The sequence below is a fragment of the Xenopus laevis genome, chromosome 9_10L, assembly GCF_017654675.1.
Source record: "Xenopus laevis strain J_2021 chromosome 9_10L, Xenopus_laevis_v10.1, whole genome shotgun sequence".
Lineage (NCBI taxonomy): Eukaryota > Metazoa > Chordata > Amphibia > Anura > Pipidae > Xenopus > Xenopus laevis.
Window position 1 is genome coordinate 84,500,336 of NC_054387.1, and position 72,089 is coordinate 84,572,424.

Here is a 72,089-nt window from a genome sequence, read left to right on the forward strand (position 1 = left end):
AGAGAGAAATAAGAGTGCACAGCACACTGAGCAATTACAACTCCTCAAATGGCCCCAGAATTGAAACTTTGATACAAAAAGGGGTGAAGAGGAAGGCAGTAAGATGGAAGTATGACAGAGAAAGGGTAGTATACATAAAAGTAAAGGGGGCAGCTAAAGTAAAGAGTAAAGTAAAGACGGCATGATTGTAGGGTTAGAAGACATAACAAAGCCATTTCCTTGGAATTTCCATGGAATTCTTCATTTTTTATGAATTTACTTGTTATCTGTTATAAGGAGATAAGGAAATATAAGGCTAATTTCTGACTACAAATGCAACTGTTCATAATGCCATTCATAACATGTACTTGTACCCCGAACATGCTCCTAGCATTTCGATGTATTTGTGGGGGTGCCAATATGCCGGCACAGCTTGCTCAAATTGTCCAGAATTTCCTGTACTGTACTGTAATTGCCTGTACTGTACTTTTCTTGGGTAGGTTGTAGGAAACTGCTTGCTAATGCTCTAATCTGTTCCCTCCCTACTTGCTCCCTAGTAGTGACATGCAGGTTGCCCTGAGACACGTGGGTCAGGTGGGTTTGGGCTGAAATTTGGGTGGCCACTGTGGGTCTGGATTGGGGGCTGGTTAAGGTTTTGCAGGTAACGTGCAAAAATTAGGGAGGAATGCACATGGATCCCATCCTGTACTTTACTGTACTATATTTCAGCAACAAAGTCTTTGACATTTTTACGGATAGTCGGGCTACAGACTAGGCTTCGTAACAGCTCAAGAGTCTTTTCAGGACCAGGATGTCCAGCTTGCTTGGAACAATGAGTCTGCTGTAGGATGGGCAGGCAAAGCTCAGAGGGTATAAACACTATTCCAATAGGGGTATCGGTAGGAGCGGATGACTGGCCAGCCAAGATTTGTTCAGCAAATTGAGGGAACAGAGATGCAATAATTTTGGCAGGAGGAATAATTGGTTCTTGCCTTTCAGGAAGACAATCCACCGGAGTGAAACTTGAGGATCCTGCATCAGCTTTCTGATTCTGGGAGCGAGGACGATAGATCAAGACGAAGTTAAAGCTGGAAAAGAAGAGAGCCCACCTTGCCTGTAGGGGATTCAGCCTCTTGAGAGATTGTATAAGTTTTTATGGTCAGTATAGATAGTGCCTGGGTTATGTAGGCGAAGCCAGGGAAGACCCAAGACGACAGGAACGGAAGGGCAGGAAATAATCAGGAACGATAACTTTTCTTTATGTAAAGTCCCAACCTGCACAGGCAATTCCCCTGTCGTCATGGAAATTATCTCGGACGTTAGTGGCCTGTCATCAATAGCTGTAACCCATAGGGGAGTAGACAATGGATACAGGGGAACCTCCATATATTTGGCAAAGAGAGCGTCCATGAAATTCCCGGCAGCCCCAGAATCGATGAAGGCAGAGCCGACAATAGTCTTAGTGGCAAGACGAATTTGTAAGGGCAGAAGAAACCTGTGAGAGTTGTCTTGATATTTAGGAGTAACGGCCCCTACATGCAGGGCCGGAACTAGGGGTAGGCAGAGTAGGCGGCTGCCTAGGGCGCCATTACTGAGGGGCGCACTTTTAAGGGGAATTTTTTTGTTTTGTTTTTTCCTGTCTTTTTTTTTTCGTTATGCGTATTTGATCATTTATTTATGGCCGGGCACCAGGCGGAAATCATCTCCTCCCCCACCCTCTTGCCGGCAAGTAATGGCTCCTAGTCCTGCCTGAAACCATAGGCGGGGTGGCTTATACATGGAGGGGGAAGCGGTGTCATTTTTATCTGGCCCATACTTCCATAAATAAAGGCAAAGTGAGGCAGGCAGGGAGGCACGCACGTTACGTTCAGAAGCTGGGTCAGGAGGTGACGTCATGCTTGAGTCTTTGAATCCGGAAACATTCCTAAGCGCGTTAAGTATCCTCTGCAGACTGCAGTTCAAAAGAAGGACTCGCTGTGGTGAAGAAGCCAGTGTACTACCAGCCACCTTAATTTAAAACCAAACCTTGCCCCTCTCTTTGCTGCAAAATGGTATGTCTGGAATGTGTCTATTTTTCAGCTCTTTATTTTTAGGTGCACTGGGCAAGATGGGCTGCAGAAAGGTGGCAGCAACACAGTAGGGGCAGGTGGCATGGGTTCACACTTGTTTTTTAGGCTTAAAACTTAATTTAGACTTAAAACTTGCAGAGAGATTTTTTACTTGCAGGCTAGAAAAAGGCACCATATGAGGGGCAATAATTAAAAAAATAAAGATTAAATTAATTAATGCTTATAATAAGCTTTCTGCAATTTAAAATTGAACCTAAAAGTAAACTTCCCCTTTATCATCCACATCATTCATGTGATGTAAGTGGCCAAATTGTCACAGCAATTAACCATTAATTTGGCATTTGTAAAGGTTGACCTTTCAGTTAACTTTTAGTATGTTATCGAATGGGTGATTTTAAGCAACTTTTAAATTGGTCTTCATTATTTTTTAAAGTTTTTTAGTTGTTTGCCTGTTTCTTCTGACTTTCAAATGGGGGTCACTGACCCCATCTAAAAAAAAACAAACAAATGCTCTATAAGGCTACAAATGTATTGTTATTACTACTTCTTATTACTTATCTTTCTATTCATGTTCCAGCCTTTTATTCAAATCAGTGCATGGTTTCTAGGGTAATTTGGACCCTAGCAACCAGATGGCTGAAATTGCAAACTGGAGAGCTGCTGAATAAAAAGCTAAATAACTCAAAAACCACAAATAATAAAAAATGAAAAACAATTGCAAATTGTCTGAGAATATCACTCTCTACATCATACTGAAAGGTGAACCCCTTTAAAGGGGATCTAAACCCCCCCCAAAAAAATGGCACTTCTCTAAGCATTTTTTACTTTTACATTATTTTTCTATTTCTAGTGGCTTCTGAGTCATTTGTATTTTTAAGACCAATACCAGTGAGTTTAACACATTGTCAGCAACCCTAGGGTTAATGAATAAAGAAAGTGCATAGACAGTTAGGGTCCCTGACACTCAAAGAAACCTTTACAGAGAGCTGCTGAGCTGAAGTCTGTTATTAGCAGTTAAACTGTATAAACTGCTAAAATCCGTAAAAAAATACTTGACCAGTACTTTTTTGGAGTTTTAAGTCAGCCCAAGTATAGCCACATTTAGCCTCTCCAGACAAAAAAATCACCCTCCGCCTATGCCTGCCTCCTTCTGTGCGGTGCGTTGGCACATCGGTGCGACATGCATCAATGACGTCGCTGGTAGATGGAGAGAGGGAGGCAGAGAACTGGCGGCCTAGGTAGGTGCGTTGGTATGGTCACGCTCTGTCTCATCCACCTGAGCCTTGCATGCGCCGTTCAGCTGAGCCTGCCCTGAACTGAAAGAAGATTTTTTTCTAGTAGTCTGTGACTGTGACGCTTCCAGATTTGCAGCTGGCACAGGTACATAAATTGGGGGCAATATGCCTGTGCCTGCTGGCACAGGTAACGTTTGGGGGCAATATGTTGGCTGCTGGGCCTGGGCTTGTGTGGCAGGTACAGGGGGCAGTATGATGGTTGGCTGTTGGCACAGGTTTGGGGGGCAGGCGGAGGGGGGGGGGCGCTAATTGAAGCTCTTGCCTAGGGTGCCAAACTACCTTGGCCCGGCCCTGTCTACATGTGTCACCCCAGATTTACCTTAGGGGATAGAACCCTTAGGCTTCACAGGACAGGAATTGGCAAAGTGAGATTGACCACCACAGTACAGACATAGGCCAGCCATACGTCTTCGAAGTTTCTCTAGCTCAGAGATGGGCCCTTCCAACTTGCATAGGCTCCTCCAGAGGAGTAATGGAAGGCTGCTGGGAAGGTGCAGGCAACAGGGGTCTTTGGAAACAGGGAGCCAACATAGTTTGGAATCTCTTTATACGGTCATTATCTGCCTGATGCTCTCTTTGCCAAGTGTCCACCTTGACAGCCAAAGCAATGAGGTCTTCCAGCAGTATACGCAATTCACGGGAGACCAGATAGTCTTTAAGGTGGATAGAGAGCCCATTGTAGAAGGCAGCATGGTAGGCTTTGCTGTTCCAACCAGTCTCTGCAGCAAGCATACGGAATTCAATACCATATTCAGCAACTCCCCTGAAACAGCCGAGATGAAGCAGTCCTCACCCGACCAGGACATCAAACACAGTCCAGAACTCCTGGAGGAAAGCCTTAGCATCATCAATTAGAGGAGACTCCTTCTCCCAGTGCGGAGATGCCCATTCGAGCGCTTTCCCAGCCAGACAAGTAATTACAAATCCCACCTTGGCTCAATCGGACTCGAATTGTGTGGGTTGCAGAACAAACTGGATCTGGCACTGGTTCACAAAACCACAACATGCTTGGGGATCTCCACTGTAGAGAGAAGGTGCCGGAATACGTGGACCAGCAGTGGAATATTGTGGAGCAACGACTGCAGTGACTGGAACTGCCGTTGCTGTTGCTGGCGTAAGAATGGACAACTTCTCCAGGATCGCCTCCAACGCTTGTCCGAAATGGGATTGCCTCGTAAGCCTCCATACGAGAATGCAGACCACGAAAGACCCTGCCGAAATCAGGCTGTGCTTCCTCTGATGGGTCCATGGCCCAAGTATAATGTCAGGGGGCCTATCGGCTACCAGCTGGGAGTAGTCAGGACCAAAGAGGAAGCTCTAGGGTTAAAAGTACGAGATCGCAGCACAGAAGGGTTCAGGCAAAAACGTTATCCAAATCCAGGCAAGAGTTTAAAGGCAGGCAGAATAGGATCAGAATCAAAGTGAGGCAGGGGTCAAAATCCAGAAAACAGTCAAGCACCCAGGAATGATTAACAAACAAATCCTATACTTAGGCATTAAACCCATGACCCGGATGGGTTTTTAACTTTGAATTTTGCACCAAGCGCATGACGTCATTCCGCCGGCGTCGGTGTCCGAGCGCCGCAGCTATCCACATGTAATCCATGGGCGCCACTGTCTTGGATGTGGCGTCGGAGGGAGCGGACGATTTGCCTGCGGCTGTGGCTCCTGACAATTTCTGTAAAATAGCATCCCCTCAGATTCAATGCAAGAGTTTTCAATCTCACTGAGTGCAAATAAAATAGAGAGGTTAAAAAGAACAAGGAAAAAGAGCATGAAGAAGACAGAGAAGAGAGGTACAATTTAAGAAGTGTTATAAAGATGAAGTAGGTGGAGTCATCAGAGAGAGTTATAGAGAACAGGAGAGAAGAAAATAGGGGAAACAAAAATGGAAAATGAAGGTGGAGAACACTAGACGATTGAAGAATGGTATATATAAAATAATGTGGGGTAATATAGAATATGCTGGGGTTGTGCTGTGTTACAACAAACAATAAACAGGTAAGGTGATGTGTTTGCAGAAGTGGAATTGGCAACCAAGAAAAGTCATATGCACAATTTTCATTTTGAGCTCCCTACAGGCCACATACTTAGGTAAATCTCTGCATACTGGTCATCAAACTGTTGATTAGAAAGAAATACCAAAGTGAAAATAGCAAAATGGCTTTGTTTTAAAGGAGAACTAAACCCTAAAAATGAATATGGCTAAAAATGCCATATTCTATATGCTAAACGTATTACACCAGCCTAAAGTTTCAGCTTCTTAATAGCAGCAATGATCCAGGACTTCAAATTCGTCACAGGGGGTCACCATCTTGGAAACTGTGACACTGACATGCTCAGTGGGCTCTGAGCAGCTGTTGAGAAGCTAAGTTTAGGGGTTGTCGCAAATTATCAAGCAGAAAATGAGGTTTGTCTGTAATATAAGCTGTTGTTACAGGGCCGATTATTAAATTCTGATGCTAATTGCACTGGTTTCTGAGCTGCCATGTAGTAATTATCTGTATTAATTACTAATCAGCCTTATATTGTGACATTTATATTCCATGTGTACTGTATATTGTGAGTCAGCACAGCAGCACAGAGCATGTGCAGTGAATAAGCAGAAAAGAAGATGGGGAGCTACTGGTGACTGGAGAATCTGTCCCATTTTACTTCATGGAAAAATTTGTAAGAAAAGTGTATTTTCACATATATTCATTTTTATACACTTTTTCACTGCAGACATTGCGCTATTTTTGAAGTGCCTCTTGGCTTGTTTTGTAGCCGACTTTGGCTGGTTTTGAAAATTAGACCTGGCAACCCTGGTCCTGGCAGTCCTCACTAATATATTCTGCTGGTTTATTATAGTGACAGGCCCAGTTCCACTGAGGAAACAAACGGCTTTCCATCTACTATTACAACAAAGTCTCCAAAAGTCAGCAGCAGTGAGTCCTTGCGAGTTACAGATCGCTGGGAATATTACAAAGCAGCTGTTACATTAACCTTAAACCCGCTTTTCTCAGCATAACTATCTCTATCTCTTTCCTCACAGAACAACACAATGTATATACTAGCTCTCCGCCCGCCCCTGCACTTCCGTACAATCGCTACGCCCGCCCCTTTTGTTTTTGTCATAGCCACGTGTGTGTATTGGTTCCCTCGTTTTAGCGCTATTTTCAAGTTCCTTTCCCGCCCAGAATTCCGGAAAGATTCTCGCCTTAGCGGCGATCTGTTCGGAACGTCTAATCAACGGGAGTGGGCTCCCCTCATTATGCTGCTAAGGGTGCGCTCCGGGAACCGGCCTTCTGAAACGGCAGTTAGGGAAGAACTACCTATGATGGATGAGCCGGGCTGGGAGCGGACACGGGACGCGCTTCGGGAAATGGAGAGAAAGTTGTGCTGCTCCAAATGGTACTGCTGTTAGAAATAAAAGAGCTGCTGCTATAGGATACTGGCGCTGGGACACTGTCACGCCTTATATACAGTAATACTTAGTAACATATATACGAATAGGCTTTGTGGGATGGGGGGAGTTTGGCCCTGTTGTTTTGTGTTTATTTTCAGCTTCCTGGTTCTTCAAGGTGGAGGGCGGGACTTAGCAAATGAACTCTGCCCTTTATAGTAAAGTCATCCTTATCTGTAAACCAGAGATACAGAAGAGGGTTAGATATGGATTTGTGTGTGTGTGTGTATATATATATATATATATATATATATATATATATATATATATATATATATATATATATATATATACATTTGCTAACATTTAAGAGACAAATCATATGTTTCCCATAGCAATTAGATTTGTTGATATTTAAAAATGGGTTCCTATTTCTCTGTAATAATAAAACAGTAACTAGTACTTGATGGTAAATTAGCTGCATAAATCCGCATTGGTGTCAGAATAATCCTATTGGCTTATTTAATGTTTAAATGACTAAGGCTATGGGCAGACGGTGAGATTTAGTCACCTGACGACTAATCGCCTGTTCTACGGGGCGACAATCTCCCCGAACTGCTTTCCGCCTACTTGAATGAAAAAACGCCAGCGCAGTGCACTTGCGGCACTTCAACTTTGGGCGATTTCGGAAATCGAAGCGCCACGAGTGCATTGAGCTGGCGTTTTCTCATTCAAGCAGGTGGAAGGCAGTTCGGGAAGATTGGGGCGATTAATCTCCCCAAATCTGCCTGTCTGCCCTTAGCCTTAGTGGAAGTAAGGTAATGATCCAAATTACAGAAAGCTCCCTCATCAAGCTTAACCCCAGGTCCCCACTGTTCCATATAGTAGATCCTATACCTGTATAATTAAGATTTATTTATTTATTATTTTTTTTGCAAATAAATTAGGCAAATATATTTTTTATTTTTACCATGAGTTCTATTTTCTATACTGGTGGATAAAGGTATACAGAAACACAGAATCTCTTTACATTATTTGCAGTTGCCCCTTTTTAAAGTGCGCAGGTAAATTTTCCTAACTCAATCAAATAAATGTATTGAAAAAACAGGCGGGTTGCTTTGAACAGTAAATGACAGGAGTTTTGTGTAGAGCTCCACTCTTGACCCTTGTTACCTACTTCTACCTATTCATTTCACTCTGTTTAACTTTCAAACTAGACCTTGTTTCTCACTCCTGTTTTTCTTTTCCAGCATGTTTATACTGAAGGATCCTGTGTGTTTGGGTGGATGCGAACATGTATTTTGTTGGTAAGTACAGAACAATCTCAGTGTGTCCCTAAGGAATTGGTGATGCACATTTCAACAAAATGTTGATCTTCATTTGACCCTAGCATACCCTTATATCAAAGCAGACCAAACTGATCACAGTTATATAAATGAAAGATGGCAGGCCCACCACCCTCCTGTGACGTGCGGGAAAAGTGTGGCCCTGTGGGTAAACAGGTTTTTTTTGTGAGAGTCCATGCAACACTATAAATAATGTATAAACAAATGTCCTTTAGCTCTCCCCCCTGTGTTTGCAATAGTTAGAGGAAAATCAACTTATATAGTTGTTGCTTCACTTCATGTTATACTGTAAGTGGCTACAGGGGTGCGGGCATATGTTAGTTGTTGTCCCTGCATATAGAACTTCCCAGTGCAGGCCTCTGACATATGTGGGTTATCCTGCATCTTTTGCCTGCCTGTATGCACCTTTCCTTTAAGGGAAGTGGCTTTTGCACACATACACAACTCCAAAAATGACGTGTACATGCACCGTTTATAGGAAAGTTGGCGTAAAAAAAATTGTGTTTTAAAGTAATGAAAATATCCTGTACTGTCGCCCTGCACTGGTAAACGGATTGGTTTGCTTCAGAAACACTACGATAGTTCAATTGAAAAACGACTATATGGCATAGGTTAAATAGTGGATAACAGATAACACTTTTATGTTCTACTGAACTTATCTGCTATGTAACCTGAGCCTTTTCTTCTTTGAATGGCTGCCCCCATTGCTACACAACAGCTTATTTATATAAACAATAGTAATGTTTCTGAAGCAAACACACCAGTTTTACCAGTGTAGGGCAACACTGTATTATATTTTTATTACTTTAAAACAATTTCATTTTTTGATGTTACTGTTCCTTTAAGTCTCCTTGGTAATTAATATCTTGTACCTTACTGATGATAAATATGTATATTTTGTTTTCATTTTAGGACATGTGTTAATGAAAACCTTGGCAATGAATGCCCACTGTGTAACACACCTGCGTGGGTGCGTGATGTACAAGTAAACCGACAACTAGACAACATGATACAGCTGTGTGCTAAACTGCGAAACTTGTTGAGCATGGGAAAAACAGACGGTAAGCAGGAATGTATTATTTTACACATTATTGTCCAACTTCTCACCATATTTATATACATTTACATTTTACACTCAACCAAAAGTTCTACTAAAAGTTCCCTACAGCTAAAGAACACCTGATATAAACATTGAGGCATTCATTATTTTAGCATAGATTTGTATTCCCTGCTGTGAGTCTGTGATACTGAGGGAGTGCTATACATGTGAAAATATTTTCATTGAAATCTCAGTTCTGTGTTTTATTGTATTTTCTTTGCTGTCATACCTGAATTTTCATCTTCTGTCTAAAGAATACCCCACATGGTATATTCTGGAAACCAAGGTTTATGTAGCAGTTTCTCTGCCAGCTCAATTTAGCAAGTTATCCCCTTAGTTTCTTTCATTTGTGCATCGTGATCAGTGTGGCTGGATGCAGTGCTTAGTGATAGAGGCCTTGATTCACATGTACAATATCAGTATTGGTATATACTTTATGCGTCTGTTAAAATGTACACACCCTTATGAATTTGTCCTTATGAAATCCATGTATTGGGGCATGTAGAAGCTTTGGTGTGATTTGATAAATGATTACTAGTCTAGAGTGGGTTGTAATGTTTGCAAGAATTTTTTTTTCTCAATCCATCAAAATTGGCTTGTACTGTTTTCTCTAATTATAGTGGTAGTATCTTTGAAATGCAGTAACTTTTTAATTATCTAATTTTAAAGAAAATACACTGCAACATACATATGCTGTGAGGGTGATTACACTTTTATATCTTCTAAATGGTTATTCCCATCTTTAAATAACGTCATGAGTTTTATGTGATGTGTCTGCTTGCCTTGACTCATGTGAGCCTCATGGGGACAACATTGAACATGTTCAGATAGGTGACCTTAAAAAAATGCAATGTTATCCTTTAAAAGAATATTTGCGTTTAGCATGCTGAATACATATAAAACCGAATTTGAATTAATGACCTAAACACAGTACTGTTGCTTTAGATTGGGTGTCCTTATCAGGTTATTTTGGGGGGGGGGGGGAAGTAATTTTTCTTGACTGTAAGCTTTGAAGGGGTTAACCTCACCTTGTGTTTGTGACAGTATTGTTACTCAGAAACAAGTGAACATTTTGTATAGACGTTATTTTCAGCGGCAGTTTGATAGACTTGCACTCTAAGAAGGCATTATCTTTCATAATTATGACACACATGACATTGTCAGTGGGCTCATTTATCAAAACCGGGCAAATTTGCCCATGGGTAGTAACCCATGGCAACCAATTAAATTGCTGCATTCTACTTGCAGCTGGCTTTAAAAAGCTAATCACTGATTGGTTGCTATAGGTAACTAGCCATGGGCAAATTTGCCCAGTGTTGATAAATTAGCCCACTGTGTCTGCCTAGAACAATAGACTTCTTTTAGATAATTCTAGGGACTCTGCCTGTATGTGCCATACGTTGCCTGCCCTAAGCTACCTGTGGGACTTAAGCCTGGTAGGATTTGTTCTGGGAGTTTGTTGGCATTTGGAAATTGCTGTTAGGAGATCCAAAGGTGTTTAATCATGTTTTGGTATAGGAGACTGAAATATGAGTAGCAGAGGGCCTTAATGGAGAGATGAGCAATAACAATACATTTGTAGCCTTAAAGAGCATTTGTCAGTGACCCCCATTTGAAAACTGGAAAGCATCAGAAGAAGGTGAATAATTCAAAAACTGTTACAAAAAAGAAAGACCAGTTGAAAAGTTACTCTATTAGATATTAAAAGTGAACCAACACTTTAATTTGTTAATTTACTTTTTATTTGTCATTTCAGCAGCTATTAGCTGCCAAATAATTCTGTGATGCTACAAGTTTCATTGTTATTTTTTTTTATTACTTATCTGTTTATTTGGGGCCTCGCCTAATCATATCCCAGTTGCTTATTCAAACCACTGCCTGGTTACTGGGCTAAACTGAACCCTAGCAAATGAGCTCAGTGACCTCTATTTGAAAGCTGTAAAGAGGTAAAAGAGGAGTGTAAATAAGTCCACTATCTAACTATTGAAAATTAAAAACGGAGTTCAAGCATGAAAAAAGGAGGTGGGCGGTGATAAGGGAAAAAAAAAAAGCTACGGTAATCTATTACCATCCTCCTCAGCACTTGCCATAAGAGCTGTTTTTCTAGAAGCCGGTAGGACTTTGTGCTCCTGTAACCACCATGCGTTGTTCTATATATTATATATTTATCCCCCCCGCCTTTTTTTTTGAGAGAGAGAGCTATTGAGCCATGAACCCACTTGCCTCTCGCATCATACAGAGAGGCCTGTAGCAGGTTGGGTACATGTGAATTATCCACTAAAATGCAGGTTGTTGGTAGGTCCAATATGTGCTTCTTTTACTCCTTTTATCAACTTCCCGCTGCCCCATTTAACTGGGGCAATGTTTGGTCCACCCCTTTTCCATAATTTGATGTGGATGCTGTCAAAAACATGGTTAACCGCTTTTTAACAGTTCTTTAATGAAGGTGGTAATTAGAGGAAAAAAACTTGTGAACATCATCACACAAAAGCACCTGTCACACAGACAAGGAACTGCTTGATTTTTTTTTCCATTATAATCTCAATATATGATCTCATAGCACAATTAGTTTTTACTGATTTTGGTAAATGTTTAAACATTAAATAAACAGGTTTCATATATTTCTAAATACTTGAGTAAACTGTAAAACTGTGTAAACTGGCTTTTTACTAAGGCTAAAAAATGAAAGCCAATTACAATTCGTAAAAAAGATCTTTTATAAAAATACTAAAGCTGGAATTACTGAGTTCGGGACATCCCCAGCAAGCCTCTAGCTATATCTGTTCAAAGAAGACACATTCAATGGGCAGTTCATTTTTAACTTAAGGGGTGGTTAAACGTTGGACTACATTTTCTCTCCTTTTTTTATAGTTAATATTTTCCTGGTGGCATGCTTTTTATTAGGGGTGGTAAATGAAAAAATTTTGTTTCGTTTTAATAATTTGCACGTACATAAAGGTTCGAAACATGCCCTTTCTGCATCCTGTTGCATTGTGCAGCATATTTATAATATTCCCAGCCTATTCCAAAGGTGGAATATATCATTTAGCCTCGGCTGGACAGAGCAGTTACATGGGTACATTTCTGTCTCTTTGGATTGATAACCTTCATAAATGAATAACTGATTTGTGTAATCAGAAATACTTTTTGTGAGTTTGTATGTACATTTGAAAAGGCATTATTCTGTTTGAAGCACTTTGCTTGTGCAACATTTAGCATAACAGAGCATGACTGGTGTTTAAGTGACTGCCTTTTCTATTTCTTCTCTAAAGGAAAATAATCATTTCTCAGCATAGGCATAAATGTTACCCAGATGGCACCAAAACATTTCCTTTTTATATTTTAATAAGAGACAAGTTTATCAAAGATATTTCTCAACTTATGTTGGTAATGGGAAATAATTTGAAAGGCACACACTGTGAATCATTATATTTCTTTGATGCAGATTAATCGTAGCGAAAGCTGTGTGTTGTAATTGCTTCATTTGCCAAGGAGGTTTTTTTGTTACAGTAGATGGTGGAAGAACACAGCTTTAACCTTAAATATTCTCCATGCATAAGACGATTTGTATTCTGTCTTGAATCAGAAGGAAAAGGGCTTGTTTTTTCTTTTTTCTTTATAGAAATGCCATAATTGTTTTTTTAAATAGGTTTTACTTGCGTGAAACCTTACACAAACCCTATACCATATTTAAAGTTCATTATTTATATTTTTAATGATATGGGCTTTTTGTGTTATTTTAATCTGTCTGTGAACCTTGCAGCTAATCTAAACAACTTCCCTTTTGCAAGAATTTTCTTAGGAAAATCAGCAAATGGGTAACGTGCTGTGGATTGTTGCGCTTGCAAAGCGTTATAGACTAAGAGCCCGTTTCCAACAAACTGAAGCCACCAGCAAATTACCTTGGATTAAAAATATATTTCTACTCCTATATCTCCTATAGTGATGAGCGACTTTTTGCCATTTCGCTTCATCAAAAAAAAGATCGAAATGGGGAAAAAGTGTCAAAAATGCACTAAAGTCAATGAGCATTTTTCTTTTAGGTAGCCAAAAACAGTGATCAGAACATGTAAAAGAGGGGCCAGTGGCAATATCTAACTGCAACATCGAGAGAGAGAGCATGGATATATTAATACTGTATATTTAATCACTTATTTTTCTGTTCATCTTATAGTGTACCATTATGTTTTTCCTAGTTGCTAGGGTAAATTCCAAACTGGAAAGAACAAAAAGTTAAAAAAAAAAAAAAAAAAAAAACAAATCATGAAAAAGTAAAGACCGGTTGCCAATGACATTGATTCATGTATACAGTTAACAACCGAAGACTGCAGGACCAACTTTGACAATGCAATATTTGATTTACTTGGTTACTTAATTTATCTTAAATCAAACCCCCGTTTTAGTTGTACAGGCATGGGATCCGTTATCCAGAAACCAGTTATTCATAATGCTCTGAATTACAGAAAAGCTTTCTCCCATAGACTTCGTGTTATTCAAACACTCCAAATTTTTCTTTTTCTCTATAATAATAATAAAACAGTACCTTGCACTAGATTTAAGGTATGAAGATCCAAATTATGGAAAGATCAGTTATCCAGAAAGCCCCAGGTCCTGCGCATTATGGATAACAGGTCCCATACTTTTAAGTCTTTTGCAAATAGGTGGACATTTAACTCGCTATTGAAAGCCATAAAACATCAAGTCTCGGGTTCACAGCTCACAAGCCTCACAAGGTCAATTTATAATCCAGAAATGCGACAGCAACCATTTAGCAATCTTTCACTTATGTTTTTTTTTATTTTATTTTTTAAAGCACTAAATGAGTTCAGGAACTTAGTTTAGTTAACAAATCCTTATTACTTTAGTGCTAATATTTGGGTCAGATAAGTGATGATGCACAGCCACTATATCAGTGCACTATTGTTGCCATTGCTATCTGGTGAAGCAAATTCTAGTTAAGTGTCAGGATTGTTATTCTCTGATAAATTCACTGCAATCATTTCCATTGAATATCTTTTGTAGCTATTTTTTTTTTAATAAATTCATTATTTATATTCCTTTTTTTAATAGCTACAGAATAAAATTAATAAGCGGAGAAATGCATTCCTTTACTTTTTTGTATGAAAGATTAATAGCAGTGTAGTGTTTAGATGTGATCAGCAGTCATTTTGGCCCTATTAAATGCACCATAGCATTATTTTCATTCTTTTAATATATGCTTGGGGTTTTGGTAAGAGCAAGGATTTCTATGAGCAAGATAAAGCTGTCTTATTATATGGTATATTAAGTAGAAGCCAATTTTCTGTCTCTATTGTGCCTTTTTATTAAAATATCCTACAGCAGTTCTTTTGAAAAATAGCAGAGTCAAGTAAAATAGTTCTTAACAGGTAAAATGTATTCCCACAAGTACTGTGTTTTAACACCATTAAAGAAGAGAACCATTTCAAAACAATTGCTTCTATTAGAACCTAATGGTGCTTACATAAACTGCTAAAAGTGACATATAATTTTCCCTTCTCTTGCAGAAAACAAAATGGATTTATGTCAGGATACATTGCTCAGACTAAATCCTGCTCAAGAAAAACAGAAGAAAAAACAAATAAAGATGTGGTTTAGCCCCCGATCCAGGAAGGTGAGATATGTAGTGGAAAAAAAAGAGAAGAGCCAACAAATTTCATCAAAAACTCTTCCACAAATGACATCATACGAGTTTGTTTCGGATTCTCCTGATGGTGAGCCTGCGCAAAAGAAACCTGATCCGAAACCTAGGAGAAGGATGAAAAAAAAGTTGAAAGATATTAATGCAGAATGGGGTGTTGATACAGAGAATGAAATAGATGAGGTATCTAATCCAAGAAAAGAACACAAGTCGGGTAAATCTGTTTCGTTTTGTAGCTCTGCCGTCATTCAACATAGTCCGGAGGTGCTGGTGGTAGAAAGCAGCTTGAAGAATGACACACCAGAAGAAATAAGCCCTAATTGGAACAAGTGTGGCCTGGATGAACCTATGGAAATGCAATCAACCAGTATGAAAGAAGTGAACTGCCCCAGTCCAAGTGAACAAAGTACCACGTTTAAAACCCAAGACAAAGAGAAAAAAATAACTACCGTGAAACGGAAAAAACACTCATCCCCCATAGCTTCTTCAAAGCGGCCAAGGAGAAGGTCTAGTGATACCTCAAAGCCTTTGAATGACAGTGACATAAAGGCAAACTCACCTGAAAAAGCCTGTAAAACAGTGTCTCCACATAAACCTTCTGAAAATTCTGCAAAAGATGTTCGAATAGAAAGCACGCAGGCCGCAAAACGGGATACTAAAATGTGCTCCACGCCTTTACCCTGTGCAAAACAGAACAATAGTGCCAAATTGGGGCAAAAAAGTACAGCAATGCCGATATCGCCAAATAATTTGACAAATGTCAAAAGAAATTACAAAGGAGAGACCATGTTGCATTTAGCATCAATTAAGGTAGGAATGCTGGACTTTTTTTTGTTTGTTTAAGGCTAGATGTTCTAAGAATAGCTAGAAGTTCAAAAAGATCTCTTGGAAAATGGCGTGTTTTGCATTTTTAATACAATGTCATTTAATAAAGGCCATTGCAACATGGCCTTACAACTCATACTTTTTTCTGGGGGACTTTACTTTAAATGCACTATAGACTTATATTGCTTATGGGCCGTGCGGCACTTGCGTTGAAGTAGGGGCCTTGACACGTCAGCTTGCATGTTTTGGCCATATACTAACACCTCATTTTTTTGTAATTATTTTTAAAAGAAAAACTTTGTGCTGACAATCTTTCTCCTAGTTCTTGCTGAAGAACTGTGTTGCTGCCTGTAGCAGCACAACACATCTATAAGGGCGATTTGTCGCTCTGACTTTTAAAAGTTGTGGCGACTAATCACCATTCCCTGAACGACCCGCAATTCATCCAGATGGCAACTTATCTGTTTGCCTACAACCGATGTGAAACGGTTTAAAAAAAAAAAAAAGTCGTAGCGACGAATCTCCACGCGTGTCTTCATTCGAAATGAGCATAGGGATTGCTACAAAAAAATCCTTATAAATCCGCTGCTGCTGAGGTACTGTGGGTAAGAGAGTACATCCTAAGTTATCCTAAGCAACTAGGCAGGCTGTAGTAGTTGCTGCCATTGCTTACAAAGGTATTTTAAATATCATATAAATGATTACCATCATAATATTTCCACACGTTTTAAGCAACCTGTTTATATACAGAAATATTTGGGAAAATATTTTTTTTGTTTTTTAATGATCTACTCCTTCCTAGAAAGCAATGTAGTAATCCCCATGAATGCTAGCTAGCCTTTAGGATGTTGGCATTTTGGCAGCCAAAGTGAAGGCGAGAAATAGCAAGAATTGTCATAGAAACTTTATATCCAATCCACCCCTCTTTGAGCAAGAGAAATGCACCTTTTTATATATTTTCATATGGTATGTTAATTGGGCGTGTAAACCTCAAACTTGCTGCAGCTGATGCCTCTGCTTTAAATATATAACAAAAATCTCAAATATTAAATTTTAAAATAAATTGGTAGTTTTGCAGACTTGCTTCCACTCTCCCTGTCTTACTTGATATGAGTGCAGGATATACCTTACTAAAATTCACAGGAAGTGGTTACCTTGTGCTTATGGAAAACCAATCGGACTCTCTGTTAATAGAGATAAGATCTGTTCGTTTGGCAAGGCTGCCAAATGAGCTGATGTTCCCACCAAAGGCAGGATTTGGCTAATCCGAATGTTCAGCCCTAGGGCCAAACAATCTGATTAAAACTATGGCAATGGGCGGTGACAGGACAAGGACCACATCAACTAGCCAATGCGGTCCTCGATCGCAAGGGATACTTAAAACCTGCCCAATCGATATCCAGGCAATTTTTAGCCAGATATCGTTCATGGAGGTGAGTCTGAACACCCCATGCATGGGCAGATAAGCTGGCAAATCAGTCTTATCTTGGCACTGATGGGGACATCGGCACTGTTAGTGTTTATAATTTCAGGGAGCCCTATTAGTACCAAAAACTCAAAGCTTACTGTGGCCTAGGTGTCCCACGCCTAGTCCCAAACCTAGACTTAACAGAAGCCTGATGCCATGCATCCTCTGTCTTGCTTCTTGTCTGTGACTCAAGAATGGCCCAGCCCACAGCAGAGGAATTGGCTGAGTTTTCAGCCCTATACAGTGCATAGTGCCACTGGCTCTCCAGGGATGCCAGGGAAGTAGGCAGCAGCAGTACAGGAAAAGATTTCATCAACTTAATATACTTAAATAATGCATAAGGTAACGGTAACAACTCATTTTTGATCTTAAGAGGTGCATAGTGCAGTTGCACAAACTTGTTTCTGACAGAATTCTTAATGGTTGCAGATTTTTCTTCTGCTTCATCTCGAGTATGTGGAAATTTAATTATTTTTTCCCTGCAGGTCAGGAACTATCAAGTGATAGTACCCCTTTTCAAACTCGACCTTCCTCCTCCTATACCTTAAAAGCAGATCCAAAATATTGATTTATAAGATATTACATGGTTTACAGGAGACGTCTAACCTAAGGAAAATATTTACTCTCATTTTACTGAATAACACCCTACAGAACAATTCTGTTCTGTATTTAATTTCATAGCTCTTTAAAAAAAAAACCCTAATAAATGATTGGTTGCTATGGGTGCACAATTGCTCAGTGATGATAAATGAGCCCCACCATTGATAGTTATGGTTAAAGCGAAATTGCAGGCTTCTTAAATATATACAATAACTAATATCCATACCATATCACAGTTTGAGTTAAAGAAATCACTTTTAGCTTTAACAATCATGTTGTTTCTTTTATCGTGATAGATTCTCAGATAGATCTGGTAGTAAGTCACAGCCATCAAAACTAGAATTCCTTTATGTGCAGAAATAGGAACTATTTTATGACCATTCTAGGATGCCTGTTAGCTCAGATTTTGGCGCCTGCTTTGAGTTCATTTAATCTTTTGGAAAGCAATGGATGCTGTGCGTGATTATCATGCATTTTTCCAGGAAATGCTCCATTGGTAAGAAAATTGATCTGGAACCAGTGAACATCTCCAGGAGAATACTAAAAATGTAAACGTCCGCAATTAAGCTATCTGTGACTATTGTGTGCATGACAATAACACTGTAGGAAAGATGAATGAAAGTTGATAACCTGGGAGATCAAAATACTTTACGCTGCTTTTCATTTGGAACTGTGTATTCTTCAAGTAATTTACACTTATTTATTCTGCTATTTTTAACATGTATTGCTTGCATTTGGGCAATGGGCTTCAAATATACATGCATACAGCATGGTCTCAATATAATCATTTAGACAAGAATGCATCAATTTGTACAATGGGGCAGGAGGAAGCCTTGCTAATATGATTTTAATGATGGTTGTCATCCATAAGATAAGATTTTAACTTAGTAACTTAGGTGAAATGTAATGGTGCCTTGGGTGTGTCTGAGCCTTGTAACCACTTCAGCCACTCAAAAACTAAGCCATATGTAAGATCTTGCCAGCATCTTCTTCCCTACACTATTACTTGTCTTCATCCCTTTCTGATAGGATGGAGCTGCTTTCAGTCATTGCCTCCTGTCGGATGCATATTGCTCAGTGTGTACACCTGAACATGTTTAAAGGAAAATTATACCCCCCCCCCCCGAACAATGTAGATCTGTATAAAAAGCTATTGCATAAAACAGCTCATGTGTAAAACCCTGCTTCATGTAAATAAACCATTTTCATAATATACTTTTTTTAGTAGTCTGTGCCATTGGGTAATCATAAATAGAAAATTGCCAATTTAAAATATACTGGCCGCCCCCTGGGATTGTAGGATTCACAGTGCACACAAACACGCCAAACAAAGCATACATATAAGGTCACATCAGCCAATTAAAAGACAGAGTTCTGTTTTGCTTCCACTCTTCTTCCTGTTAAGAGTTGTAGTATTTCTGGCCAGGTGATCTCTGAGGCAGCACACAGACCATCATGAAATGGTGGCTCAAGGGTATGCCACTTAGTTTTTTGGGGGTATAGTTTTCCTTTAAGGTTATGGGGCCAGGTACTGTATAGGGTAGCAATACAATGCTATGTTGCAAATTCTTGGCCATGTCACACCCTCCTAGCACAATATACTCTGAGAACAATGTTAATAGTAATGTTATTGTGGTATATTATGCAGTCAGAAGTGTGAACGGGCATCACACAATGAGAGTAGTGGCCCTGCACCACTAGAACCAGTACAGCACAGGTTACTGACACCTCAAGGGCATTATACTGTGAGGCAACAGGCAGTGGTGCCCCAAACAAAATCCCCCTCTTTTTGCCTTCCAAAGAGCAAAATGATAACCAGGAACCCCTTTTAATCAGTGAAGTGCTTTCCTTAAGTTAAAGGGATACTGTCGTGGGAAAACATGTCTTTTCCCCAAAATGCATCCGTTTAAGAAATGGTAACACTAAAAAATTAAAGTGTTTTAAAGTAATGAAAATATCATGTACTGTTGCCCTGCACTGGTAAAACTGATGTGTTTGCTTCAGAAACATTACTATAGTTCATATAAACAAGCTGCTGTGTAGCAATGGTGGAAATTGATAAAAGGCTATATGGCACAGGTTGAATAGTGGATAACCGATCTTCTGCTGTGTACCTGAGCATTTTTTCCTTTGAATGGCTGCCCCATTGCTACAAAGCACAAGCAATAGTACTGTTTCTGAACTAAACACAGAAGTTTTACCAACCTGCATTATATTTCTATTTCTCTAAAACACTTTCACTTTTTAAGTTACTGTTCCCTTAATAGTGCTGCTCCAGCATTCTGCATTGAAATCCATTTTTTAAAAGAGCAAACAGCTTTTTTTATATTTAATTTTGAAATCTGAAATGGGGCTAGACATATTGTAAGTTTCCCAGGTGCCTTCAGGCATTGTGACTGAGCTCTGTGCTCTGAGCAACTTCAGTAACTCTTTACTGCCACACTGCAAGTTGGAGTGATATCACCCCCGCCACCCTTTACTCCCCAGTATCCTATCTACAGAACAATGGACCAGCTAATCAGATAGCAGCTACCTGGCACCTCCGCTGAAGGATTTGTTTGTGTTGCCCCACCTAGTGGTATTAATATCTTCAAAGTAGGAAACCACCCTGCTTTTAGCAATGCAAACAGGATGTGGTGAAATACAATGAGAAGGGGAGAAACAATAGCGGTCTCAAAGCAGTTCCATCCTGAAGTGCTGGCTCTTTCTCAAAGCTCAGAATCAGGCACAATGCACTGAGATGGCTAAAAAAAATATACATTTGTTGAGTCAAGAATACAATTTTAAATGTTAGTGAATTATCTGCAATGTAGATGGTGTCATTTAGAATTAAAAAGTAAACTATAAAAATCATGACAGAGTCCCTTTAAATGCCTTTATATTTACATGGAAATGTAAAATGGCTATTTTTTTTCCTGTGGTTTGCAGTCAGTTTAAAATCAGAGTAAAATTGTTGACTACTGTGGCTGCATACTGGAGAGTTCTGAATCGGCCTCTAAAGTATAATCATACTGAGCTGTGAAACGCTGAAATTTTCTAGAAATTAATGCATATTTGACTATTTGGTCTGATATTGCTCTCTAGGAACTGGATAGTGAAACTTCTGCACATATGATTTCTAACCATAATAAAGAAAGGTTCAGCTGTGCAGCAGTTACAATAAAAACATACTTAATATTTTATATGTGTACTAAATTCTTAAAATCTGATTTTCTGGAAGTATAATGTGAAGGTTAAAGGCTGGTGCATGTTGAAGTGCATGTTGAAGTTCTCTATAAATCTGTGTGTCTATATATGGGACCTGGGGTTTTCCAGATAATGGATCTTTTTTTAATTTGTATCTTCCTACTTAAGACTAGTAAACCATGTAAACATTAAACCCAACAGGCTTTGCTTCCAATACGGATTAATTGTATCTTAGTTTGGGTCAAGTACAAGGTACTGTTTTATTATTACAGAGAAAAAGAAAATCATTTTTAAAAACAAATTTCTGTAATGTTAGGGTTGTATATTATTCAGTGTATTTGTTTTCCATTTGTACCAAGAAGTCAAAAGCATATTGCTTATGTGCAGTTTGATTCAATACACAGGGTGATATTCAAGGAGTGGAGGACCTTCTTAATAGTGGGGCAAATCCTAATGTGAAGGACAATGCTGGCTGGACTCCTCTGGTAAGTTTACTTGACCGTCCTTTCCACTATGATGCTTTGAGTGACAGTTTTGTTTTTGGGGCGGGGGGGTTGTTTGTTTTCCTGCGCAAAGTAACAGTAAAAAAAAAGAAAAATATCTAAACAAGAATTGTCAAGGTCTGCTGTGCTTCCTAGGGAATAATATTGGTAATCAAAGATTACACTTAACCTGTAGGTACAGAGCTATTGCATTTGACTGTCATTCTCCTCATATCTTAAAATAAAGATTATATGTACAGTCTTGTATGCAAGACTCCTTTTATTCTGTCTGGAGAGGCTACACACAGGGCTTAGAAGGGCTAGACACTTTTTTTTTTCTTCTCCCAATAAATAATGGCTTCTAACATGAAGAGATATGGACATATTCATATTTTTATGTTCCTATAATTTGGGGATGACACATTTATGGACTAGCCCTAGCCTCCCTCTGGAATATTTTTGGTGCCTGTAGATGGCATGTTTATTACTCTTTTTCATATTTTCAGAGTATTATGTCTAACCATTTCTGTTATTCTGACTGTTCTAACAATTAAGGGTGATGTTTTATATTTCCTTCCTGCTCCCCGTTTGCCTATGTCCTAATCTTGTTTGATTTCTTTAGCATGAAGCTTGCAATCTTGGACACACAATGGTTGTTCAGTTGCTCCTTCAGCACCATGCCCTAATGAACACTACAGGTTACCAGAATGATACACCACTTCATGATGCTGTGAAAAATGGCCACATAGCCATTGTCAAGCTACTTCTGTCTCATGGAGCTTCCCGGGATGCAGTGTAAGTTTAAATGTCTGTTTATCTACTGTCCTGACCAGTTATGGATTTTGTAGTTCTGTGTCAGCACACAACTCCTCCACTGTTTCTGGTGCACGTTCAATGGTGGCCTCCCCACACCGTAGAAGATTCAATGTAGAAAGGAACAGCACCTTGTTAATGAAATAAAAGGCCTTTATTCAAACACTGCACAGACCAATTGTAGCAACGTTTCAAGCCGTCTCCGGCTTTTTATCAAGTCGGTTATGGATTTTGAAAACTTGAAATAATTGGCAAGGGTTTTGTTTCTCTGTAAAATAAGTAAATTAGTCACCTGTTCCTTAATGATTCCCCTCTTCGAACCTAGGAGCTTGCCTCTAGAGAGGTGATTCTAGTCTTGTGTAGTTATCCCCTATGCTTGAAGTTCTTCTCTTCACACTAAGATTTGGCTCTTTTACCTTTTTGATTTGAAGCTTGTAAGTTTGAAGCAACAAAACACTAGAAAATATCTTTGCAATGAAAATACCGGTAATGGTAATTGCTGTGTCCCTGCTGGGGCAAGCAAGTGCCACTTGGAATTTTAAAAAGATTGACGCCAGTACCTTGTCTGCTGCAAATGGGGGGTTCCCAATCTTTATTCCATGGTGCTCATGACACTTCACAGTGATCAAACGTTTCGGGACTGCATGGCCCTTCCTCAGTGACAATCAAACAGAGAAGATGTGCAAAATTTATAGACAAATCAATTGTGACCCCTAGTGGTGCTCCACAATTATTTTAACCATTTGTGTCCATCTTGTTAAAAAGTGTTATACAATATTTTACAATACGAGAGAATATATCATGATCAGTTTTATTTCATCTTTGCCATTAAAAATTCATTCATGTAAGTATCTCATGTATAAAGTGCATCGAATTCCACCTGTAATAAATATCAATATAAAATACAATCACTAAAAGTCATCTACTTTACTGATAATAACTCACGTACTATATACAAGGATAAGAAGGGTACAAAAAGATGTCTCTACCTTACTTGAAATATGTGGGGTTCTACCTTGACACTGCAAGAAAAATATCAAAGATCATATATTAATACATTTATAATGTATCATTTATAAAAAGTATTTCAGGCCCGAATTTTCATTTAAGCCCTTCGGGGACAGATTGTCTAGCTTCCAGATCCAAAAGCACTCTCTTTGGAGAAGTTTTTTTTTATCAACATTTGAAATGATAGGTTTTAATTGCTTCTAGGACCTGCCATCACAATTGTGCCATGTTGTGCTTACATTCTGCCCAATGTTTGCTAATAGGAGTAGCCTTTGAAAGTTGCGGATTGACAAGTCTCCAAGTTGGCAAGTGCCACTTGGAGACAATCGCCAAAAATTTACAAGGTTATCAGTTCACACATGGGCTTACTGACAGGGACAGCTTTATTACCAGTATCATGAATTCTAATGAATATTTTGTCCCCCAGAAAAAATATGAAAGTGAATCCAATGAACCCAATCTGCTTTTTTTTTTTTTTTAATGCCCTGGAAATGCCATCTGTAATGCTATGGAGCCTGAGGGAATTTGTTGAGTATAAGGCGCTGCACCTCCCTCACGCTCACTTTGTCACCAAGTGACCTTGTTATTAGTGATTTTAGCCTAACAAAGTGTCAATTCCTGCTGTCAGGCAATCCGTGCTTTTGCGTAATTTGCAAAAAAAACAGCGGATGATTGGGGTATTAATGGCATCATGTGTTTAGGCTGCTAAAAATTCTCAAGGCGTTGGAACGAATATCCGGCATTTACAATTAGCCTCTACTTCCCCCCCCCCCCCAAATTTATGTACATATGACTTCCTCAACTGGATACTGTTCTCTCTGTATAAATTGTAAAAAAAATAATAATTTTGATATCTTCCATATATCATCTTTCACCTTTCCATTGAAAAACAATATGGGAGAATATTCAAATGTGTGTAGTAAGTTTTCTCTTAAATAATGAATCCAAAATAAATCAGTACATAATGATAGTAGGAGGTGGTTGTGCCAACTTTACTTCTCAAAGTGTCATCATGACCATTTCAGTACATACATCTCAATGGCATTCTTTAGGGCAGAGACACACGGTCAGATTCGGCGAGATTATTCACTCGGCTGCAAATCTCCTCACATTAACATTACTAAATGTTAAGATCTATTGTTCTAATACTATTTGTATAATGGTTCATGTGTGAAATAGTTTTTGCATCTTGTTTGAAATCAAACAAAAAGTAATAACTTTTGATTGGGATTCTGTTTAATCTACCGGTCATTGCTGAGATAAATTTTGTTTGGAAAGCAAATGTAATAAGCCCTTGTTACAAGTGGTTAACATGAAATGGTTATCTTCTTTTAAGAATGTTTTTCATAGATTTCAAGTCATAAGCCTCGAAGACTGCTGAATAAAGAGCTTTATCTGAAGTCTATATACAGCATTAGCAAAGGGGATAAAATGGAGTTCCTTCAAGTGGCGTTAAACTTTACATTTCTGCTCTTCTACCAAGGATAGAAAACTGCAAATGGAAAATATGATCTGGTCCACTGGACCAATTAATTGCCCCGCTGGTCTAGTTAATTTTTTCCCCTTAAGTTAATCTTCTGCGCAAAACTAATTTATATTTTTATAGAGGCTCTTCATGCGATGTCTCAAATTCCTGTGCCTCTACCTGGCCGATGCATAGCGAGCCAAGTCATTGACAAATTAGATACTGCACATTTTTGCAATTTCACAGTTGTTCCTAAACACTTCATCTTAAATGCACTGTCCTGCCAGTTTTTTCATGCACAGCAGGATTGCTATTAGGCTATTTCTACATTTTCTGGATTTGGCACTAGGGATATTAGATTCTAATGAGTGGCTATGGAGATGTGGCTGTTAGAAGCAAACTGAAGCCTGTCTTCACAATTTAAAAATGTGTAATTTCAACCTGCCCACTTCTCTCCATCGTGTTTCTTAAACTTACAAGTTAGAAATGTTGTATTTACAGATTTGAGTGTTAATTTTGGTTTACAGGATAATGTACTAAGAAAATTAAATGATAGGTGCAATATTTTATTTATATAAAACTGGAATATGGAAATTAAGCTTCAGAAGATTTTCTGTATTTGACTTTATTTTTTGATTGATATGTTGAATATTTCAACATAACTTGATGAATTTCATGTAAAATACATTAGTTCTTCGTTTTATGATTTATTTTTGCGTTATTGACTTAAACAGTTCCAATTTGCCTTTTTTTCCTGCAGTTATACACAAGTTTAGTGTTCTGAATATTGGCCTATTTATTTTACAAATTCCTACATGTCATTTAATGAATTCATTTCATTTTTAAGGGAAGGAGGTGGTCTCCTGCCTGGCTTGCTTGTACATGTATAGGATCCATTATCTGGATGTCCCCCATAGACTACATTGTGTTCAAGTTATTCAGATTTTTAAAAACATTATTTCTTTCTGTAGTAATAAGAGTACCTTGTACTTGATCCTAACTGAAATATAATAAATCCTAATTGGATGTTAAACAGGTCTATTGGGTTGAATTAATGTTTAAATGATATTGGGGGGGATCCAATTTACAAAAAGATCCCTTATTCGGCAATCCCCATGTCCCGAGCATTCTTCAACATATCCTATACCCATATTTTTTATTTCAGGTGTTTTGGACATTTTTTGTACGCTTCGTCGATGACTGTCACTTCAAAAGTTTGATATTCTTGCCCAGCAACAAATCTCTTTTTCGGGTGACTAATCTCCCCGAAATGCCTTCCCACCGACTAGAATGTGAATCGCCAGCGGGATGGCATTTTGATAGCTTCGTTTTCCGACGTTGCTTCACGAGGAAACTTCGGGCGACTTCGAAAAGCCAAAGCGATCTTGGTGCCATCCCGTCGACAATTCACAGCCGGTGGGAAGGCATTTCGGGGAGATTAGTCATCAGAAGAAGAGATTTGTTGCTGGGCGACTAATCTCCCCAAATTGCAACGTGTGCCATCAACCCTGCGGCTACTGGGAACATTAACATCAGAACTGCAGTTGTGACAGCCTACTTGTCTCGCTCAAAAAAACATCATTATTTTGTAACGCTTTAATCACAGAGGTTGCAGAGGAATGAGTGGTGGTGTTTACCTAATGGTTTCCAGCTTTGCATTGATCGCAGGTGACTTCTTGCTGATATTGACCTGGCCCATTTACTGAGCAGTGCCACATTTGCAAGTCTACAATCCTTTTAATTATAGTTTAACCAAGGACTCTTTCTATTGGCTATCCATGGGTTTTCAGCTATGTGATTTCTCGAATGCACTAAATAACACGTCAGCTGTGTATGTTTGTTTCACTATGTCTGATCCAAGTTCAGAGGACTTTGCGCTTTTTTTTTTTTTTATTTACCTGAGGACAAAACTGGCATTGTACCATGCCAAATATCTGCATACCATACCAGTGTGTTTAATGGTCTGGAACTCCCAGCATGCTGTGCCGAGACTGAACCAATTATCTGTTAATCTGTAGCATTTGCAACATGCCAGATCCCAGCACATTATTAATGCAGCAGGTCCAGGGGCTTCTATTAGTGCAGAATTTATCAGGGCTTTCCAGAAAAGAGCTGATCCAAAAGCGTTCTTCAGAGTTGGAAGTTAATGCCTTCTTAGCTTCTGTAATGATTTGCAGATTGCCAGTATTACAAGCTCGGTGTTTAAAATATAAATTATGGATTTGGTTAACACTTCTTTGCTCTTTCAGTCTTTCATATTCCTGAAAGTAACACTGCAGATACTTACTTACATATACGTAAGTTTGAAATGTTTAATATACCTACCTGAAGCTCAAGATCTTATTCTGCATTAAAAAATTGTACTAGGCTTTTTATTTCTTAACATCTAGACTTTGTAGCTGTATAACAAGGGAAAAAAAATCAAAACATGGAATCTGTCCAAAAAGATTAAGGACTTTGCATCACAAGATAAAGCAGTTTGCAGCAGACTTTCTTGGTCTCACTGTGTTTTATTCCTCTCGTTTGATTCAGCAGCTTGGCCTCCTGTAGTCCATCTGCTTTGCCTGGAATTTCAAGTCTTGTATTTTTGTGTATGTTTTGTGGGTCCAGCCTACGGAAAAACAAGATGCTGGAAATAACCATTTCTAGCTAATGTATCTAGTTAAGAATCCAGTCACATATTGTATTTACTTAAAAAACCCATCTGTGCTTGTTTTACCAGTAATATATTCGGTCTGCAGCCTGTAGACTATGCAGAAACAGAGGAGATGAAGTCGGTATTGCTGGAAACCCAGACAGAGAGAGATCGACTTTTGTTGCATCCATGCCTTGCAGTAAGTTTGAAAGTCTAAAATCATGACCTCTATATGAAACACTTAATACTTTAATGAGATTGTTCACCTTTAAATTAACTTTTAGCATGATGTAGAGAGTGATATATTCTGAGACAATTTGCAATTAGTTTCCATTTATTATTTGCAGTTTGTTATTTAGCATCTCTCCAGTTTGCAATTTTAGCAATCTGGTTGATATGGTCCAAATTGCCTAGTACCCATTTATTGATTTGAATAAGAGACTGGAATATGAATAGGAGAGAGTCTGAATAGAAAGTTGAGTAATAAAAAGTAGGAATAACAATAAATGTTTAGCTTTACATAGCATCAGTGACCCCCATTTCAAAGCTGGAAAAAATCGGAAGAAAAAGGCAAATAAATTAAAAACTATAAAAAAAAAAAGGCCAATTGATAAGTTGCATGGAATTATCATCTATAACAAACAAAAGTTAACCTAAAGGTGAACCACCCTTTTAAGAGGTTGTCACCTTAAAAATTAACCTTTTATTATGGTATTTTATTCTCTTTGAGTTTAACTACCCTTTCAACCAAGCAGTAGTTTGAAAGCCAAAATTAAAGATTATTGAGTGGGCCTCAAAAGAAAGGTATAGAGTGAACTCATGATTAGAATCTGTTCCTACTGGTATTTAGTGACACAATTGTTATAGCGTTCATTTGCAGAGGCTTACATATGAGGGTATAGATGTTTAACATCTATATTAATATAATGGATGCTAGAAGACGACTTTTCCATCTGTGTCACCAATAGGGTTGCACCGAATCCACTATTTTGGATTCAGCCGAACCCCCGAATCCTTCGGCCTGGCAGAAGGATTCGTCCGAATCCTGGTCAAATCCAGAACTGAATCCTGGATCAGTCACCAAGCCTACATTTGCTACTTAGATGACCTCTTCATCTTTTAGGCATGTACTGGTTGGTAGTTAATTTAGTTCCACAAGCAATTAAATATATTTTATTGGGTAATTCTCTTGCATGTAGGATGCTGTTTTAGAGAAGGCATATGTTGCGATTAACCAGTCTGTTCTCCAGTTTGATAGTGGTGGTGCTTACATATTTTCTTTCCATCACATCTGTGCTTGTCTTATTCTGTCAGAACAGCGCCTGAGTGCTTTCTCGTGCACCACACGGTCTCTAAAGAACATTATTTTTATCTGGGTTGCTTTGATTTTATGCTCCACAGCTGAGCTCACACCAGCGGAAAGAAGAAGCGGTTGTGCTAATAGCCAGTGGGCTGCTGGCCACTCAGCGTGCCGATCTGACCAAGCTTGCGAAAATGCTGAAAGCTAGTATTTGTGCTGAATATGACAGCACAGGTAAGTTGCTATAAATATCTTTTAGTTTTGCTGCATATGTGATGTACTTTTACCAGCACTTGGAGTGCCAAGGTGCTCCTGCTATCCATTTAGGTCAAGATAAGGACCAATACAGCTATTCAACCTATCCAATTAAAATATTCTTTCCAAGACACCTTTGTAAAAATGTTTGCCACGCAGGCCTCTCAGTTGCTTCCTTTTTGAGGGTGGCTGTTGGTAACACATTATAGATGCAGTTGGATATAATCATTTGCCTAAAGCAAAACGATTGTTGATACAAATGTTGGCCAACATAAGGATAATGGCACACAGGGAGATTTGTTGCTCGCATTTAAATGTTACTGCTGATGGCAAATCTCCCAGAAATGTTTCCCTACTGGCAATAAAGTAAATCGCCAGTAGGAAACTGCATGCAATCGTTTGTTTTCCGAAAGTTTCTTCGCAAGGCAACTTTGGGCGATCTTGGAAACTGGAGCACCTATATTTTACCACTAGCAATTTACATTATTGCCGTCGGGAAGGATTTCAGGGAGACTCTCCCCGTCTGCCAGTACCTTTATGGTTCCCAGATCAGGCAAAAATCAGCTCATTTAGCAACCCCATCAGGGTGGATCTTTCATTGTATGTACAGCTTTAGGATAGGGCCACACTGTGTCTGAAATTAGCTGGGTGAAATGCACTTGATGATTTTAGCCCAACCGCAGGCAATAGCCTCCTCTTTTCCACATTCAGAAGTGTTGAATCGGAAGTGTCACAAACAGGATTTGGTCAATTTCCGATAACATCCGATAATTCTTCAACGAAATCCACCAAGTCTGTTCGCACCACTTCTGAAAGCAAAAGAGAGAAGAGGCTACTGCGAGCGTATTTAAGCTAGCTGATTTCAGCCTCCGAGTAGCCCTAACCTTAGTATTGCTGGAAATCCACATATTTTATAGCTAATTTGGAAGTGATGTGCTGGCTTCTGTTCATCCATATAGTTCATCTGATATAGTATCTGAATGTAAAATATGGATGCTTTATGAGCCTAAGTTTTAAAATGGGAAGGGGGTCAGGTGGAGTCAGATAAAAGAGATTAGCAAATACTAATTCTGTTCTACATTCAACATTTCATCTTTTTCGGCTCAGAAATGCATTAGCTCTTGTTAACTCTCGACTAGAAAACAAAGCTGCGTCTCTTACATTGTTCTACCCCTGACCCTGCCATGTAGAAAGTTTTCAAGTGCTTAATTGTATCTGCAGTATTAGTCTTGCTTCTTCCTCTGCTCACCAGAACACATTAATTAGCATTCTGTACTCAGACTGCTGCGTCCGCTGTAACAGGTGGGAAGCAAATCTGCTACAGGTACAAAAATGTCCCTAGAAGGAGCTTTTTCAGTCGGAGGGTCAACACAGATATAAAGACAAAAGATTGCAAGCAGATGAGCAGGACTTGCAGAGAATAAAAATATTAGTTTTGTCAAATTCTTTTTGTTTCAATAACTGCATTTCTACATGTTTAGATCTTTGAAATATAGCACACCATTTCTTTAATAGTAAGAAATTACATTTCAGGATGGGCATAACCTGGGGGTATATATATTGCATATAAGTTTGTTACACTATTTTGTTTACCATCTGTTTATTTATTGTTTGTTTGAAATTGTTTCCTCATCAATCTCTTGAAGACTGAAAATGGTTATAAAAATAATGGTATTCTTTTTCATTTTCTCTTAAGTTACACATGTGATTGTGAGCGATGAGCCTGTGCTTCGAACCATGAAATGCATGATGGGTATATTAGCTGGATGCTGGACGCTTCAATTTTCTTGTAAGTTGTCACTGTTCTGCAAAAATCCCAAGCTAAATACATTCTGAAATTTGGATGTTGACTGTATTATTTGTACACCCGAAATGGCTACTCAGAAATCTTGGACCCTTGACTGACCCTTTTTATTGTACCCCTCTCTGTGGTCCATTCATTCTATTTAACAACCAGAGAGAGTTCACTTTATCTGTAGGCGCTCCCACTTAGTCTTTAATGTGAAACATGTTATTCCTTGCCAAGTGAACGTCAGTTATGGTGCACAAATACCAATACCTTCAGTGTTTCATCACTGACCTCCGAAATCCTGCTCCTGAATTGCTGTTCGAACATAATGGGCAATCAGTGGTAAACTTTAACCCAGCCATGCCTTGTTTTCGTTTTCTTTTTTTAAAGGAGAAGGAAACCCCCAGGGCGCTAAACCCCTCCCCCCCTCCCCTGTGCTGCCCCCCTCCCTCCTCCCCCCTGGCCTACCTGTCCCCCTGGGCAAATGCCCCTAACTTTTTACTCACCCCTCTGCGCAAGTCCTGTCCACGGAGTACGCAGTCGCCATCTTCTCCCACGCGCGTCTTCTTCCTGCTCTGATCGGCGTTTTCTGGCGCATGCGCAGTAGGAACAGGTACCGGTACGGCTCTACTGCGCATGCGCCGAATGTCACGAAGTGAAATCGGAAAACTTCGTGACATTCGGCGCATGCGCAGTAGAGCCGTACCGGTACCTGTTCCTACTGCGCATGCGCCAGAAAACGCCGATCAGAGCAGGAAGAAGACGCGCGTGGGAGAAGATGGCGACTGCGTACTCCGTGGACAGGACCTGCGCAGAGGGGTGAGTAAAAAGTTAGGGGCATTTGCCCAGGGGGACAGGTAGGCCAGGGGGGAGGAGGGAGGGGGGGAGGGGTTTAGCGCCCTGGGGGTTTCCTTCTCCTTTAAGTTGTTTTATGTCTCCAAAAAACAATTAAACAAAATTGTTGCAAGTTTTTTGGCTTCCTTTCCATGGTGAATAATAGAACAAATGCCAGTGGGAAGCTCTTACTTTCAGGGCCGCTCCTGCTGTGAGACATGGTGGTAATCTTGCCTCAGGTCGGCAAAAAGCTGCCTCTTGTAAATTTAAGCAGCATTCCACGAAGCAGTGCTGCTTACTTTCAAAAGATAAACTGTCTGGAAACGGGCATTGATATATTTTATTCACACAATCACTGTATTCAGAACCAACCAAATGAGTACTTAGCCTTTCCAAGTTTTATCCCTCCGCTTCACTCAAAAGTTATTGCAAATAAAATTGTTGATGTATTAGGGTCTGATGTGGTCCTCAAGAAGTAAAAATGCACTGAAGAAATGCCACATTCACAGGAATTGCCCATACAAATACATTTCTTGTAAATGTCAGTGTGTCCCAAACATACATCATGTGTAGAATACTTACATACAATATATACAGTACACACACAAATTCTATGCTGCTCTGTTTCAGAAAGCTTTGTGGAATGGAATTTAATATCCATTCATTTTCAATGTGTATCAGTAGTAGATTAGATTACAGACTAAGAATTGTAGTGTGCAAGGGAAAATTGCTTTCCTAAGCCATTATGTAAAACAAGAATGTACCAGTGCAATTTAACTCTTCTAGATATAGAAGGAATGTGCTTGAAAGTTGTGTTTCTGGTTACTTTATTGAAAATTTCTGTAAAATCCCTACTAGTCCCACCTATCTGTTCCACTTTCTGCTGCGTCGTTTCCCAGGCTGTGCAAGGGCTGTATAATAGGAACCAATCAGCGGCTAGGTTGACCTGATAGGGAACTGAAGCCTGTCTTTGCTTATCTGACTGCAGGGCTGGGATTGGCTGTCTCCTTCCAACTTTGCGTCTGGCAGGGACCATTAGGACACGCCCACCCCTAATTTGAAACAGGGACCAGTGAACATATATAAGGAGTGCAAATAAAGGGGCTATTTTTAAAGAATTTTCGTTTTTAGCACAATGTGAAACCAACTCCATATAGTATACATAATTGAGTCAAGTCAAGAGTCAGTTTGTCATTTCATCCATATACGTTTGTACAGTACACAGTGAAACGAAACAAGTTCCTCTAGGATCATGGTGCTACACACAATATAGATGTATCGGACAACAGACAAAAGGCGCAAGTGCAAAAATATGCAACTCCTGCAAGACAAGTCAGCACAGTGCAGGGACAGGACAAGATAGTGCACATTCAGCAGATGTAATATGTTAAGTAAATAATGCTAAACGTCAGACATGATGGATGTATAATTGTGATATGATGGTAGAAAGAACATGACAAAGTGCAGATGTGCTCATAGGGAACAACTGTATCCAATGGCTATTCATCCATACAATGGCGTACATTGGCTGTGTAACGTTGTGGTATATCGTAAGGTCAGATTGAGTGTGTGTGTGAGAGAGATCTGTCCAGTCCCTGAGTATTCAGGAGCCTTATGGCTTGGGGGAAGAAACTGTTACACAGTCTGGTAGTGAGGGCCCTAATGCTTCGGTATCTTTTTCCAGATGGCAGGAGTGTAAACAGTGAGTGTGAGAGGTGTGTTGGATCAGCCACAATGCTGGTGGCTTTATGGATGGAGCGAGTGGTGTAAATGTCCGTGATGGGAGGAAGAGAGACACCTATGATCTTCTCTGCGGTCTTCACTATCCTCTGTAGGGTCTTGCGCTCCATGACAGTGCAGTTCCCAGCCCAGACAGTGATACAGCTGCTCAGGATGCTCTCAATAGTCCCTCTGTTGAAGGTTTTGAGTATGGATGGTGGGGGATGGGATTTCCTCAGCTTGCGCAGGAAGTAGAGGCGCTGTTGGGTTTTCTTGGCTAAGTAGCTGGTGTTGTGGGACCAGGTGAGGTTCTCCGCCAGGTGGACACCAAGGAATTTTGTGCTTTTGACGATCTCCACATTAGAGCCGTCGATGTACAGTGGCAAGTGGTCACTCGTAGTCTTCCTAAAGTCAACAACCATCTCCGTTGTTTTGTCTACATTGAGCGACCGGTTGTTGGCTCTGCACCAGTCTGTTAACTGATGCACCTCCTCTCTGTATGGTGACTCTTCATTATTGCTGAGACCCACCACAGTCGTGTCATCAACGAACTTTATGATGTAATTTGTGCGGTGCGTGGCTACACAGTCATGCGTCAGCAGCGTGAACAGTAGAGGACAAAGCACACAGCCTTGAGGGGCTCCGGTGCTCAGTGTGGTGGTTCTGGAGATGATGTTTCCAATCCTGACTGACTGAGGTCTGTCGGTTAGGAAGTCCAGAACCCAACTGCAGAGGGAGGTGTTCAGTCCAAGCAGGCTCAGCTTTTCTATCAGATGCTGAGGAATGATAGTGTTGAATGCTGAACTGAAGTCTGCGAACAGCGTTCGAATTTAGGTGTGTCTTTTGTCCAGATGAGAGAGAGCCAGATGGAGGGTGGTGGCTATTGCATTGTCTGTTGAACGATTTTGATGGTATGCGAACTGTAGGGGGTCCAGTGCTGGTGGCAGCAGGGCTTCTCAAAACACTTCATGATGATGGGGGTGAGTGCCACAGGACGGTAATCATTGCAACGGAGGCGTCCCAGGCAGATGGTGTTGACCTGTAGTTTGTGATAGCCTGGATGCCCTGCCACAAGCACTGTGTGTCGCCATTCTCCTTGAAAAAGCTGTGTATTCTCTGAGTGTATGTGCGCTACTCTAATGGCATGGGAAAGTTTGGCTCTCGCTGTTCTCAGGGTGACTTTGTCACCTTCCCTGAGTCTCGGGCCCTCAGTAACACACGTACCTCTCCAGTGAACCACGGCTTCTGGTTGAGGCATGTAGTGATGCACTTGGAGACAGTGACATCAGTGCACTTTGTGATGTAGCTGATTACAGATGACGTATACTCATCCAAGTTGATGTAGTCGCTGTAGGTTGCAGCCTCCCTAAACATGTTCCAGTCAGTGCACTCAAAACAATCCTGAAGAGCAGTCATGGCTCCTGCTGGCCATGTTTTCACCTGCTTCAGAACCGGTTTAGAGTGCCTGACGAGTGGTCTGTATGCTGGAATTAGCATAACAAATATGTGGTTTGAGTATCCGAAGTGTGGGCGGGGCTCTGCTTGGTACGCACTGGACATGTTTGCGTAAACCTGATCCGGCGTGTTTGGCCCTCTCGTAGCAAATTCCACATGCTGATGGAATTTAGGGAGCACTGACCTGATTTGCATGGTTAAAATCTCCCGCAATGATAATCAGTCATCTGGGTGAGTGTTTTGTATGTCCGTGATATCGCTGTACAGCTCCCAGAGCGCATCTTTGGTGTTCGCACTGGGAGGAATGTAAACTCCAATAATATGAATGGAGGCAATCTCACGGGGTAAATAAAGGGTCTGCACTTTACAACAACAAACTCCACCAGCGGTGAGCAGTGGCTGGACACAAGAACAGAGTTCCTGCACCATTTTGTGTTGATGTAAACACACAGACCACCACCACGATTCTTACTGCTCAGAGCAGCGACGCTGTCAGCTCGAACCGCGACTAGCCCATCCAGTTGAATGGCAGCATCCAACACTCTTTCGCTGGGCCATCTGTCTGTGAATACGAGTATGCAGCAGTCTCTGAATTCACGCTGGGTAGTTTGCTGGAGTCGAATGTTTTATTTTCAATGGAGCAGACGTTAGATAGTAGTATGGACTGGAGAGCGGGTCGGCTGGGGTTAGTTCTAAGCCTTAGCCTAGCACAGACTTCTGCTCTCTTTCCGCGCTTCCTCGTACACCGTTTGAGTGCTTCTCCCACCAGTGGCCCTAGGCGATACAGCGTTCAGAAGATCCGGCTCCCGAAGTAGGCCGAGATCCCGTAGTGTGTGCAATAAGCCATCCTTTAGCGTAACATATGCATGATTGCTGTACCGAAGGAGTGTCTGGCAATTGTAGACCTGGACATTAGTTGTTCCAACGTCCATAGCTTTACAAAAAACAAAGTAAAAAACACAAAAAAAGAAAGCACCTTGTGATCCGTGTCGCGCCGGCATCTTGTTCACCACTAGGCCCACAGCTTCTGTTAATCTAACGCCTGCTTTTACTATACAAGCATAGTAAGGATTCCAAACGTGAGTGCTTGGTTTCATGGCAAGTATATAAGTGCATTAATTTATTTTTGCTCCTTTTTGTAATCTTAAAGAAATACTGTCATGGGAAAACGTTTTTTTCAAAATGCATCCATTAATAGTGCTGCTCTAGCAGAATTCTGCACTGAGGTCCATTTTTCAAAAGAGCAAACAGATTTTATTATATTTAATTTTGAAATCTGACATGGTGCTAGACATATTGTCAGTTTCCCAGCTGCCCCCAGTCATGTGAATGATAAACTTCAGTCACTCTTTACTGCTGTACTGCAAGTTGGAGTGATATCACCCCACTCCCTTTCCCCCCCCAGCAGCCAAACAACAGAACAATGGGAAGGTAATCAGATAGCAGCTCCCTAACACAAGATAACAGCTGCCTGGTAGATCTAAGAACAGCACTCAATAGTAAAAGCCAAGTCCCACTGAGACTGATTCAGTTACATTAAGTAGGAGAAACAGCCTGCCAGAAAGTAGTTCCTTCCTAAAGTGCTTGCACAAGTCACATGACTGGGGCAGCTGGGAAACTGACAATATGTCTAGTCCCATGTCAGATTTCAAAATTGCATATAAAAAAATCTGTTTGCTCTTTTGAGAAATGGATTTCATTGCAGAAGTCTGCTGGAGCAGCACTATTAACTGATGTGTTTTGGGGAAAAAAACATTTTTCCCATGACAGTATCCCTTTAATATAGAGGTTATCGTATTGTTTAATCTAATGGGGCTTGGTGTATGCATGATTATGTGATATTTGAAATTGGATTCTACAATTTCTATTTCATCATAGGGTTATGTTATTTCTAACTTGATTTTTTGAGGTTTTTCAGTATGTTCCTTGGCACCAGTCTCCATGAGTTCATAGAAAAGTTAACTGTTAGGCTAATCTAACACCTTGTATTTTCCACTAATACATCAAAATTGTTCAAGTGAGCATTTTCTAGGATATAGATGGATAGGGAGATAGATGGATGGGTATAGATAGATATGTATTAGGGATGCACCGAATACAAGATTCGGATTGGATTTGTCTTTTTTTAGCAGGATTCAGATTCAGCCGAGTCCAAGTGCCTGGCCAAACTGAATCCGAATCCAAAGAATCACATGGCTTTTCATCACATAAACAATGTAATTTATATAGTGAATAAAGTACCCCCTCTTGTAAAATATAATTATATTCTAAGTAAGCGAGGAGTTTCATGACCATATAAAAACACGAGGCCGAAGGCCGAGTGTTTTTATACAGGTCATGGAACTCCAAGGTAACTTCTAATATCCTCATATTTTACAACTGGGGGTACTTTATTATAATACACAAGTTTCAGTGAGTCATGTGACAGAAATGACATCAGAACTCACGGTTTATAACTGATGACATCAGAACTCGCCGTTTATAAGGATATAATTTACAAGATATTAATGGTTTTTGTGTATTATATAATGAATAAAGTACCCCCTCTTGTAAAATATAAGGATATTATAAGTTACCGAGGAGTTTCATGACCATATAAAAACACGAGGCCGAAGGCCGAGTGTTTTTATACAGGTCATGGAACTCCGAGGTAACTTCTAATATCCTCATATTTTGCAACTGGGGGTACTTTATTATAATACACAAGTTTCGGTGAGTCATGTGACAGAAATGACATCAGAACTCACCGTTTATAACTGATGACATCAGAACTCACCGTTTATAAGGATATATTTTACAAGATATTCATGGCTTTTGTGTATTATATATAGATATCACCATAACACTGCCATTGCTTTCAAAGCTAACAGACATGAGGCTTACAGTTCCGTAAATATTTGGACAGACAACTTTTTTTTTTCTAATTTTGGTTCTGTACATTACCAATGAATTTTAAATGAAACAACTTGGATTCAGTTGAACTACAGACTTTCAGCTTTAATTCAGTGGGTTGAACAAAAAGATTGCATACAGATGTGAAGAACTAAAGCCTTTTTAAACAATCACTTCATTCCAGGGGCTCAAAAGTAATTGGAAAATTGACTCAAAGGCTATTTCATGGGCAGGTGTGGGCAATTCCTTGTTTATGTCTATCAATGAAGCAGATAAAATCCCTGGAGTTGATTTGAGAGGGGGGGGGGGTGCTTGTATGTGGAACATGCGGTCAAAGGAGCTCTCCATGCCGGTGAAACAAGCCATTGTTAAGCTGTAAAGACCTATCCGAGAAATGGCTACAATATTAGGAGTGGCAAAATCTACAGTTTGGTACATCCTAAGAAAGAAAGCACTGGTGAACTAAAAGACCTGGACATCCACCACGGAAGACAGCAGTGGTGGATGATCGCAGAATCATTTCCATGGTGAAGAGAAACCCCTTCACAACAGCCAAACTCTCCAGGAGGTAGGTGAATCGATATCCAAGTCTACCGTAAAGAGAAGACTGCATGAAAGTAAATACAGAGGGTGCACTGCAAGGTGCAAGCCACTCATAAGCCTCAAGAATAGAAAGGCTAGATTGGACTTAAAAAAAAAAAAGTCTAAAAAAGGCAGCACACTTCTGGAAAAACATTCTTTGGACAGATGAAATAAAGATCAACCTCTACCAGAATGATGACAAGAAAAAAAGTAAGAAGAAGGTGTGGAATAGCTCCTGATCCAAAGTATACCACATCATCTATAAAACATGGTGGAGGCAGTGCGATGGCTTGGGCGTGCATGGCTGGCAGAACTGGGACACTAGTGTTTATCCATGATGTGACACAGGACAGAAGCAGCCAAATGAATTCTGAGGTGTTCAGAGACACTGTCTGCTCAAATCCAGCTAAATGCAGTCAAATTGATTGGGAGGCATTTCATAATACAGATGGACAATGACCCAAAACACACAGCCAAAGCAACCCAGGAGTTTATTAAAGCAAAGAAGTGGAATATTCTTGAATGGCCAAGTCAGTCACCTGAACCCAATTGAGCATGCATTTCACTTGTTGAAGACTAAACTTTGGACAGAAAGGCCTACAAACAAACAGCAACTGAAAGCTGCTGCAGTAAAGGCCTGGCAGAGCATTAAAAAGGAGGAAACCCAGAATCCATGAGTTCAAGACTTCAGGCTGTCATTGCCAGCAAAGGGTTTTCGACCAAGAAATGAACATTTTATTTTGTTTTTTTAAGGTGTCCAATTATTTTTGAGCCCCTGAAATTAAGTGATTTAAAAAAAAAAAAAGCTTTAGTGCCTCACATTTTTATGCAATCTTTTTGTTCAACCCACTGAATTAAAGCTGAAAGTCTGCAGTTCAACTGCATCTGAGTTATATATTTATAGACCTAACTGTATTTGGACTGTGCCATTGCTATCACAACAAACATGAGACTGACTCCAACTGAATTGGTGTTTTCTCCACCAGAACTGTAAATTATTTTATACTGTATAAAAGTTTTTTTTTTTTTTGTTTACGGCTTTTTTTATTTGGCTGTTTTCACAGGGGTAAAAGCCTGCTTGCAATCATGTAATCGAGAACCAGAAGAGTCATATGAGATTCCTCATGGACCACACAGAGCACGACTAAACGGACAACAGATGGTAGGTTTTTGTTTTTTTAATTTATCTCAACTTTTTTTAATGATTGTTAATACTGCTGTAAAATCTGTGGCCTCCAGCTCTTGATGACATAGTAACATAGTAAGTTAGGTTGAAAAAAGACACGTCTATCAAGTTCAACCTTTCAACTCTATTTTAAACTGCCTAACTAACTGCTAGTTGATCCAGAGGAAGGCAACAAAGCCCATCTGAAGCCTCTCCAATTTGCCTCAGAGGGTGAAAAATTCCTTCCTGACTCTAAAATGGCAATGGGACTAGTCCCTGGATCAACTTGTATTCTCTCACTTGCTACAAAGCCATCCAACCCCTTTTTAAAGCTATTTAATGTATCGGCCTGTACAACTGATTCAGGGAGAGAATTCCACATCTTCACAGCTCTCACTGTAAAAAAAAAAAAAAACCCTTCTGAATATTTAGGTGGAACCTCTTTTCTTCTAATAGGTGACCTTGTCAGCTGAAAAGACCTACTGGTAAATAAAGCATTAGAGAGATTATGTATAAATATATAAGGGGATCATATAATAATCATATCACCCCTTAAGTGCCTCTTCTCCAATTTGCCCAATCTTTCCTCATCACTAAGATTTTCCATACCTTTTACCGGCTTAGTTGCCCTTCTCTGGACCCTCTCTAATACAATAATGTCCTGTTTGAGTGCTGGAGACCAAAACTGTACGGCATATTCTAGATGGGGCCTTACCAGTGCTCTCTAAAGTGCATTCTCCCGTGAATCAATGCCCCTTTTAATACAGCTCAAGACCTTATTTGCCCTTAATGCTGCTGACTGGCATTGCTTGCTACAGCCAAGTTTATCATTTACAAGGACTCCAAGGTCCTTTTCCATAATGGATTTGCCTAGTGCAGTCCCATTAAGGGTATAAGTGGCTTGGATATTTTTACATCCCAGGTGCATGACTTTACATTTATCAACATTGAATCTCATTTGCCACTTAGCTGCCCAGTTTGTCAAGATCATGTTGCAAGGATGCCACATACTGTATGGAATTAATTGGGCTGGATAATTTTGTGTCATCTGCAAACACTGGTACATTACTTACAATACCCTCCCCTAAGTCATTAATGAACACGATAAATAAAAGTGGACCCAATACTAAGCCCTGAGGGACCACACTAAGAAGAACCTTACTCCAATCAGAGACATATACGACAGGATTTGATTTTCACTTGGCAGATAACCTATTAAATAGGTTGTTTTAATTTTACTGTAATAAAACAAGTGTTTTTTCAATAACACATTGTACATTATTTCCTGACTTTGAATGTAAGATCCTACAGTGTTGGCTTTCAAGGACCTGATTGTTGACTAGTCGTTTGTAAAACTGCTAATACTGTATTATGCTTTTTATAGAGCCCCTAAATAATCTGTGGATCTGGTTTGAGAGTAGCACAGCAGCTGATGGTAGACTGTAAATGCCTTAAGCAAAACATTTGAAACACACACAAACAAATATATGTATATTTTTAAATTGACGCAGCATTTTACTATGCACGTTTGTCTACTCTTGGTAGAAATCCTCATGCATAATTAAAATTGACTCCAATGTCTTCCATTTTATTAAGCTGCCCCAGCTGTTGGATGGATGCCATTTCTACTTTCTTGGCTGTTTTACAGAGCATCGCAAAGAAGACCTCATTGAACTTGTTAAAGCTGCTGGTGGGCAAATCCTTATTCGTCAGCCTAAACCTGATAGTGATGTAACACAAACCATTAACACGGTGGCATACCATGCAGAAGCAGATTCTGATCAACGGTTCTGCACACAATATATTGTGTTTGACAGAGCTTCCAAGTACCGTCCTGAGAGAGTGCGCCAGGGGAAAGTTTGGTTTGCCCCTTCCAGTTGGATAATTGAATGCATCACCAGCTTTCAACTGTTACCTGTGCACTAGTGATGCTGAGCAAAATTCAATCAATGTATTTGCCATCAATGGATTGGAAAAATTGTCAATGCTCACATACAGTATCTACCTGTCAAATTTTAGATCTTAAATCTATTTCGGACTGTCGGAAAAACACAGAAAATAAGAAAGAAAAAAAGGACTCACTTTTCGGATAATTACTAAAATAAAATGTAATTTAAAAGAAATCGCAGTAAACCCCTGCTCAGATTATAAACCAAAATTCTTGTTTATAGGATAAATGATTCAATTATTAATAAAGTGCACTTTATTAATGGAATTATTTATCCTATAAACAAGAATTTTGTTTAATAATCGGAGAGTGGAGGTTTACTGCTATTTCTTTATAAGGAAAAACACAGAAGCTCATTTTTAGATTGGTTGGTATTATAATATATCTCTGGATAAAGGTTTGCAGATTTAATTAATCTAACAACCTCAACAAATATACCCTAGCCTGACTGAAAATATACCTTTTGCAAATGTCTATTTGAAAACAACGAATTACTGTTAATTGTGTCTTGTGGTAAAATTGGGTATATATATACATGTGGGTCTGCAGGAATATACTGAAAATTTTATTATTTTCAACAGTTTGCTAGAAACAGAATCCACCATTGAACACAAGACAACAGCAATTCCTTACAGGGATTTTTCAGATTTTCGAATACATAAAATCCCTTTACATTGGCAGCGCTAACAAATGTGTACAGTAAATGAAGTATTCATGGACGTAATGTTCATTGTACACATAAAGGTATAGTCTAATACACAGCCTATTTCTAAAGGTACTATAATATTTTTTGCTCAGCATAATAAAATGTTATCGGCGGTTTCCAGGGAACCATGAAAGCGATTTGATTTTGTGTTCCTTTGTGCTTAAAGTCCCAGTTTTGGTGTGTAAAACAATGGACATGAGAAGTTGTAGAAGAATATCGACAGGTTGTAAGGAAACATTATTTTAGACTGAGGCTACCCAAACAACAGTCTTGCATTTATAAATAAAGAGAAAAATATACTTGGGTCAACAGAAAAGATTAACAATTCAATGTTGTTGTGGGAGCTATTCCATATACCTAATGAGGGGTTCTTACTTGGAAAGGTCACACATTCTGTGCTCTAGTCTGCTGTTGAAGCCAAGTCTACTATGGTCGTTAGCTTTATTTTCTTTCAATTATTATTCATAGAACGCCCTGTGTTTTGTTCTGACTTGCAGGTGTTGTCTAAGAAATAAGCTGAAATCATGGCATTATACGATTTTAAAAAAAATCATTGTGGTATGTCTTGTTTAATTATTATGTTCATGTATGCTTATGTATTAATCCAGCATCAGGCAGGATACCCACTGATCATGCTCTCAGTTGGTTTTTTTTATGTTCATTTTACCTCTGGTCATAGATGGGACTCTCTGGGGCTGTGGACGTATAGTGGGTATGACATCTTCTGACTTGTCCGCTCCAGGCCGAGTTGGTTTGTGTTCCATCCATGGTATGATGAGCTAGAGGGCTGCCCTGATTATTTCTTAACTAATCTCAATTCAGTGGCAATGATGATTATGACTGCTTTCTTAGGATGTGAGTTTTTTAGGATAAGGGGTCCGCCATTCCAGAAAACAAATTTAAACCTGAAGCTCTAATTGCTTTTTGTCACTGGCAGTGATGTATGATTGTTTTTTTTTATACCAATAATATATTATTATGCTATAATATCACTATTAAAAAGAAATGGCGAACAAAGCAATAATGACATTTGTGCTAACAATGAACTGTGGAGTAGAAGAATTCTGGATAATATGGGCTTCTTTTTCTACTTTTTTATATTTTTTCTCTTATCTCTTTGCTGTGGAAATTCCTGCACTGTTGGTGAAATGTCAAATTTCTTGTTAAATGTTGAATATTCAGTCACATCAGAGCATTTTCTAAAGTAATTATTTAAAGAGAAGCTAAACATTGTTAATTGCTTTTGTTATCTGAAACCATATGCAATGTATTGTGAAGATGCTTGAAAGTTTACCAACAGTTTGTAGATAAATGCTGCTCTCCTGTTCCTAACGTACTGTGTTTAAAAGAAGAATGCAATAAATATATGCAATAAATATACACATATAACTGGTAATTAAGTGACTTGCATTTGTCATTATTTTTTCTTTAAACTTTGATAACCATTGGAGTAACCATAAATTCATTTTGCCAAAAACAAAACGTTGAGCGTGCCAAACGAGCGAATCTTTCACTGATATGCCTACCTTGAGGCGGAAAAGATCTGGCTGATCCAGTCCTTTTGGCATAATTGCTGCCATGCCAGTGGTTCTGAAGCCACAGTAGGCTTTGGGCAGGGAGCAGGTCTGGGCCATCAGGCCCACAAGGGCAGGGTGTTCCTCTGGCCCAGTCCGACCCTGCAGTGGTCGGATTAAAGACCATATCAATAAGTAGATGCTGGTTTCGAGCCAGTGGGAAATCAAACCAGCCAGATATCTGTTGGGTGGGCCTGTCTGAGGACACCATACACTCACAGATATTTTACCAAATTGGTCTAAAGGGCCCGAATTGACATCTTAAATCTGTCTGTGTATGGTCACCTTTAGTAATCTTTAGGATTATGGCAAACAGAGTGACTTTGCATGATTGTCACCAGAGTGTTTTGTAGCTCTGCTGGAGGCAGGGGAACACTTGATGGAGCCTTGAGGGAAATTCACTTTTAAAAGGAGCTAATTTGAGCTTTCTGTCCCCTTTCCCACAGACCTAAAATGCTCAAAATTGCCCTGTCTGCTATTACCCTACATGTTTTTGATGTTATGGAAATTAGGATTACATATCCTCATGTTAATTTATGAATTTCTCCTATTTTAGAAACTGCAGTCATTGATTATTAAAAAGTGTAAGAGGGTATTTAACTTTCTTCACACTTGCTAATCTGCAATCAGTATGATGATAAAATGGAATATACTGTATACGGCCGGGGTATTCATCCCCCTACAAAAAAGTAGCTGCGCATGTGACTTATTACATTCCCTACTTCACAGAAAAGACCATAAATTATTTTCATGGTCTTCAGTCATTTAGAATCCATGACTATATTGTCTTTACTAAATTGATTGCCTTCAGCTCACAGCAAGAGTTTATTATTTACAACTTGGCTAATAATTTTTTTTTAATATCCTCCTCTCCATAGATAGTTTTTTTTTTTTTTTTGTTTTTTTTTCAGTTAGGTTTTTAAAAGGTTGGTTTTTCATAGGATGCTCTAAATAGGGCTTTAATGGAATCCTACACCAAAGCCTGCCAAACAGCACTGAGTCAACACCCTCCTTGCTAAACTTCCAACTCTCAAGATGATAGTTCATGAAATTGAGGGGCATTACACTCGCATGACTTTCAATCCCTACATTGGATATCTGAAATAAAAGGAAAGGTGAACACTCAAAGTGCAGAATTAATTTTAAAAGCTTTATAAATGGCTCCTACAAAATGGTGACACTTGATAACTTTTCAAAAATCTGGTCTACTGCCTCCATCCACTCTCACGTCCTCAACTTTTTTGGGGAAGATGGGATACAGGGAGGTGCCATTCGGTGGACACTTTTATAAGACAAGCTTTGTATAATCCCAAAATCTTGTGTATCTGCCAGAAAAGGGGACCTGGAGCCCTAGTCCAGGCAGGTATGTATGTTTTAATAAAAAAAAAAAAATAGGCTTTCATTTGAAAAGAACTTTCAATATACACCTTTTTATACTGTACCTGGGTGATAGGTTTCGTTTAAAGGAGAAGGAAAGGCTTGGTGCACTTGGGGGTTCCAAATATTAGGCACCCCCAAGTGATTGTATTGACTTACCTGAAACGCTGGCCGGTGCGCCTATCAGCAGAAAACTGCACCGGCCTGTAATTATACCAGTGAGCCCCACAGAGCAATCCCCTTTCGTCCTTCTCTTCTTCTTTCTTCAAATTTCCCGGGTCGAACGCATGCACAGTTGAACGAAATAGCCATTTTTTTTTGTTAAAGTTCGGCTTTTCGCTCTGCGCATGCGCAGCCATGCGATGAAGGAGGAAGAATGAAGATCGCTTCGTGCTGCTCACTGGTATAACCCCGGTAGTGATGTGCGGGCTGACCTGATACCCGCGGGACCCGTAGTGCTCCTGGCGGGTGGGTGCGGGTTGAGCTCTTCTGCTCTCCCCGCCCGCCACCTTCAAATGCCGGGTTCCGGTTTTATAGTCTCGCATCTGCTCTCCCGCCCCTTTTGTGATGTCATCCGCAGCACGGGTCTTTAAAAGGGCCCCGAAAGCGTGGGAGCGGGCGTGCGCAGGTTGCAGCAGGGCGGGTTAGGGTCCCTGACCCGCACATCACTAAACCCCGGGCTGGTGCCGTTTTCTGCTGATAGGAGCACCGACCCAGGGGTTTCATGTAAGTCAATACAATCACTTGGGGTGCCTAACATTTGGCACACCCCAAGTGCACCAAGCCTTTCCTTCTCCTTTAAAGGTGAAAGCATATTATCCCTTTATGTTCTCTGGGACTGACCCTTAAACAGAAATGAAAGAGAACTGACCTTTGCTACATTGTTTTATCTGCTGGCTCCTGCTACATTGCACTTCAAACATTTTTATTTTGCCTTGCTTGCCCCATTGGTTAATAAGCACACGTATGTATATAATGATACAGATGTCCTTAGTTAACCTGGCACTTTATTTTGTCCACTGTCTGTCCTCTTAAAATATATTGGCCTCGAATTCTGATAGAAAGTCGCCATAAAAAAGTAATCAGCAGACTAATGGCTTTGTTTTCTTCTAAGTGCCTATTGAATTATTAAGTTTGGTAAAGTAGTCTGGCTAACCTTAGGGTGATAGTGGAGAATTTGACAAATGGCGAGCAGTGTTCTGCTAGAAGAGACTGATCACAAGGTCGGTGCACCCTGAAGCCATACATTTATCTCCTGCATTTGTGTAAAAGACAGGATGAGTCGAAGGAAACCCACAAACCTCTACAATGTCTGTCTGCCCTTAATCTGTGCTTCCCCCCTCAAGAACCAAAAGAAAGCCATGTTCTACATAAACCACCTGCTGTGTCTATCAGGAATTTGTGAGATTTGTTTGCTATTGAATAGTAACATCTGGTGATTTTGATGGCAGATTGCTGCTTTTTATGTTTTGAGTAGTGATGGGCGAATTTGTCCCGTTTGCTTAGCCGAAAATGCAAATTTTGACGCCCGCATCAATTTTGACGCCGGCGTTTGTCACTGGGCATCTGAATAATGTTGACACGTGACGGTTTTGACGCAAGCGACTTTTCTACTGCGCATCCAAAAATTTTTGCCGCTGGCAAGTTTTCACCGCAGTTTTGGGAATTCATTCACCTGAGGCGAAACATGGAAATACGGCACAAATTAACGCCTGACGAATTTATTCGCCCCATCACTAAGGTTGAGTAATGTGATAACTCCCACTCATGTATAAATGCAAATATGTACTGTTCTCTCTTCACAATAAATGTAGGAATATTTTCCTGTACTCTCTCACTCTTTAGTTGTAGATTTAGACAAAGGGGGATCAGTCTTCTGACATAATGGTTACAGATGCACGCAATCCTTAATTGTAGGCTTTGTCATTTATGACAGAAAATGTGTTTTGCTATTTTTTACATGTTTAATGCATTCAGTATGTACAAATGTGCACAGTTGTGTTTGCAACCCCATATAAAATCTATACAATTGTGATAAAAATCCTTGTTGTTTGGATTTTGTCATACGCTCACTGTCAAATTGTGCTTTGGTGGGAACCCAGGAGCTACTGCCACAAGTTTGTGGGTATTAAACTGGAATGAAAGGAATCACATTTTACACGAGATTATAAAGTTCATTCACATCAGTCCTTGCCCCAGGGGAGCTTACAATCTAATGTTCCTGTCACATTCACACACAGTAGGGCCAAGTTTAAATTTTGGGGGTTAACAGTAATGAGAGGAATGCCATTCACCCAACAATTTAGAGATTTGACATTCACATCAGTCCCTGCCCCCAGTGGAGCTTACAATCTAATGTCCCTTTCACATTCACACAGTAGGGTGAGTTTTCTCAGGGGCCAGTTGACCTGACTATATGTTTTTGGAGGAAACTACAGAACACAAAGATGACTGACACAGACACACTTCTTGCTGTAGTTGCTATATACTGGACTCTGTCTATTCTCAGCTCTCACCATACAATACTGCTGCTGAAAGCAATTGGAACGGATTCTCAAGTGGCTTTACTGCAGTATACAGCTCTTTTCTATGGAAAAAAACACCCCACCCTAGGACATAAGTGCTATTTCAATTCCTCATTGAGCCGAAGGCCGATACCTTTCCAAGTCCAGATTTACAGACAAAAAAAGAGCAGCTTTGTTCATTTTGGACTAGGTAAAAAAAAAAAAAAAAAAAAGTACATTTTCAGTAAAAGCTAGATTTTATGGATTTGGCCACAACCTGCCCTACTACTGTGTAATATCTTATTTGTACAATCATAATGAATTGTCTCTTCCAAACCCTTGGGCAAACTGTTTTTCTGATCATTTATAAGCACAGGCCTGAGACATTTTACAGCCTTTATGCAACTGGGACCCATTTAGCATTGAAGGAGAAATAAATCTTTAATATTTGACTTTTTTTGCTGTTGCATAATGTGACATTGCTGTGCTTTATTATGATAACAGAAAGTCTTGGAGGCTGATTGCTTTCCTGCAAGTCTCTGTAAAGCTGACAATTGCTCGAGACAAGAAAAAAAGCGAATGGGAGCCCAGCAATTTCAAGCCCCTTTTGTCCCAATTGAAATGTGAATTTTATGTGTCTCTGTGTTTGTATAAATTAATGCTTCAGGGTGGAAATAATTTCATGTAAATTCAACAAGAACAAAAAAATTAAAGGCCTTTAAAAGTATTCCCCAACATGTTGTAGTATGCGCTGTATGTTATGGGTAGATTTTATATTATGTTAGTACAATTAGCGATTCTTTTAGTTTTAACAAGTACAATTAGGTCCATTAATATACTTTAATATACATTGTCTATCAATTAGAATTGGGCAATTTGTAGGGGATGCATCATTCAAGCACAATTAAAGTTAAAAAGATATTTAAAATGTTGATTTGCCCATATCCTAGATCCTATTATAAATTATATAAGTTTATTCCTTGGTGCAAAACACCAAAAAAAATACATATAGCGACTGAACGCTGATGCACACCAGGATTTTTCATTTAAAATATTTTACTTTATTTGATCGATGTTTCGGATCACATCTGGTACCTTTATCAAGATACAACTTATTACAAATGCATAATGTTTTATAGACTCTCAGTTTCAGCTGTCATGATACAATCAATATAGGGAAATAACCTGTGGAACAAAGATACATAATATTAACATCCTACAAATGAAACAATTATAGCCAATGCAGTGAATAAACATAACAATATAAATAAATAGTAGCCCACATACATATATATATATATATATATATATATATATATATATATATATATATATATATATATATATTTATTTAAACGTCAATAGATGCTAAAATGATACATATCAAGTACAATTTCAGAGACAGCACAGCCACCTATTACAACGATACGCTAGAGCAGTGATCCCCAACCAGTAACGCGTGAACAACATTTTGTTCACCAACCCTTTGGATGTTGTTCCCAGTGGCCTCAAAGCAAGTGCTTATTTTTGAATTCCAGGCAAGTTTTGGTTTCATCAAAACCAGGTGTTCTGCCAAACAGAGCCTGTAAATTAAGGAAAGGCTGCTACAAGTGTGCTGGATGCACCACATGTATAATACCATGTCTGGTGATACATTTAAACATCCTCATTCAGGCAAAGCAATTAATATTAAACATTGTATATCTTGTAAATCTACACATGTAATTTATATTATAACATGCCCATGTGACTTAACATATGTGGGTAAGACCCAAAATACATTACGTGAAAGAATGGGCAATTATAGCTCTTCCATTAAAAAGGCTTTTGAAACTGGTAAATCCGACCTACCTCTGCCACAACATTTTTTAAAAGAAGGACATAGGCTTCCCACTTTAAGATTTATGGGCATTGATTTAATCCCAGAACCAGACAGGGGAGGAAACTGGGATCAATTGCTATTACAAAGAGAGGTATACTGGATCAAAACGTTTCATGCTGTAGCTCCCAGAGGTTTGAATGAGTAACGTTCCTTTATACCTTTTTTAGATGTATAGTTAAAGTATGGTAAACTCTAGCATATCGTTAATAGGTGGCTGTACTGTCTCTGAAATTGTATTTCATTTGTATTATTTTAGTGTCTATTGACTTTTATATATATATATATATATATATATATATATATATATACACGTATATGCTACTATTTATATTGTCACATTTATATTGTATACATTTATTCACTGCATTGGCTATAATTGTCTCAGTTGTAGGATGTTAATATTATGAATCTTTGTTCCACAGGTTATTTCCCTAAATTTATTGTATCATGACAACTGAAACTGTGGGCACACTTGGGTTAACACTCAAAGGGTTTGGTGATGGGTCACTGGTGGGTGAGTCTATAAAATTTTATTCATTTGTAATATGTTGTATTTTGAGAAAGGTCCCAGACGTGGAGCGAAACATTGATCAAATAAAGTAAGGTATTTTAAATGAAAAATCCTGGTGTGCATCAGCATTATCAGATTATATATATATAATCAATGCAGGGATCAGCACACTCTAGTAAAGGTGAATTAAAGTGTTTTTATTTGTAACACAGCATATATATATATATATATATATATATATATATATATATATATATATATATATATATATATATATATATTTTTTTTTTTTTTTTTATTATTATTATTATTTGTAAAGCGCTCCTTGAGGGCAAAGCACTGTACAACAAATATATATATATATATATATATATATATAATAGATTATGATAGATAGTAATGTATCCCCTGTTGTAAAATATAAGGTTATTAAAAGTCACCAAGGAGTTTCATGACTATATTAAGGCACAAGGCTAAATGCCAAGTGCTTTTATACAGGCACAGGCCATGGAACTTCATGGCCTGTGCAGGCAGTAATTTTTTTATGCTACACAAGTTTCAGAGGGTCATGTGACAACAATTATATCACTGTGCACCATTTCTATAGATATACTGTATATATTTATATATCCTGAACATTTGGCCAAAGAAGATCCAAACCATTTCTAAATATGTGAAATTACAGTTTTAATTCAGATTTACTATTGCTTGATATTGGGATTCAAATTGAGTTTGTGATGATTCAGTACTCCCATAAAAACCAATTTGGTGAAATGTAAATGGCTGTTAAAGAAAGAGTCAAGATGACATACTGCAATTGGGAAATTTTAAGCAGCAAGCAAGTACCGTTATGGGACCTGCTATCCAGAATGCTCGGGACTTGGGGTTTATTGGATAATGGATTTTTCCATAATTTGGATCTTTCTAATTTAAGTCTACTAGAAAATCATATAAACGTTAAATAATCCAATAGGCTGGTTTTGCTTCCAGAAAGGGTTAATTATATCTTAGTTTAAGGTAAGTGAATGCATGTCGGATGGTGTTGCAGCATTAATCCGACGCGTCACGACTGATGCACGTGCAGCATCTGCATCCGACAGCTGTCAGATCAACGTTGCGACTTCATCCGACATTTCCATTACTTACCTTATTTCTGTCGCATCCGACGTGACGCCTGCATTTTTGTGCAGCGCATCGGATCTTGTGGAAATCGTCCATGAAGACCTTCCCTGAATCTAGTACAACGTTTTGTTTTATTACTTCAGAGAAAAAGGTTGAATTATTTGGATAAAATTGAATCTATAGGAGATGGCCTTTCCATAATTTGTAACATTCTGGATAACAGGTTTCCGGATAATTGATTCCATACCTGTACTGGTAGAAGTTGCTCTAGAAAAAAACTGAACGATGAACGCAGAAAAACGGAACGCTGGGGAGCGCAGCTTCAACCGCTCGTCAGTAAGAGCCCTTAGAGTGAATTGGTTAGTTTGTATATTCTGTGAGCAGTGCAAGGTCTGTTTGTTCACACACCAGCTGTAGGGTATCAGCTAATTACAGTGGATGGCAGTATTGAGCTCCATGTAATGTGTGGGTAGGATTGTCTCCTCCGTCTTTCCTTAGCAGCACCGCATGAAGCTCTAGGAGGTAAGGTTCTTTATGTCACACTTTTGTCATGTTAGTCCGTGTACATGTTTTAAACTGGCTTCTGCTTCTTTTAAGGGCTCTTACACATGAGCGTTCTGACCTGCACTCCCCTGCGTTCCGTTTTTTGTCGTTCAGCCGCAGGGGAGCGCAGGAATAGACGCAAGTCATTATTTGAAATGGGGCTGTACTCACTCCGGCGCGTGTAGGCGCCGAACGCAGGTTCAGACGCAACATGCTGCATTTTTCCTGCGTTCGGCGCCTACACGCGCCTGAGTGAGTACAGCCCCATTTCAAATAATGACTTGCGTCTATTCCTGCGCTCCCCTGCGGCTGAACGCCAAAAAACGGAACGCAGGGGAGCGCAGGTCAGAACGCTCATGTGTAAGAGCCCTTACTCTGCTTTTCTTATTGAGTCCAGAAACTAGGGAATTGGTGTCTTGCAATATATGAACATAACTCTGTTCAGCCAGTGTGTATACTGGGATACTGACTAGCCTGGAATTGACAGCCAGATACAATGTATAGCTCTTGCTTCTCTGAATGTATATGCTCAAATATCTCTGGTTCTGGGGCTGACTAATGTAAACACCATATATGAATGTACATGCAGCTAAAACTTGCTTAAATGCAACAGCCAAATGAATATACAGGTATGGGATCCATTATCCAGAAAACACTGAATTACAGGAAGGCCATCTCCCTTAGACTCCATTTTATCTAAATAACAATTATTTCCTTTTTTTCTCTGCAATAATAAAACAGTACTGTGTACTCGATCCAGACTAAGGTATAGTTTATTCTTTAGTGCTGCCGATTGTGTTTATTTAATGTTTAAATTATTTTCTAGTAGACTTAAGGTAAGATCCAAATTACAGAAAGACCCCTTATCCGGAAAAATTCAGGTCCCAAGAATTCTGGATAACCGGTCCCATACCAGTATAGGTATTATACTCTTGTTTAAATGCAGCGGCTATGCTGTGTTTAAGTATTGTATTATACTGGCAGCTGTTCTGCATATAGGTGTTGTCTACTTGTATAAATGGTGTGTGTGGCTGAACCTAATTTTGTTTCAAGTAATAAAAGGCTAATTAGTATATAGGTATCATACACTTGTTTCAACAGAGGGCTATACAAACATCCAGGCTGCCTATACACTGGTCTGAGAGCAGTGACCAATTCTGTCATAGAGCCATACAGTATGTATGGTTTAAAGCAACACTGCATACAGGTATTTTACACTTGCTGTGTCACAGCAGCCTAAACTAACTTAAATGCCACAGCCATTCTGTGTGTGCGTGTCTTATACTTCTCAGATTCAGAAATGAAGGCTTGCTGAGATGCAGTAATCAACCCAATGTAATTCACTAGTTACAATCATGACCTGATTGTCTGCCTGCTTGTTTCTAAGACAAACTGTATACTGAATCCTGCCACAGTTGTGCTATGCTGTGGTTCTTGGGTTTTGTTAAATAGATATTTATTCAGTAAAGGCTCTACATATTGCCATGGCTTGAGGACCTGGCAGTTATCCTTATTGTTATTCTCCAAGAAACAGCAATGTTTCAGAGGTGCAGCAGTTATGTTTTGCTGGTAGTCCATAATTTATCCATAGGGCAGGGCATTGAATCTGAACAATAAGATTCTTTATAATCAATAATAATAGTAGTGATACTGAGAATACTGAGGTTCAGTTTGTCATTCTCGCTTAAGTCCAGTAGACAGTGTACGCCCGTGCTTTAAATAACCTTTTTTATATGTGAATGCAAATTCTAGTTATTCTATTTAGTAATATTTATAAGTACTAGGGTCAAAACTGGTGCATTGTATTAGGGCCTTGCTTTAGGTAAGACTTCAGTACAGGCCTGTTTAGTTTTTTTTCATGTCCAATATGGGTCCAGTAAGCTGAGTATATGCTTAAAGGGCACCTGTTGGGTAAAAATGTTATCCCCAACCAAAGTTGCGGGCTAATAGAGCCTGAATTCCAGTTGGGGATAACGGTAGTTTTTTTTTAAAAAATGCCCCTCCCCCACCAGCGATACGCTACCCGCACTGGGAGGAAGCTTCTAGTGCGAGCAGCCATGTTGTGTCACGCGAATGCGCATAATGAGCAATTTGTGGCTCCCTCCCGGCGCGGGTAGCGTAGCGCTGCCAGGGGGCATTTTTTTTTTTAAAAAAAAACTGTTATCCCCATAACTACTGTTATCCCCAACCGGAACCTTTGATTGGGGATAACATTTTTACCCAACAGATGCCCTTTAAGGGCCATGTCAACTCAAGCGTAATGCTGTCATACAGAACACCCTAGTTTTCTGTGATAGTTTAAAAAGAATTCTACTGATTAAAAACTTCATCATAAATACAAAATAATTGACCAATGGGTGTTATTTGACATGAGGCATGCAATTATACATATAGCATGCTACACGATTTTCGGGTCTATGCCATTTGTATTGGAGTTGGACTTTCAGACTGCCATGGAACTGCCTTGCTAGTTGTTGTTTGGCAGTCTATAGGTTACCTATAGGTTGTGCTTTATAAAAAGATGTCTTACAGAGCATAATCTTTACCTAGTCGTTATTATATAATATAGTGTGCAGGGCTGTAGCCCTAGGATAAGGAAGATTTTTTTATATACTCGGAATTTATAGTCAAAAAAGATATGTCATAGATTACTTATACTTCTTGGTGTCAGTGTTTTCACTGTCTTTTTTTTTTTAGTGGGTCCATTTGTGGAGCATGCCAAATAGATATATATTTCTAAGCCCAATTTACCGTACATAGTATGAAAACTTTAATTTTGACCAGGCCACATCTTTGTAGGTTCAAGGAGACTTTATTCCTGCAAATAGATGCCCATTCTTTATGGAATGCAGATCCTTTAACACTTGCCAAACAATTTTTGGCATGGGCTTATTATCATATTTTAAAAATAACTAGTTCCAGGCTGCTTTATACTCCTGGATACATTGCAGGGTACATATTGTATGCTTGCAGTGGTGGCAGTTAGTCTCTGTGAGTCAGTCTCTGCAAACCATTCATTGATAGAATGAACAACTAACAGAACTTGCAGTTTTGCAAAGAAAATGGGGAAAATGACGGATGGATGACTAAACTAGACTAAAGGTTTGGTTGCTATGGGTTGCTAGATTAGGATGTACTTGGCAGTATTTTACTGGGCCTATTGGTAAGAATTATATTTGATGCTAATATTATTATCAGTGATTATTGACAAAGGAAGACTAAGATTGGCTAATATTTTCCCCAAAAAAGCAGGTAATCTTAAATTAGACTTGGGCAGACTTTTTTAAAACTTGTCAGATATTTTACTGCTTAACCACATGATATAGCATATTTACATTGACAAACGCTACAGCAGAGATCCATTATTTAGCCTCTCGCTGTAATTGGGAGGTCTTCTATATGCCACTATAAAATAATAATTGGGCACCCACAATGTTACATTTACAGGCACAAGAGATGTTGCTGGGCTTTGTTGGGCAGTAGAAACAAATTGACTAGTGCAGATTAGGGCAGCCAGAGACCCTCCTACCAATGCCTGAATTATAAACTCCAGTATGTTTTGTTTTTGTTTTGGGTGGGGAGCCACTTGCTTGTATGGGACCGCAGAATAACCGTGCCAATTCTGGGAAAACAATCTGTATACGTAAAGTTTGAGTTCTATTGTATGGCAATGTTGCTCTGTTTTAAAGATGCAGCTAATTGTGTTATATATACAAGATAAAAGACGTTAAACAAACGTCTGTCAGGCTATACATGAACAGTAAGGTACAGTATATATTTTTTGAATAACAGTACTTGCTGTGTACCTGTACCTGAGACAGGTAGCTTCTCCCCGTGATGGTGCCAAACTCACCTGTGTCCATATCTGAGCCCATTGCAGTGATTACAGTGTTTATCGCAGCACATGATACTGCCATCTGACAGCAAATGGTTCCTATGAAAATTCTGTTGCCTAGTGCTGGCAGTGCTTTATGCGCCTTCTGAACTACAATATTTACTTTGCAAGTTGTATAAGCACAAGGAAAGTTATAAAAGTGCACAGGGACCAATTTCCATCTTCATTCTCCAGCAGCACTCTCTCCAAAGTTCTCTAACTTCTGTCAGATTCAAGGTTACTGGATATTTATTGCCTGTGGACACTGGCTAATTTTATACGCATATAAATAAGAGGACATTGATTTTTTTTTTCACCCCCCCCTTACTTGAAGTGAACACATAGCAAGGCTTTGAAATGCTGCAAGAACTCTGCGTCTAGCTTGCAGCCCGAAATCAGGAATTAGTGGGGGTTTAGGTGCAGCACAGATTTAGAAAAAACCTGAACTCATTCGCTGCCAGAACTGGCAAGCTATGATATATATCTGGCTGTTTATACCTGGCAGTGGCTGTTTAATAAATACAAATAGGGTTGTACTAACAGTGGGTAGTCATTTATAAATGTTGGGCAAATTTGCACCTGGGCATCAGATGATTGGTTTCAGTGTCCAACTTGCAGCTGGCTGAAACAACATGATCACTGATTGGTTGCTATGGGTTATTGCCCAGGTGCAATTTTGCCCAATGTTTATAAATTACCCCCTGTGTCTTTTGTTTGTTTGGGAAGCTGTTTTTTTTTTTTTGTTTTTTTTTGCATACATTGATTATGAAGGCACAGAATTATTACAATAAGTGTGCTTTGAATGGCACTATTTATTTTTATACTTCATACAACTGCAAATAGTAATGGTAAATTTAGGGTTCTCTAAAAACAATGCTGGAAATTAGGGACCAGGGAATTTTCATAATATCTATATAGCAATACATATAGTAGATTCTAAATAAGCACCAACATTAATAGGGTTGGCAGCTATTCCTGTTACATTGGCCACATATAAATTCCCACACGTTCTAGTGCATAAGGACAATTATTATAGATCACCATACTGCGTAGTATCCAGGGGTGCCAGCAGGCCCCTAAATTAATTGCTAACGAACTATGTAGAAGGTGGACTTTATATACTTACGCCCGGGCCATTGTGGCCTCGCCACTAATCCAAGCCTGCCGGTCCATGGGTTCTTCCAGGGAGCGATCGTTTTCCTCCTTCTTCTGTCTTCAAATTTCCCAGGACAGAGGCATGCGCAGTAGAACGGAACAGCTGACTTCTTCATTAAAGTTCAGCTTTTCGAGCTACTGTGCATGCGCACCCATGCAAAGAAAAAAAAGCCAGAAGCCGATCGCTCCCGGCAGGTGCAGTTTTCTGCTGATAGGAGCACTGGCCTGGGGTGCGAGGTAAGTATTGATAATCACTTGGGTGCCTAACTTTTGGCACCCCCAAGTAAATAGCGCCTTTCCTTTTCCTTTAAAGAGATTATCCTGCAGCTTTAAACAGAATTGCATAAGTCAGGTCTTTTAGGGCAGGCACTGACTGAGACACCTGGTAGTCTATAAAATGGCTTATTGGACATAGTAACAAAGAACAGACATTAGTTGTTAGTAAGAAGTAATTTACCCTGTATACATGGTTAGCATTATTGGATAACTGAACATAGACTTGTCCCTTTTGCTGAAAGGGTTAAGAAGCAGAGATATGCAGAACCTGGGAATTCCTGGAAGCAAAACACGGATCCTTCACTAAGAGTGACAATTAATCGATACAGCTCAGCAAATTAAATTGGATCTGCAGCTGAATGTCTGAAAGGCGGCCATTGACATGTTGCTGTGCTGACGCTGTGATTAATTAGAAATGGAATACCAAGACTTTAAAAGGCCTTGAGAGTTCTTTTAGAAAACCCAAGAGCTTTCAGCTAACACGGCTACAGTTAAACACCCTTTAACAAGGTTTTTCATGTTTCTCCTCGGCCGTACTGCATTTGATTTAAATGTAATATCTTTATTGGTTTAGTCAGGTGAGGGCTCTATATTTCAATTTCTTTCTTCCCTAGGCAAATGCAACTGCCTGATGATGAGATATTAATTACACAGTCCCTTGGACGTATTTACTAACATAGATACTTAATTGCAGCAGCATAAATAAAAGATCTGATTGGTTGCTGCGGGTAACTTCAGTGGTACACTTTAGAATGTCTCTCAGTTCAGTCCAATGGGGGCTATGTCTGATTTGTTGCTGTAATAAATAAGCATTGGTTGAAGCTCTCCTAACATCATTAGCCGCTTAACTAGTGGTACTGTTTTTGCAATTTGGTGCTCTGAATGCACTCCGTAACCTAGCGCCTATTGAGATGTAGAGGCCTAAGGGGATCCACAAAGAGACGGCTATTCTATGAACATCTGTGCAAAGGTCACAAAGCTGCTGCTAAAATATTCACAGGTTATTGATGCCTATGTAAGAAAGTTGCATTGAGTATAACTAGAAAGAGACTTCTCAGCTCCCAGGGGCAAAATATACTGTTCCATCACTGCCACAAGTCAAATTTAGATGCATGAGTAGGCTAAGGGGACAGTAGGAATGCGGATCCAAAAGAATGCTGCATCAGGTAGTAAGCAACCAATTACTGTGGATCATCAAACTTGTGAGTGGGTTACACTACATTCTTATTCATTAGGCACCAATCATTGCCTTGCATAACCTCTGCACATAGAACACTATTCACTAAAACAGTGTCTGGTGCTGTTGTAACTACAGTACGGGAGGCAAGGAGACATGGTATAATGCCTGTAAGTAGTCCTGAATGGCTGCTTTTTATTACCTACTTATTAGTCAATAAAAGGTGTATCCTGCACTATATTTTCTACCTTCAATGTAGTGATGTTTCCTTGTGAAGCAACTTCAGAAAACCAAAGCAATGCTTATGCCATCCCACCGGCAATTCACATTGTTGCTGGTGGGAAGGCGTTTCGAGGAAATTAGTCGCCCACAGTAGCGAAGATTTATCGCAGGTGAATATCTCTCCGTGTGCCACCACCCTAAGGATTTCTAGCTAGGGGTCCATCTATAGAAGGGATTGAACCTCCAGCCGATATCTCAAGAGCTGTACATGGGTCTTGAGATACAGTCTGCCATGAGCTAAAGAGGTGATTTAGGCTTTATAGATGCATTCTTTATGCCCACAGTAAGGTCAGTAGTTTATCGACTCAACCAGCAGAAATGATAGATGACTGTGATGTTAATCGGGTGGCAGGTGTTTTTTTCATAAAATGTGGGAACCCTAGTCTTAGCCTCAGCCTGGCCTTCAATAACCCAAATGTATTTTGGGGGCAGGACTGTCACCCTACTTAATGGGATTTGGGGGGCAAATAACTTCAATGCTGCTGCTGCAGTATATATTTACTGCAAATCCAGTAGGCATGGCAGTTTACGTTAATCAGTGGTTGGTGGCTATTCCTGGTTTAACTGCTCTCTCTTTTTCTTGGTTTTCAGAAAAATGTCTCCTCACTTCCATATTATATGATGTTTTTTTTTAAATGCTTAATGCATAGGCACAAGATCATCACCCCAAAATATCCCTGGTAGAAGCTACAAGTTGCATGTGCAGCATTTACAGTAAAGTAATAGCATAGTGTCTCCTGTGCATAATGCGTGCATTTAACAGTAAAAAACAGGTATTTTGTATAGTATGTTTGTTACATGTGGAGACATTTTGGCCTTCGTTTCATAAATATCATGGGACACTTTCAAACAAGAATGTCAGGTTGTAATTTATTCAGCATCTTTTGGAATTGTTTACTATTCCTGCCACTTGTGCACAATGTAAGAAAGAAGCAAAAGACATGACAGCCATAAGTCTGTAGTTAACAGTCAGCCTTCCTGTATATTAGGCACCATTCTGGGAAGGGTTGATATCAGACACGAGGCCCATCAGCAGTGGCTGAACCAGAAAAGGGCTTTGTGTAGAAACAAGGAGCCGTAGTTCAACAGCAGACAGGCTCCAAACCCAAAATTCCAGATCTACAGTATATATATGGCAAAATGAAAATGCCTAAAGGAACAGTTGAAAGAGAAGGCCCTGCCTTTCAGTCCAACGAAACAGAAAAGCATCAAATCAGAACTGTGGCTGTTGGTTAACACAACTTTTATATTTAACAAAATATTTTTTAATAATTTATTTTAGTTGCATTAAATATTGTTGCACGAGGCCCATAAAATGTACACAGTTGTGCACACAAGACAGCGCCTCTCAACTGTTCAGGCACACTCTTACTTCAGGATGTTGACACTAGACAGCTGATAGAGACATTAGATTGGTAACTTACCCTTTGCTGCTGGAGCAGTCGTAGGGGAAGATACATAGATGTTTACATAATAACATATTAAAATAGTTCATATAGTTAAGAAATAGTGAGTATTTGTAACAACATGGAATAGACAGATTGATATGTATGGGAAAATTAATATAATACTTATTTCTCAAAAATATATTGGTTTGACTTCCTTTCTTGTATGCACTATGGCTTTTTATTTTCCTGCCTTATTTATGTCATATAGGGAGACAAATATAGTTACCATTTTTACTTTAGAAAACCTTAACCTTTTAAGTGCTGGTTTTCCCGAGAGCCTGATCAACCCTAAACTCAACAGAAAGGGGAATGGTAAACATAGAGTCCACAGCTCTGGCCCTTAGATTCTATGATCTACCATATGTAAAGAGTTAAAGGCAACAATATATATTTATTTACAGGCAGAAGTGCAAGAACATTCCCCTCATGCAGAGAGCATATTTGTACGGGAACTGGCAATCTGTGGATTCTGGCAAATGCCAGAGGGGCTGCTGTAAGATGCCATAGACATTCATTATTTAGTGGGCTGGTGGGGGGTTGTTTGGACCTCTGTGTAATACAAATGTCAGGGTCTATTTTGAATCCCAGTCCAGGCTTGAGTTTCTGAATGCCTATGTGCCTTGTCTATCCAAACACAGGCAGCACTCCATTCATTGGGTGGCTGCAGGTCTCTGTGCTTCAAAATGGAGTCAGAGACCTGTGCCAATTCATCTTGTGTGGAAGGCAGGATACAATTAGGGTTGCCACCCAGCCAGTATTTGGCTGGCCTAGACCGTAAACCACCAAATAGGGCTGGGGCCAGTATTACAAATTTACCGACAATGTACTTCCTGGTAAATTCCCTTCGCTGACCTCCTCCACTGCCCCATTTAAGCACAGGCGTGCCTCTGCACTGCCCATTTCCCCTACTGATGATGTCATTGTCCTGTCTCCAAGTGATGTCACCATCCGGCCCGGCCAGAAGGCCGGTGTTATTCAGCCAGTAAGGTGTCACACCTACGCACAATGTACAAAAACATTGCAGATTGCTCCCATTTTTTGCATTTCCATTTCATAAATAAAGTGTTGCTCCTCTAGGAAAGAATGTCTTGTAATATTCAGCAGTATTTGTTTATACAGAGTAAACCGTAGCCTTTTTCTTTGTATCTATGTGAGCTCTCAAATCAGTGGCTATACTAGTCGTACAATTGAGTGGGTGGACATGCTTCCTGTTCTGCTGAGCAGCAAGTAGGAAAATGTGTTCCAATATTCCCAATTCCTAAACTTGTACAGCAACCCATTAGATATACCTGGAGGACTTCTCCAATGTATCATTAAATCTTTTTTTTGCATTCAAAAAAATTAGATTGTATGGAGTCGTCTTAATATAGCTACTGTATATGCGTTTTACAATATATAGTTTCATATAGGAGTCCTAGTTTAGCTATAGTTTACCTTTAAAAGGCCAGTAACATCAAAAAGGAAACACTTCTTATGTACAAAGTACTCTCTCCACTGTCTGCAGTTTGAAAAATGAATTAATAGAATAACTATCACTGCCTGACCCAATATACAAATATATATGTAATATATATATAAAAACAATGGCAGAAATCTAAACAAACAGATGTAAACAAAGGCACCATAAACCTTCAAAACAAATTCATGCAGATTTGCTCAGACATTATTTACATTAGCAATTATTACACTGCTGTTATTATGAAATTGAATCAACAGTGCCACATTCTGGTCAGTTCTGCCAGCAGGTCTACTGTCGGTAGAACGTTTTAGATGATGTTCTCCCTAGGAAAGACAAGAGAAGCGTTGGATGCCATTTGCAAAAGTGCTTAGAAGCACAGTCGGAGCAATATTACATTCATTTTGAGGGTTTACATTTCCTTTAACAGTAGTCAACTGGACAGATGAAAACTATCTGCAACTGCATTAAGTGAAAAAAATTGGATGAAATTCAAAACCTTGGCTCTGAAGCGAACATTGTATGAGTACTGAAGACAAATAACTGGAATATCAGCACAAATGAATCATTTCCACGTTTTGATGTTACTGGACATTTAGCTTAGAGAGGCAGCACAGTCAGAAGGAACAGTTGTCGGCACTGGAGACTTGCCACTGAAATTTGGCCCATATAATTTGGAAACAATACATGAAAAAATAACTGTTGACAAATGATGCTTTTCTACATGAAAAAGACACACATTTCAACAAATATAATTCTCCTGGAGAAAATGGTTCTGCAATGATCTAGGCCTTTCTTTAAGTAAAAGAAGTCATTCTGTAACAGTGTTTAGTTATAGTGAGGATGTATGCAGGAATGAATCCCACTTTACTGTTGAGAAAGAACATAATTTACCCCCTTTTTTCATGGTCTCATCTGTGAAAATCATGTGCAATTCCAGGATAATAATAATAATAATAAAAAAAAAAAACGTAAAATAACAGGAGACAGGACAAAAGATTGTCAAGTAAATTTGCAAGGACCAATGCAATGAATCCAAAGCTTCCTCACAGTGTCACATTGGAAAGTATCCATGTTCTCTGATGAAACCTTGTTAGCCGTCCCCAGACGTGGCGATTAGGTGATCAAGAGTTGGCACTGAACGTCAGTGATTGCAGCTCAGTGCAGTATATGCACCGAGCAATTAATCCTATTTGTTCCTGCATGTTTTCCATTAAACTTGTCCTCTATAATTGACCTTTGCTTTGAGTTATGTGTTCTTTTACTGGCTGATCTGTAGAGAGATGTCCCACTTTCTCCTCCCTGTCCAGAATAGGCACCGTGAGTCTATAGGTTTGGCTTCCCATGACACTCCCTCTTGGAACATTGTGCTGGTTTCCACCAATCTCCATTGTGGCAATGGCAGATGTTACAGTCATCCACTTTGACCTCTATACCTGCCGGGATGATGATGGTGCCTGCAAAGCAGTTAGGACCTAAACAGGAAATGAACAGAATTACAAGAGTTTAGTTAATCCATTGACTACAACAATGCAAGGTAACTGGAAGTAATTGAACTAATAAGAATTGAAGAGGAACAGTATGAGAGCACCAATAAGCATTCATTTAAAGATACTAATGTCCTTTGCCCAAAGTTATACTAAATGGGCATCTGATATGCCACAGTTAAACTTAGAAGATTGGGAGGACATTACCCACTCCTACTTACCCGCTGTGATTAGTAGCAACGATACACAGAACCTACCTCACGCCAGTGAGGCTGAATTCCATGGGCCTAATGGCAAACAACCTATGTTTCAAATGTGGAGCCAGCCCAGGCACGTTCATGCATACTTTATGGTCCTGTCCAATAATTGATCCATTTTGGGCAAAATGAACAACATTCATAGAACAAACGCTGGACTTGCCTAATGTGCGATCACCAGAAGCATGTCTCCTGAGACTGGTAGAAAGTATAGTGCCCGACAAACATAGGCGCTCCCTGTTGCGGCTTTTATATTTCTATGCTAGGAAAACGATTATTCTGTCATGGAAACTGCCCAAACCACCCACACTAAAAAGTTGCAAATCCTTAATAAATGAGGCTTTGCCACTCTACAAACTGACCTACTTGAGCCGAGGCTGCCCAGATAAATTTGAAAAAGTCTGGGGCCCATGGGCAGATACACTGGACTCAGTTACAGCACAAGACTGCAGATAAACAACTCCTAAGACAGGAACGTTTGCGTATGCAGGTATGAGACGTGTTATCCAGAATGCTCGGGACCTGGGGTTTTCTGGATAATAGATCTTTCCGTAATTTGGGTCTTCATGCCTTAAGTCTACTAGAAATTCATTTAAACATTAAATAAACCCAATAAGCTGGTTTTGCTTCCAATAAGGATTAATTATATCTTAGTTGGGATCAAGTACAAGCTACTGTTTTATTATTACAGAGAAAAAGGAAATCATTTTTAAAAATTTGGATTATTTGGTTAAAATGGAGTCTATGGGAGACCATATGGGAGCCATTCCGTAATTCTGAGCTTTCTGGATATCGGGTGTCCGGATAAGGGATCCTATACCTGTACTGAATAACCTCCACGGCCTAACCCCCCCTAACGGCCTAAACATGTATAAAGAAGAAATGCTTTATTATACTCCGACAAATATGTTGTTGTTCAAACAAATAAATAAAACTTTAAAAAAAAAGATACTAATGTTGTCAGACTTGCTTTCTTTGTAACTCCCAACGGTCTAATTCCCACTGGTACACTGCAATCACCCTTATTCAATGACCAAAGACATTTTCCTTTGCTTCAGTGGATGTATACTATATCTGTAATATAAGCAGATCCCAATTAGGTAAACTTGCCCTTAAACTGGGAGGCTCAAGTGCACTGCCCTGTAATTAAAGCTTATACAGTGGATGAACCAATTATCAATTGTAGCAGGCCCTCTAAGATATCGACCCAGTCTAGACTTGAAAAATGGTGTATTTGTAAATAGTACAACACAAGCTCAGTCTTATGCATATGATGTTTTACCGAGCACTTATTAATAGTCAACGTGTAAGCCTAGAAGTGTTGGGTAAAGAATGAAACATGTAATATAATATCTAGAAACAAACCTTAATTTAGTAGATGTATGCCAAATTTCCCAAGCCTTAAAACATCAAATTCATGTCTCTGACTTGATAGTTTATCAAATATGGCAATAGTTATCATAACTTTTATTAGACCCTATTTATATGGCTCCAGTTATAGGTCATAAGGCATAGACTGATCACACATAAAGATACTATTTGCAAACCCAGGAGGTGCCCTGACCAATGCACAGTTACAATGTGTAATTAGGAGAACTACAATATTATCATATACTCGTTATATTCTCATGATACCCTTGGTTGCTCTTTCGTATAGTTACATCCAATTCACTTGCACTGTCTTACAGCACTTTAATAAATAAAGGATATATAATCTGCAACCCTCCAGCCATTGTTGAATTATACATATAGGCGCTGTTCAAGAACAGGTGAAGGACTGGAGTTTGAATGTAACAAATACATAAGAAGCAGCGGAGACAGAGAATACATATTCCGAGCATGTTCCAAGTGGAGAGTTAGAATGGATCCCACAGGCTTGTGGATCATGACTCCTATCCTAGACCCATATAAATGTTCCCTTTATTGCTATTCAGCTTTAGCAGACCACTGTATATTTCATTTTACAGGCACAGTAAGTGATACGTTTATAGAGCTTGCATTGTAAGTATTGAAGCCTGGGGGTCAGGCAAATACAGTGACCAGGCAAGGCAGATATATGTAAGCATGTAGATCCATAATAAATTCACTTGGGTTTTCAGTCCATTTAGAAACCATGTGACTGGCATGAGCCAGGCCACACTTACAGACTTAACGCTGCTGCTCCTATAGTTGCATGTTTTTTACAGCATTGTTTAGTAAGAATGTCATTAAAGAAAGAAAAAAGTGTGTTTTTATAACCCAAAATATAAAAATATTCTACAAGCAAGTCAACATTAGTGACTGATGTAAAAGTAACATTATTTGATATCTGGTATAAGAAGGGTTAATATTCTCTTATTTGAAATTGCAGTTTTGCTGGAATGGGGGTTAATAATAACTTGGTCCCACTAAGTGGTTTTTCTTTGGTGCTTAAATGCTTTATTTATTCATATATTCATACAAATGAGTTGCATTCTCTTAAGTGGCCTATCTGTAAAAAATACTAATGCATGTGCACGCTCTCTCTGATACATTAGGGTGAACAGATCTCTTTTCTAACTTTATGGAAAATATTTCCCCCAGGGTGAATACAAACCTGCGTGTTTACTGCATATATTTTACATTGTTACACATGTGTAGGGAGAAGCCTTCGTCCTGCACTACCATAAATAGGCTTTATTCTAAGGCAATCCATGTCTGAACACAACTAAGTATATTACGTATTGAACGGAGGAAATAAATTCAATGTTCTAGATTTATATCCAATGTAAGGAGTCCATTCGAAGACCGTATGTCCTCAGTAGAAAATAATCTGTGGATAGCATGAGGGATGCACTGAGCTGCTGAGATCCCAGTTCTGTTCCAGAAGCAAATTGTGTGATGCTGAAAAAAGCTTCCAGTGAAGAATTGCTGGGTATGATCTAAGGTTAATTGTCATAAGCAGACAATAGTCGGTACTACTACATTATTGCACTTACAATTCAATATCTACCCTGAACTATCAGGTTTTAATTTCTTATATTACCATTGTGGAGTGGCAGTGCAGAATGAAGTAGGCTAGTAAGCATGGTGGCACAGCAGTGGCATTTCTATCTTGTATTATTATGGTCCTGGGTCTGATTCTGAACTTGAAACCATGTGCAGTAAGCTGTATGTTTTCTACATGCCTGTGTAAATTTCCACTTTCTTAAAAATGCAGTTTCTGATGACCGTTACTTAGTCTAATATTAATGCACTGTGTGACTGCCATAAAGAAATTATATTGTAATCTCCAAAAAAGAAAAAATTTGTGAAGCCTTTCACTGTTGGTTTATTTTAGGGGTGCTAAGCCTCCCTCTTTTTTTTTTTTTAATTATTCTTCTCCTATGTTCAGCAGGTGCCAACTATTAGAGTCTCTTAATTGGGAGGTGGTGACTAATTGGTAAATCCTCCCACCAAGCACCTGGTAATCACCTTTAAAAGCACGTTTGTTACATATTTTGTTTGGCTTGATAAAGGGCTGGAATAGTCCGAAACGTTGCTGTTGTTGCACGAATAAAAAAGTTTTTTCAAACATCGGAGTGCTGCTACAATTGTTTATCCAACTATTAGAGTAAGAGTTACATTGAATATACTGCACATTGAGAACATAAACCTGCTCCTTAGATGTAAAGCTACCTGGGTATGATGTTGGCACACTGAAATATCAGTTGTGTCACGTGTATGAACGTTGTATACATTTAAAGTACCTCTTTTGTTGGAAAGAGTTGGTAAGGTGCAATATAAACTAAAGAATATGTCCCTTTTATTTGAAGTTGCTGTAAGTAAACCATATCCAAGTCAAGGGAGCCTCTTCTTTTTAAACTGAAATGTTTTATTGATTTTCCAATGTAAAAAAATCAACATGTTATTGCATGAGTGCAGTCACGGAAAATCATAAGATATCATATGTAGGTTCAATCGTGAATAAGAGAGCAATAGGATAACATGAAGTAAAACGGGGAGTAAATGAAACAATAGAGAAAAGGGGGAAAAAAGAAAAAAAAAGGGGGGGTTTAGCAAATAAATACATAAATAAATAGATAAATAAAAAAATAATGGCGGCTGGGCTAGGTATCAGAGCAAATAAAAACAGTGATCATTGGCATTTTCAAGTAGCTTGGTGACCCAGAGAGAAAGTCAACGAATTATACATGCAATGCTGAGAAAAGCAAGGGATCATTTTCATATGCCAACCAGGGTAACCAAATCTTATCGTAGGCCTCCATATCATTTTGCAACATATAAGACATTCTTTCGTTAGCTGCTATATCAATTATCTTTGTTTTAAGCATGAATATAAGGATGGTAGGCTTTTTCCAGTTGCGAGCAATAATCAACCTGGCGGCTGTGAGGATATGTTGTGACAGTCTATGAGCCGAGTTGGGTAAGCGAGCTGGTTTTTTTCCCAGGAGCATGGTGGTTGGGTCTTTAGGGAAGTCTGTGTGTAGGATTTTGGACAATAGTTGTGTGATACGATCCCAGAATATTGAGACAGTTTTGCAAGTCCACCATATGTGAAGCATTGAGCCTGTTTCTTGGCAACCTCTGAAGCAGAGTGGATCGCAAGACGGGTAGATCCTTTGTAGTCGTGATGGCACAAGGTAAGTTCTGTGCAGAGGTCTCTCTATTGGAAACACAGGTACTTCCTAAATTTGCTGTGAGGCTGCATTGTGACCATTGTTGAGTTGAGATTGTAGTTTGGAGGTCTTTATCCCATTGCAGCCTATATTTATGTTTGATATTTTCGGTAGGTAGTTTGTTGAATAGTTTATACGTTAGGCTGAGGATGCCTGGTGCCAGTGGTGCTTGTCTGCAGATTGATTCAAAGCATGATTTCGTGAATCAGTTGTCATTGCATTTTTTGGCTTGTTGATGGGCGTAGTGGATGAGTTGTGACGCTCTAAATAACTCTTGCTGGGGTGGGTCAAATTTTTGAATTAGTTGTTGCATAGTGAGTGGTTTGCCTCGTTGAACCAAGGTCTCCAACGTGGTCACACCTTTCCCTAGCCACCATGCATATGCCTTTTTAGACTTTCCTGGTGCGAAGTCCGGATTGTTAATTATTGGGCTGAGGAGGGAGGGGAGCGAAGTCAGTTGGGAACTTTTGCGATGTTTTATCCACAAGTGTAGCATGTCTAATGTGATTGGGGACGCTTCCGTAAAGCTTTGTAGGGGAATTTTGCTGAGCCACAGGACATGGTTGGTGAGGTGTGGGTAGAGCAAGTAATTTTCAATCTGGACCCATAAAGGGGCAGCTTCTCCTGCATGTGAAGGAGCCCATTGGGAAAGTCTTGCAGCTCTATAGTATTTAGTCAAGTTTGGCACTGAAAGTCCTAAGGGAGCCTCTTCTTGATGCCTTAGGAGCAATAAGCATTGCTAAGTTTTGGAAGAGCCTATCTGGAGAGATACAGTGATTATTTCAAGGTGTTGTTGGTGACTAGAGAACATACTGGTGGCAGAAATTGCTTTATGGTTGATGTGTGCCCTAAAATAAACAAGATACATGGAAATAAACTGGCACTGATGGCGAGGTTTACACCGAAACGTTACACATTCGCAAATATAATTGCAAGGGCTTGCCCCGCTCCTACTTGCCTCGCTTTTACTTGCCTTAAGGGCCGGTGCATTTCCATGTATCTACGGTTTGGGAGGGTGCCGATCCCTCTGCACTAAGCACTGGGCCCCATTTTATGGAGGGTCAAGATGTGCATGTGTGGTCTCTTTTTAGCACATTGCAATACACAAGCACCTGTGACATATATACTGGTAATTTACATGTTTCAAGAGTATCTGTCCCTGAGACATTTCATTGTATCACTTCCTGATTTAATGCAGCAGTGGGTACAACATAACAACTGTTTATTGGCAAATCTGTCAAAATTACTTGTAGTAGTCAATAAATAGCTACAAGCCTTGCAGTGGCCAGGAAGAAATTGTTTTGTTTAACAATGCCTTGGGGAAGATGCCTGCAAACTAAATAAAGCACAATACTGTATTTTGCACTCAAGTTGATAAACCTTGGAGATATGGACATTTTATTTTGGGCAATGTACCATTGGATGACCAAGGAGTATATATGACAGACCTTATACTTACTGTGTGACAAAACAAATGCTATTTTAAACTACTATAAAAAAGAGCAGTTCTCTAATCAAGATACACATTTAATTGGAGACCTGTAGTACATTGAGTATTTCTCCCAAATAAAATGTGGGCCACAGGAGAAGAGAGCACAAATTGGAGAAATACACCAATGATTGGGGGGGGGGGGTGTTTGAGGTTCAAAGAAGCTGTGAAAACTGAGACAGGAGAGAAAGAAGTTACGAAAGGAAAAGTAGTAGGAGTGACTTATCAGAACAATAAGAGGGGGTAAAGATGGAATGGCACATGTGGGTTAGGGAAAAATTGAACATATGGGGTGGGGGAGAGAGTGTCACTTTAGGACTAATGTTAATTAAAAAGATTAGGGAAGGTAAAGAAATATATGAACATTAAGGAAAAAAAGTCCATAAATGAAAAATAGATAAGCAAAAGGGTATCTGGTGGGGAAAATGAAGATGAATGGAAGGGTCACACTGGCTTCCTCATGTGTATGTGAAGATGTGCCTACAATGGATCAATAATAGCCCTGGGAAAGCATGCCATCATGGGGCCTGGAGCAAAAAGTACCCCAACTCACATAGAATAAGCACTGGAAGAAACATTTATATTAAGGCAAAGAGATACAGCATTCATTAGAAATTAGGCACTAGAAGGGTCATTTAATATGTGCAAGGTAGGGTGAATAAGCACTAAAGGACACACCATTCACCTCCTGTGTGCTCTTCCACTGAGCCTTTAGGAGATAAACTGCCATAATAAAGTGTTGCTGCTTTCTGTTGCCACCTAGCATCTCTACACTCATATCATATGGACATAGCTTTCTTCCATGTCTTTCATAAGGCAGATCAGTGAGATCACTCATTGCACTTAGTAGCAAGTGAACACTGTATTCAATACCCACAATTGACCACCATGAGCTCAAAGAGAGTACCCATGCCCCAATCATGTGATGTCCATAATAACATCAACATTTGTGCAACATTTAGAAACAGGTGCAAGCCTTGCAGTTGTGTTGTGTCCACTAGTGATTCTTTTGGTTAATGACATAGGAAAAGAAGTGCAGCAGGACACTTGCAATAAATATGAACCAGATCAGTGTTCGGCCAATATGTCCTGTCCCCATGACAAATCAGATATGGACATCAATGCAGTAAACTCAAGGTAATGTTTAGACACCTACATGGTCTAGCGAAACTTATTGTACAGAATACTTACTAACCCTCAAAAAGCATTATTAGTTTGTTTTTCATTCACATTTGTGTAATAAGTTGTTAAAGGGTAACCTCACAAAAACAGACACAGCAATTTTGCTGAATAAATTAATATGCAATATACTAATAAATGGAATAAGATAATCATTGAGTCACATTCTGATTTTACCCAGGTTTATACACATAGGGGCAGATTTACTAAGCTTGAGTGAATGGTTCGAATTTCAAAAAGTAAATTTTTGGGTACTTAGACCATCGAATAGGCTATGTTCGACCATTCGACTTCGATTCGAACGATTCGAAGTAAAAATCGTTCTACTATTCGACCATTCGATAATCGAAGTACTGTCTCTTTAAAAAAAACTTCGACTTCATACTTTGCCAAATTAAAGGACAAGGAAAGTCTAAAATAGAATAAGGCTAGAAATGCTGTATTTTGTATACTAAATATAAGCATGAACTTACTGCACCACAAGCCTAATCAAACAAATGATTTATGCTATGTTGGCCACAGGGGGCTGTCATCTTGTAACTTTGTTAAACATCTTTGCCTGACCCTGCACATGCTCAGTGTGGTCTGGGTTGCTTAGGGATCGTCATAAAAAAAAAGCTGCTTGAGTTTTGCATGGCTGGGAAGTAAGGCGGGGGCTCCCCCTGCTGTTCATAAGTATGATTGTTTCCCTGCTCAGCAGTTAGGGACCGTCTGACAATTCCTATCCACAGCAGTAAATGAAGGGAGAATTTCATACAACGATATAGTTTATCCAGAGGTGTGGAAAGAAGGACGCAACTACAGGATTCCTGCTAATGTGCTATTTATTAGCCACATTGTGTGGCTAATAAATAGCACATTAGCAGGAATCCTGTAGTTGCGTCCTTCTTTCCACACCTCTGGATAAACTATATCGTTGTTTGCGGTGCTAAGACGGAGCACCTGTGGAATATTGTAAGGACTTTGATTTACTTCACATTGTGTATATATCTTTACTTGGAGAATTTCATACAGTCAGGTTTCTTATAAAAATGGTACACATTTTTTCATTAAAGTATATTGGAGATCAGTTTCTTTTTCATTACAGAAAGTAAAAATGGGATTTTATTTTTTGCCTTTCCTTGTCCTTTAAAGCTACCGAAGTGCAATGTTAGCCTATGGGGACCTTCCAGAACACTTTTCAAATTTATTTGGTTGAATAGAAATCCTTCGATCGATCGCTAATAATCGCTCGAATCGTTCGATTCGAACGATTTAATCTTTCGATCTAACAATTTTATTCGACCGCAGGATTGCCAAATTTGTTTAAAAAACTTTGAATTTGATATTAGAATTTTTTTAATTCGATGGTCGAATTTCGACGTTTTTTGTACTTCGAAATTCGACCCTTGATAAATCTGTCCCATAAACTCTCTTTTTTTGAGTACTGCTGAATGTGACCAGCGTGAGCTTCACAAGGGCTGTTTTCCCCAGACCCTTTATGATTGGAAGCTAAAAGTGTTAATCATTTCAAGAACAGTTAATATGATTTTTGAGAGCAAGTGGTCCCCAAAGCACTGGGAAATAACAGCTGTGTGCTGGGTTCCTCTCCATATAATACAGTCTCCTTATGTCCTTTCAGTGTTGCTGCTCTTAGCTTGCACAACACGCACCACAGCCCTTCTCCTTTAGATCAATAGGGAGTCAGCCATTAAATCTGACTTAATTACATAAAGAAGCCGAAGTCCAAATTCTCCTGAGGCAGCGGGTCAGACTTTATGCTGGAATGGTCCCTGCACACTGCCCTTTAAATACTTTGTATTAGGAATTGGCTTTGTGGAGCTCTCAGGCAATGAGTGAAACCAATGAAAAAAATACTAGGGACCTTAAGGGCCGCAGATTTATGGCCTCTCTCTTGAAC

General features: G+C 39.3%; 2 protein-coding genes across 5 annotated transcripts in view; one reads left to right on the plus strand and one right to left on the minus strand.

Moving 5' to 3' along the window:
• Positions 1 to 6,382: 6,382 nt before the first annotated feature.
• On the plus strand, positions 6,383 to 43,355 carry bard1.L (BRCA1 associated RING domain 1 L homeolog). 4 transcript variants are annotated; one of them, XM_041575533.1, is made up of 11 exons: positions 6,383 to 6,736; positions 7,979 to 8,035; positions 8,987 to 9,135; positions 14,699 to 15,642; positions 21,316 to 21,396; positions 22,016 to 22,188; positions 27,402 to 27,513; positions 28,707 to 28,848; positions 30,566 to 30,658; positions 39,205 to 39,302; positions 40,954 to 43,355. In XM_041575533.1, exons 1-11 carry the CDS (start codon positions 6,387 to 6,389, stop codon positions 41,038 to 41,040), a joined length of 2,286 nt encoding a protein of 761 aa, XP_041431467.1. In that variant the 5' UTR covers positions 6,383 to 6,386; the 3' UTR covers positions 41,041 to 43,355.
• Positions 43,356 to 62,404: 19,049 nt separating this feature from the next.
• Positions 62,405 to 72,089, minus strand: part of vwc2l.L (von Willebrand factor C domain containing protein 2 like L homeolog) — a 92,525-nt gene continuing 82,840 nt past the window's right edge. Inside the window, exon 4 of the mRNA XM_018236081.2 lies at positions 62,405 to 62,615. Within this exon, the coding sequence (XP_018091570.1) occupies positions 62,467 to 62,615 (149 nt within the window). The 3' untranslated portion in view covers positions 62,405 to 62,466. The remainder of the gene's footprint in view (positions 62,616 to 72,089) is intronic.

Excerpts from the sequence above, each read along its gene's own strand:
- bard1.L (XM_018234157.2), top strand. The coding sequence starts at position 6,387 with ATGTATATACTAGCTCTCCGCCCGCCCCTGCACTTCCGTACAATCGCT. Across the intron at positions 27,514-28,715 it reads TGTTGCATCCATGCCTTGCA|CTGAGCTCACACCAGCGGAA; the intron begins GTAAGTTTGAAA and ends TATGCTCCACAG. Across the intron at positions 28,849-30,565 it reads TGCTGAATATGACAGCACAG|TTACACATGTGATTGTGAGC; the intron begins GTAAGTTGCTAT and ends TTTTCTCTTAAG.